This window comes from Gossypium raimondii, chromosome 11 (genome assembly GCF_025698545.1).
Source record: "Gossypium raimondii isolate GPD5lz chromosome 11, ASM2569854v1, whole genome shotgun sequence".
In the NCBI taxonomy this organism is placed as follows: domain Eukaryota; kingdom Viridiplantae; phylum Streptophyta; class Magnoliopsida; order Malvales; family Malvaceae; genus Gossypium; species Gossypium raimondii.
In genome coordinates this window covers 42367048-42438319 of record NC_068575.1, presented here as the reverse complement: position 1 = coordinate 42438319, position 71272 = coordinate 42367048, and the positions used below count along the sequence as shown (strand labels likewise).

The 71272-nt window shown below is 33.9% G+C and overlaps 6 protein-coding genes and 1 pseudogene across 10 annotated transcripts; 3 read left to right on the top strand and 4 right to left on the bottom strand.

The window, feature by feature from the left end:
• Positions 1-23228: 23228 nt before the first annotated feature.
• On the bottom strand, positions 23229-28384 carry LOC105803822 (uncharacterized). Its single transcript, XM_012636225.2, has 13 exons — positions 27838-28384; positions 27687-27755; positions 27507-27614; positions 27215-27283; positions 26953-27114; positions 26713-26760; positions 26369-26475; positions 26166-26234; positions 25914-25965; positions 24876-25483; positions 24515-24727; positions 24285-24396; positions 23229-23710 (listed from the first exon to the last, which is right to left on the bottom strand). Exons 1-13 carry the CDS (start codon positions 28258-28260, stop codon positions 23639-23641), a joined length of 2112 nt encoding a protein of 703 aa, XP_012491679.2. The 5' UTR covers positions 28261-28384; the 3' UTR covers positions 23229-23638.
• Positions 28385-33655: 5271 nt separating this feature from the next.
• LOC105803823 (zinc finger protein GAI-ASSOCIATED FACTOR 1) lies at positions 33656-36700 on the top strand. The gene is made up of 4 exons (XM_012636227.2): positions 33656-34400; positions 34497-34893; positions 34979-35250; positions 35679-36700. The coding sequence occupies exons 1-4, from the start codon at positions 34277-34279 to the stop codon at positions 36473-36475; spliced, it is 1590 nt and encodes a 529-aa protein (XP_012491681.1). The 5' UTR covers positions 33656-34276; the 3' UTR covers positions 36476-36700.
• Positions 36701-40649: 3949 nt separating this feature from the next.
• LOC105801054 (laccase-6-like) lies at positions 40650-43541 on the top strand (annotated as a pseudogene).
• A 1628-nt stretch (positions 43542-45169) lies between these two features.
• Positions 45170-49001, top strand: LOC105803825 (probable protein phosphatase 2C 80). 4 transcript variants are annotated; one of them, XM_012636234.2, is made up of 6 exons: positions 45172-45428; positions 46043-46080; positions 46403-46774; positions 46986-47310; positions 48009-48158; positions 48591-49001. In XM_012636234.2, the coding sequence occupies exons 3-6, from the start codon at positions 46413-46415 to the stop codon at positions 48885-48887; spliced, it is 1134 nt and encodes a 377-aa protein (XP_012491688.1). In that variant the 5' UTR covers positions 45172-45428; positions 46043-46080; positions 46403-46412; the 3' UTR covers positions 48888-49001. The 4 variants fall into 4 exon arrangements, with proteins under 4 accessions (XP_012491685.1, XP_012491688.1, XP_052479024.1 ...); XM_052623064.1 differs by having other exon boundaries at positions 46376-46774; XM_012636232.2 differs by having other exon boundaries at positions 46043-46130; positions 46376-46774.
• Positions 49002-49075: 74 nt separating this feature from the next.
• On the bottom strand, positions 49076-51474 carry LOC105803824 (vicilin-like seed storage protein At2g18540). The gene is made up of 5 exons (XM_052623063.1): positions 51130-51474; positions 50887-51062; positions 50710-50790; positions 50302-50613; positions 49076-50210 (listed from the first exon to the last, which is right to left on the bottom strand). The coding sequence occupies exons 1-5, from the start codon at positions 51434-51436 to the stop codon at positions 49239-49241; spliced, it is 1848 nt and encodes a 615-aa protein (XP_052479023.1). The 5' UTR covers positions 51437-51474; the 3' UTR covers positions 49076-49238.
• Positions 51475-52029: 555 nt separating this feature from the next.
• LOC105803827 (G-box-binding factor 1) lies at positions 52030-56291 on the bottom strand. Of its 2 annotated transcripts, XM_012636235.2 has the most exons (12): positions 56134-56291; positions 54663-54796; positions 54496-54543; positions 54278-54367; positions 54087-54176; positions 53827-53984; positions 53638-53692; positions 53470-53518; positions 53095-53294; positions 52779-52856; positions 52542-52667; positions 52030-52371 (listed from the first exon to the last, which is right to left on the bottom strand). In XM_012636235.2, the coding sequence occupies exons 2-12, from the start codon at positions 54720-54722 to the stop codon at positions 52285-52287; spliced, it is 1041 nt and encodes a 346-aa protein (XP_012491689.1). In that variant the 5' UTR covers positions 54723-54796; positions 56134-56291; the 3' UTR covers positions 52030-52284. The 2 variants fall into 2 exon arrangements, with proteins under 2 accessions (XP_012491689.1, XP_052479025.1); XM_052623065.1 differs by lacking the exon at positions 56134-56291 and having other exon boundaries at positions 54663-55377.
• A 484-nt stretch (positions 56292-56775) lies between these two features.
• On the bottom strand, positions 56776-60718 carry LOC105803828 (serine/threonine/tyrosine-protein kinase HT1). The gene is made up of 6 exons (XM_012636238.2): positions 60419-60718; positions 58568-58700; positions 58002-58197; positions 57497-57618; positions 57247-57402; positions 56776-57173 (listed from the first exon to the last, which is right to left on the bottom strand). Exons 1-6 carry the CDS (start codon positions 60697-60699, stop codon positions 56865-56867), a joined length of 1197 nt encoding a protein of 398 aa, XP_012491692.2. The 5' UTR covers positions 60700-60718; the 3' UTR covers positions 56776-56864.
• Between the last annotated feature and the right edge of the window lie 10554 nt (positions 60719-71272).

Below are 71272 nucleotides of genomic sequence, written 5' to 3'. Positions count from 1 at the left end.
GTTATTAATCAAGAGTTGTCAATATTTATAGTGATGAGTAATGTATCTTAAATATCAAAAATATATCACTTGATTTTTAACAAAGAATTATAAATTTTCAAATAATTTTTATTGAATAGTTATGTTTATTTATTAGATGAGACTATCGAAATAGATATCTATGGGATAATTATGTCTCTATAAAGAGTCATGAAAACTCCTATAAATAGAAGTCAAATTTCATTTGCAAATGAGAATGAGAGAAACATAAAAGAAACATAATTTCCTTTTATTCTCTCACCATATTATATATTTAGAGATTATTCTACAAAGAATTACTACAAAAATTCTTTATAAAATTTGATAATCTTGTTATACACTACTCTGTATTCAATGAACTGTATTTATTAGAGCAAAATAGATACAATCATCAAGACTTATTATATCCTTAGGTCTAGTTTTCAAAAAAAAATTATTATTTTAAGGATATTTTTATTTTAATAATTTTATAAAAGAAATCGTTAAATAAAATAAAATAAACCATCTCTAGTCTAGATAAATACAAACCCTAAATTGAAGATTTGAATCCTTCCGGTGTCCCTCCTTCATAGAAGTAAATAAACCACTTCTATATAATTAAAAAATATAATTAAAAAAAAACACTACTCTTGTTTTCTTTTTAATGAAAATTACTATTTTCTTTTGTGAATATAATTTTACTTATTATTTTACGTAATTATTTTGTGAATATTTTTTTTCTTTTGTAAATTTTTTACTGAATTTGATATCATGAATTAAATTACATCAACTCAATTGAAATAAATCTAAAAATAATTAAAACATTAAAAACATTATTATTTCTTTATATAATTTTTTTAAAAAACCTTAAACATGTATTTAAGAAAACCACCATTATTTTTAAATAACCAACCATTCCATAAAACCGCTACCATTCCATAAAAAATACCAATCATTTAAAATTAACATAATGATTTATTTCCTCACTAATTTTATAAAAAAATTATTTTAACATTCAATTTAATTTTGTTAATGTGTCATACATGTGGATGCCATATCAACAATTAATTATTTTTAATTTAAAATTTTTAAAAATAGAAAAATATTTAAAATTATAAATTATTAAAATATATAAATATGTTATAAAATAAATAAACAAAGAGTAAAGAACAAAGAAAATGGGAGAGCAAAAGAGAGAGCGTATTTTATTGATCAATGGGATATTTACAAAGCTTCTCCAAAGTCTTTATTTATATGCATAAAAAGTATAAATGAAGTAGAGATCTACTTCTAATGACTATTAGAATTTAAAGTACATCAAAATTTATCTAGATCTTGATGGACATCCACTTAATAAAATATTCATAACACTCCCCCTTGGATGTCCATTTGTAGATAACGTGTCTCGTTAAAATCTTACTAAGATAAAAACTCTGTGGGAAAAAAATTCCTAATGAAGAAAAAAGAGTACACATATCTATAATACGCATAATATGTTGCCTCATTAAAAACCTTACCAAGAAAACTCAATGGAACAAAACCTCTGTTGAAGGAAAAAGAGTACAGCACGTATTTACTCCCTCTCATGAAAACATCACATACTTTCTCATATTCTACGTATTCAATATTGAATACTAGTTTTTCAAATGATTATTTGAATATATTTGCTAAGCATTTATATCACCATTCTTTTGAAAGTCATGAGTGAGGGGAAATTTGGAGGAAATATATTTTGATCTCTTCAGGAGTTTCAACAATAATCATAGCAAATTTTAATCATGATTCTTCTATAAAAACACAAGTAGGTATTTTGGATCATTTTATAATCCTCCTTCAACTATTATTCATCACATATATTCAAATTGTTTCAATTCATATAAATGAACAATTTCGAGAATTTCAATATGCTTCTAGCATTCTAAATCCTTCAAGGATTTTAATATAAACCATACTATACGGTGGTTCATAAAAGGTTGTAACAACAACCATTAAACGCAACTTAAATCTTTTATGAATTGTCAAAATAATATATCTAAAGGTTATTGCATCTACCACAAAAGAATATCGTATCTTTTCATAATCAATGTCAGGACTTAGCGAAAAACTTCATATTTTTATTCCGCTTTTGCAAAACTACTTCATTTGCACCCTCACTGGCTTTATACATTTAGATATTTGGACTACTGGTCCAAAAACTCCACAAATTTAATTGTACTTGAGTTGCGTCTTTCTATTTTGACCAATCTATTCCATATTTATATTTTTTAGTAGATTTATTCAATATCCTCCTTTTATTTCATTATTTCAATTATAATATTGCATGTAAAATTATTGTTGGCCACTTTTATTATTCAGTTCTACATTTTCTCGAATTGACATAACTTATCGAGATATCTTATTTTCACTATTTTAATCTTCAATTTCAGATACTTGAATCTCTTCTAGAGTTTTACTTATGTCTTAGGTCTCTTCTAGAGCACCCGCCTCTACTATATAACCATCTAGAAGAATTATTTTCTTTTATGATAATTTTCATATTTGGAACTTGTAATGAGTTATCCTTGTTAAACTTTTGGTTCAAATTACTGTCCCCTTAACTCATTACAAGTTACTTATTTCTCTCCCCCTAATCTCGAGAAAACTATCGAATCAAAATAGTAATCACAAATCATGTCATAATTGAATCTCCAAAACATTTAAAACATCTAATAATAAAAGGAGACTCGTAATTAATATATATTCTCAACTTTCTTTGAGGATTCACTCATCTTTGTGCGTTGTGGTGGATCAATTGAAATATATACACACATACAAAAGTTTAAAGATGGGAAATATTTAGCTCTTTACCAAAAACCAATTGTAATGAGCAGTATTTATAACTTATTGGCTTGATGTGTACAACACATAAATCAACATAATCTCATATTGAAATAGGAAGTTTAGTTCTCATAAGTAATGGTTTAGACATTAATCAGAGGCGTTTAATCAATAATTTCTCTAAACCATTATGTGCATAAATAACGAACTTTTACAAAAGTTTTTCAAACTCAATCAATAAAAGACTGAGATATAAACTCATCAGTATTGGTAAGATGAATTTTCATAATTCCATGATTTGAATTTAATTATTTAAACAAGCAATTTTGTAAACTGCATGTTGCAAATTGGTAACACATATGTAATTAATTTGTAGATGCATCTACCAAAATCATATAATATCAAAACCATCCACATGGTGGATGAATGGACCCATATTCATTTCAGAAATGCAAGACATTAAATCTCAACTTTAGCTAGTGAGTTTCTAATAATCAATTTTCATTGAGAATAAGTAACAAATGAGAATTCTTTAAATTAAAGAATCTTCTGGTTTTTTAATGAATGTCCATATGAATTCTCAATTAATTTTCGCATCATATGTGATCTAGGATGGTATAACTGGTCACGCCAAGTAGTAAATGAATTTGTATAAGTAAACTTTAGGTTTACTTTAACATGTATTTCAATTGTACTAATAATGTCAATATAAATTATGACAAATTGATAGTTTTATTGTCATTCCTTTTACTTTGTATCCACATATAAGTACTATTGTGACATTTACTACTGGAAATGTCTAAATCAATGTGAAGTCTAAGTCCCTATTTTCCAGGTGTACAGTAGGTACATAACCAATGTATAACACCCCAATTTTTGGGGTTAGAAGTTTTGTGCTTTGTAAGTAGGTTCAGTGGTTAGTTTTGGTATTTGAAGTCGTGTTCGCATTTTAGTGTCAGAATGGGCTTACTAGTTTGGTGGTTTGTTGTGTGTTAGTGCACCTTTGGGTTCTGAGTTCGAGCCATCATGTGTGTGGTTTGGGGAAATAATTTTAATTTTGTTTTGTTTTAAAGTCCAAAATACCTATTTTAATTTTAATTTTAATTTTTTTGGATAAAACTTCCCAAAATCAATTTCACATTCTCTTGTTTCTCTCCCCACTCTTTCTTGTTAGTTTTTATTTTTCTTCTCTTCTTTTTATTTTTTCTTTGAGAATTTAAAAATTATACATTTATCTGCGAGTAAGTTCTCATCTTTAATTTTCGTTGATGGTTTTTGGGTAGTTCAAAGTTTCGAGCAGAGATTTTAGAATTGTGTTGAAGAGGTATTTCGATCTTCTTTGGTGTTTGGAATCGCAAATTCAGGTGTGGGTTCGGTAACTCTTTCTTTTCATTGTCAAAATTTTGATTTAGTTCAATGAAATTCGATAGATTTGGTTTATTTCTGAAAAATTACCATTTAAAGTGTCAATTGTTGCTATTTAGCTTGAAATACTGTGGGTTTTTTTGTATGCTATTGGGTTAATAGTGATTGGATAGCGTTTCAAGAGCAAAGTCACGTTCTACAACTAGTTTTGGTGTGGTTTTGTGACCATACGGGTGGCCACACGGGCGTGTGCCCCAACATGGGTGGTTCACACGGTCGTGTAGTTTTGGGAATTAGGGTTTTCGGGCAGGATTAGGTGCCACACGACCGTGTGGTTGATTTGGGGAAATTAGTCAATTTTCACATGGCCATGTCCCTCGGGTACACGAGCATGTGCATTTGGGAATTCAGGGTTTTTGATGAATTTTGGTGCCACACGGGCATGTGTCCCCACACGGGCGTGTGAGATCTCTATACAGTCGTGTCCCTCTGCTCTTTATTTTTAGCATTTTTAGACAGTGAGTTACATGGGTTGCTCACACGAACGTGTGTCCCCTCCACACGGGCGTGTGTGGCCTTCACACGGGCGTATGTGGCCTTCACATGGGCGTGTAGACCCCTACATGGCCAGGGCACACGGCCGTGGGGCTTTATGTCGCCAAATTTTATACTGTGTCTTTTTTTATCTGATTATGATTATGTGTGTTTCGACCCTTGGCTAGGTCACTGTAAGGGTGGTCGGGACTTGGTTTCGCCTTAGACTGGTGTGTTTTGTATAGATATACCTGTATTTAAAGTAGATTGTTTGATTGTTACTTGAGGTTACTTTGCTATTGATACTGAATCCGTGTAAATGAATGTACGAATTTCTGATTCTGATTGATTGATGTGTGAGTGCTTGTGTGTAGTGCGCATTCTGTGAATGCACATGAATTCTATAACTGATTGACTGGATGTGAGTTTTTGTGTCCGAATGACTGTCTAGAAATCTTGTATTCTGATTCTGTACGCCTGTCTACATACATACATTTGTATAAAACAATTTGGGTTTGGTTGTGAAGATAAGGGAGTCTAATCTATTTTGGCAGTTTCAGCTACAATTTGTCTGTACAGTGGTTTACCGCAATGCACTGTACTGCAGATACGCTAGCTTTGTTGCATATAATTATCTGAGTGGTTTAGTCCACATACTTGGTATGTAGGGTTGGATGGGCCTTTTGAGGTCCTATGTGGTGTGCATGGTTGGATGAGCTTAATTAGCTATTTATGGGGTGTGATTAGGGGACGAAGAGGTGTTTGGCTGGTTGGGTGGGTTTTTATTACTTATTGCATTCATTCCACATACTGTCTGTCTGATTGCGAGACTAACTGTTTTTAGATCGAGGTGTTTCAGTATTGATACATTTGACTTGTTTGTGAAGTCTATTCGTATATCGAACTCACGCTGAGCTAGTGTAGCTCACTCCCCTCAGTTTCCCCTTTTCAGGTATTTTCGTATGCAGTTGCTAGACTTGGTATATCAAAGGTTTTAGACAGCCACGTTTAGAATCAACTATAAAATTATTTTCATAAATTCTGCATTTATAAATAAATGGTTTGAATTGCAAGTTTTATTTTGAATATTGTGGTATGAATTTTGGGTTTTACGCACGTAAGCGACTTTTGGACTAAAATTTTTTGTAATATCGAAATTTTACAACGGAGAGTTTTACATAACTTAAATACCGTATGTTTTCTAGCTGGTTAAGCTCAAATTTTACCTACGACCGTTTCGGTGATCAATGTAACCTCCGAGATTGGGTCTAAACTTCTAGGTCGGGTTTTGGGGCGTTACACAATGACTTTTCATATATAAGTTTTCTCTCTTGCAAGTTCTCATCGGTAATATTTTTCCACGTAATTTTAATTAAGAACTTATTCTGAATACTGTAGAGTTATACTCACAGTTTTTAAAAAAAAATTGCAACTTTAGGTGCATCCAACCATAACAAGCTTTAGATAGAATTACCATATTCTATTGCTCATAAGTAAATTTTTCACCATAAAATATTTTGCTTTCAATCTCTTAATGGGGATGATGACAAAAGAATATCACAAAGATAGTCACAGTCAATTCAATCTAATAAAAAGAGCAACCAATAACTCAATCCTCCCTTTTTTTTCATCCTTTCAAAATAGATATTTATAGCAATAGTGATTTATATGAAATATAATCTTTTCTTTATTCACAATATCAATATGAGATCCATTATAAATATCTTTTAAAATCAATGGATTAACCATCACATGATATTAATATATTAGCTATTTTGGAGCTTTCGACTAATTTTGTACTACCAAATATTAGAATAATATTGGTTTTATTTTCTTTTGTACTTATGTTCACTTGGGAATGCAATAGATTTACTAGGACAAACTTATAATCGTCCCAATAAATTCTTTATTTCATAATCACCATCGCAAACATTCATGTATTTCAAATCAAAATCTATATATTCATGTTGTCATGATTAGTCTCCAATTATAATAAATATAATATAATAAATAAATTATAGTAAAATATACCTGAGATTCTTTAATATCATCGCTATCACCCTGGCTATTATCACGAGCACATGTAAGGATTATATAATTTTGTTTAGATAATAATCATCTATAATGCACAGGCCTCAATTGAAGATTGAAATTACAATAGCTCTAGAAGGCAAACAACAACAACTTGAGCAGCAAATTTGGAGTAATCATATTATAAAATAAAAGAGAATCGTGATAACTTATTATAAAATAAATAGACAAAGAGTAAATAACAAAGAAAATGAGAGAACAAAAGAGAGTGTGTATTTTATTGATTAATGGGATATTTACAAAGCTTCTCAAAAGTCTCTATTTATAGACATAAGAAGTAAAATGAAGTAAAGATCTACTTCTAATGACTATTAGAATTTAAATACATCAAAATTTATCTAGATCTTGATGGACATCCACTTAATAAAATATTCATAACAAAATATGTAATATTTTTAATTTTAAAATATTAATTAATTTCAATCTACGTGGATATCACTTTAGCAAATTTAATAGACGTTAACTTTTCTATCCATTTTAAGGTGATTTGACAAACAATGCAAGTTTAAAGGCTAAAAGAGGAGAAAATTAAATGGAGGATTAAAAAAATTTTAAATTGAAGGGTCAAATAATCATGATTTTAATTTTTTAATATGTATATTTATTGTTTTTCCTTTTATATAATAAATGTAAAATATAATACTATTTTTATCATTACAATATTAAAGTGTAGAGAAAATGATGATAAGATTTAAATACATACCATTAAAATATGAGAAAGAAAGTTTAATCACACTTCAAATATTCACATATTAAAATAAAATGCTCTAGTATTTTACTAAGTTTTAAGCGCCATGGATTTTATAGTTGGTTTACCGTTATCACCAAGAAAGAGAAATGCAATTTGGATGATAGTTAGTTTACCGTTATCACACCGCCTCATTGCCTATATAAATGGGTGTTTTCATTCCCCTATGCCATCATCTCTCGCCCACCGTCTCCTTTAAATTGTTTCTTTTTTCGTTTTCTTGCGTGTTGTAATTTTTGGGATTAAAGATTTACTTCTCTTTTTCTTTGAGGAAGACATAGTTGTAGTTTTAAGTTGTGTTTGGATTCATGGTGATGCCGTGGAGCTCGGTGACCTACAAATTTCACCTGCCATGTGAGGATGGAACAATCACCTAAGAAGTTGAGATCGCATTACAACTCGAGGTCCAAGTTGACGGTGATTATACGGTCTCGGGTTGAAATGTAACTAAGGTTTCAAGTTTACAAAGGTTATGTTGTTAATGGATAAAGCATAATTGAATCCCTAGTTGATCATGGTTATGCGGGCACGGCAACGAGTTTCACCCCATCAAAAAAGGATTCTTTATAAAACTCATGCAGAACTCAAAGATGAAAAACTCAGGGGTCTTCCAATATAATCAAGTAATTTATTTTGTCCATCTCCACCAAAGACAGTGACCCCACTACAGCAAAATAGGTTTTTAGCAGCATTTTTAGCGGCGTTTGGATAAAAAATGCTGCTATAGATCGAGCATTAATGGCGCTTTTTGAAAAACGCCGCTATAGATCGACCATTAGCGGTGCTTTTTGAAAAACGCCGCTATAGGTCAACCATTAGCGGCGCTTTTTGAAAAATGCCGCCAAAAAAATAAGCACAATGTCGTCGTTTTATGTTAAGCTTTAGTGGCATTAGTGGCGCTTTTTGAAAAACGCAGCTATAGATCGAGCATTAGCGGCGCTTTTTAAAAAATGCTGCTATAGGTCGACCATTAGTGCCACTTTTTGAAAAAAGCCGCAAAAAAATTAAGCACAACGCCGTCGTTTTATGTTGAGCTTTAGTGGCATTAACAGTGCTTTTTTGAAAAATACCGTTATAGGTCGAGCATTAGAGGCGTTTCTTTAAAAACGCCGCTGCGCTTTTTGAAAAACGCCGCAAAAAATTTAGTAAGACTCGTTTTATGTTGAGCTTTAGTGGCATTAGCGATGCTTTTTGTAAAACGCTGCTATAGATCGAGCTTTAGCGGCGCTTTATCAAAAATGCCGCAAAAAACATTTTATCTGTCTATTTATTATTTAACTATTTTATTTTTATTAATTAAAATACAATTTATTTTAATTGAATATTTAAATTCTTCAAAAAAAATAATGATACGTAGAAAAAATTTGAAAGTAAAAACATAGAAAAATATTTGTTAAAAATGAAAAAAATTAAAATACTATTATTTAAAGTAATTTTAAAGTTTTTGGGTACATGACTGATTGTTTTTAATTTATATATTAAATAATTTCTTATGTAATCGTAAAAGAGATAGTATTAATTTTAAAATATTGAATTAATTATCATTATAGTTTAGGGTTTACGGTTTAAGGTTTAGGAGTTACTATTTTAAGGTTCATGGATTATGGGTTTAGGGATTATGGTTTATGGTTTAAGGTTTAGGGGTTAAGGGTTTAGGGTTTATGATTTTATGATTTAGGGTTTAGGCGATAGGGGATAAGGGTTTAAGGTTTAGATTAATTAGTGTTTTTAATTTATATATTAAATAATTTCTTATATAATTGTAAAAGAGATAGTATTAATTTTAATATTTAAAATTATGATTATAGTTTAAGTTATTTAAGAGATAATAGATAAAGTTTATATACATTAAATGGTTTAGGATTTAAGGTTTACTTGAGATTTGTTAAATGATGAAATTTTATACAATCAATTAATGCTTTTATATTTAAAATATTTAATCTAAACCATTTGATATATTTAAATATTAGATTTAAAAAACATCGATAAATAAAAAAGTAATAGATTGATATGGATAGGTAACTATCTATTTTGGATAGGACCAAATTATAACAAAATAAAATGAAATACAAAACTAAAATCATTTCACATCGAACATCTAGCAAAATAGTTATATTTTAGTTAGGAAGAAATATCTCTAATAAAATGGAGATTAGATCGAAAAGAATAATATAAAATCATGATTAACGTCTCAATCTTTAATAGAACTTTGATATGTGAGAGATTAATTGCTTACATTGGATAATTCTAACTTAATAATTTGCTATGCTGATGTCTTTCCATGTGTGTATGAACATGTAGATGTGGAGCTATGCTTTCTTTTTCCTTAGAAGCTAGATGAAATTTCTTTGATTTTCTTTTAGGTCTGTTTAAGAATGTATACTTATTCTTGCCTTTTTTTTCCCTCTTCACCCTTAGTGTCTGTTTAAGTAATATTAGTACGAATTTTACTGAGGATGCATTCTTCCTCATCTTATAGCACAAGTATATGCATTTTGTCGGTAAAGATGGAAATGGTTTTTTTTTTCTAGTTTATAGTAGAGGACTTGATCCATTCATTACTTTGTGGTAAATGCTGAAACCATTTTGATCTATGTTTTTTTATCTTTGAATGATGTTATCAGTGCTGTATACGGAGTTAGTGTTTATTTTTTGTTTCTGGATGGCATAAAAATGCTCTCTAGGTTATTTATTTGTGAAAAAAAGAGAAAAATATTCTGGTAAAAGTGGCAGTTTAGCCTTTAACTTTTAAAAAGGTTGAATCTATTCAATGCTTTTCTCTTCTCCTACCCTTGACAGCACATTCATTTGACAGGATAATTTGGAAACCTTGTTGCAAGAGAAGGACATTCAGGTTGATCTTGTCTGTTGCTTGCAACATTTGCAGGTATTTTGTGTAGTTTAAGTTATGAACATTGGGTTTTGATTTGTCATGTGAACAAATATGATGAATCTGAAGTGCATTTATATTCTTCTATTTGCAGTTAAGATTTGAAATTGAAGACAAAGAGATGAGACTTTTAAGTAATGTGTCATTTTTGTTGAAACCAAGGGTTATTTTTTTGGTATTACTCCTAACTCATCTACCATATGGTATGAAAAAGTGATTGGCAAATACCGCTGTTTCTAGATTTGTGTATTTTCCTTTTTTTTCTTCTGGTTGCTGCTGCACCTATTGAACTTAAACCGGAGGCAGCATCGAGAGAAGCTGAGGTTCAAAGAAAATATGAAGAACTCCAGCTACAACTTAAAGCGAAGGCAGCAGCGAGGGAAGCAGAGTAGAACAGAAAGTACGACGTACTCCAGCTACAACTTTAGAATATGATGAAGATATTTCAGCAGTTGCAAAATCTTCCATCTTAGACATTTGTTTTCTTATTGTAAGAATATTTTTAACATTGTTAATTTTAACATTATTGTAAGAATATTTTTAATTATACTTCAGTTATCAATTTATATCATATATCTTTTGTTGAATTTGAAGTATCATTTAGATTTGCTATTTTTGGTTGGATTGCATGCTACAGGAAGGGTTGTATATGGATGAAAATTGGATGTTACAAATCTGCCAAAGTTAGTGGCATTTTTTCATAAACGCCGCTAAAAAACGGTACTTTTAGCGGTGTTTGTGATAAAAACGCCACTAAAGGTCCTGTTCTTTAGCTGCGTTTATGGGTAAAGCGCCCCAGTGGTTTGTGAGTATCCTAATATGTTTCCAGATGAATTACCTGGATTACCACCAGTTAGAGAAGTTGAATTTGCTATAGAACTTGTGCTGGGAACAACACCGATATCGATAGCACCATACAGAATAACTCCTACAGAGTTAAAAAAGTTGAAAGCACAAGTGCAAGAGTTGACTGATAGAGGTTTTGCTCGACCTAGCATTGACTACCGTCAGCTCAACAAAGTTACAATCAAAAATAAATATCTATTGTCTCGTATTGACGATTTGTTTGACCAGTTGAAAGGTGTCACAATGTTCTCAAAGATTAATCTTCGTTCTGGTTATTATCAGTTACGAGTGAAAGATTCGGATGCACCAAAAACAATATTCAGAACCAGGTACGGACATTATAAATTTCTTGTGATGCCGTTTGGTTTAACAAATGCACCTGTAGTATTTATGGACTTGATGAACAAAATTTCCAGACCGTATTTAGACAATTATGATGTGGTATTTATTGATGATATTCTGATATATTCTCGAGATGAGACTGAACATGCCGAGCATTTGAGAATTGATCTGTAAACTTTGCGAGATAAGTAATTGTTTACTAAATTTAGCAAATGTGAGTTTTGGCTTCGGGAATTTGATTTTTTGGGACACATATTATCGGCTGAAGGTATCAGAGTTTATCCGAATAAAATTGTATCTGAAGTTAGACGTTTTCTAGGGTTACCTGGTTATTACCAAAGATTTGTAAAAGGGTTTTCGATGATAGCTACACTGATGACATAGCTATTACAAAAAGATGTGAAGTTTGAATGGTCTGATAAATGTCAGTAAAGTTTTAATCAGTTGAAAGCCCTTTTGACTGAAGCATCAGTTCTGGTTCAGTCTAAATCGGGTAAGGAATTTGTGATTTACAGTGACGCATCATTGAACGGATTAGGCTATGCTTTGATGCAAGAAGGTAAAGTAATAGCTTATGCTTCCAGACAGTTAAAGCCACATGAAAAGAACTATCCGACATATGACTTAGAGTTGGCAACTATTGTATTTGCGTTAAAAATTTGGCGACACTATTTGTTCGGTGAAAAATGTCATATATTTACAGATCATAAGAGTTTAAAATATCTGATGTCGCAGAAAGATTTGAATCTAATGCAGCGTAGATGGTTCGAACTGTTAAAAGATTATGAGTTGGTTATTGATTATCATCCAGGAAAAGCAAATGTAGTTGTGGATGCTCTGAGTAGAAAGTCTTTGTTTGCCTTATGAGCGATGAATACCCGATTGTCATTGTCCGATGATGGCTCAATTTTAGCTGAGTTAAAAGCTAAACCAATGTTTTACAGCAGATCTGCGAAGCTTAGAAATGTGATGATGAATTGCGAGCTAAAACGGTACAGTGTAAGTCAACTTCTAATTTAGAATTTCAGATAAGACTTGATGATTGTTTATTATTCAGAGGTAAAATTTGTGTACCGAAGAATCCAGAGCTTATACAGAAAATTTTGCACGAAGCTTGTAGTGCTAGTATGTCTGTTCGTCCAGAAAGTAATAAGATGTACAATGATTTGAAACAGATGTACTGGTGGCCAAGAATGAAACGTGATATTTCAAATTTTGTATCTAAATGTTTGATATGTCAGCAAGTTAAAGTTGAACATCAGGTACCTTCAGGATTGTTACAGCCAGTAACGATACCGGAATGGAAATGGGATAGAGTTATTTTGGATTTTGTATCGGAGTTACCCTTATCTCTGAAAAAGAAATATGTTATTTGGATTATCGTTGATCGTTTGACGAAGTTTGCACATTTTATTACGGTACGTACAGATTTTTCACTTGACAGATTAGCGGACTTATATGTTTCAAAGATTATCAGACTACACGGAGTTCCAGTCTCTATTATCTCGGATAGAGATCCGCAGTTTACATTACAATCCTGGAACAAGTTATAGGAAGCTCTGGGTACATGATTGCATTTTAGCACTGCATTTCACCCTCAGATTGATGGTCAATTTGAGCGTGTGATTCAGATTCTTGAAGATATTCATCGTTGCTATATTTTAGAATTCGAAGGCAATTGGGAGAAATATTTTCCGTTAGTCGAATTAGCATATAATAATAGTTTTCAGACAAGTATAAAAATGGCACCATATGAGGCTCTGTATGGTCGCAAATGCCGAACCCCATTATATTGGACTGAGCTCAGTGAGAACAAGATACATGGAGTTAATTTGATTCGTGAGACTGAGGAAAAAGTGAAAGTGATCCAAGATAGCTTAAAAGCAGTTTCGGATCGTCAGAAATCCTATGCGAATCTTAAACGTAAATAAATAGAGTTTCAAGTTAGTGACAGGGTGTTTTTAAAAGTTTTGCCCTGGAAGAAAATTCTTTGGTTAGGTCGTAAAGGAAAATTGAGTCCGCCATTTATTGGGTCATATGAGATTATTGAAAGAATCGGACCTATTGCATACCGATTAGATTTTCCATCAAAATCTGAAAGAATCCACAATGTCTTTCACGTGTCTATGTTACGACAGTATCGATCTGATCCTTCACATGTTATATCTGCAATAGATGTCGACATTCAACCTGACATGACATACAATGAAGAACCGATTAGAATTCTGGCATGAGAAGTGAAAGAATTGAGAAATAAAAATGTAGCTTTAGTAAAAGTTCTTTGGAAATGACACGGAATAGAAAAAGCTACCTGGGAACCTAAGGAAACTATGAGAAAGCAACATCCGAACCTTTTTATTGGTAAGATTTTCGAGGATAAAATTCCTTTGGGGGTAAATTCGTAACAGCCCGTTTTCAGTGAAATCGAAGCAGTGGTTTCGGGACCACAAATCCAAAGTCGGATGAAAATTTATTTTAATATTATTTTATGGTCTACAGTATGATAGAAATATCTTATAAAAATTTTGTTAAGAAATTTTACCGTTTACATGTCTAATTTAATAAAAAAAAGACTAAATTACATAAAGTGCAAATGTTGAATTCTAATAGCTAAAGGTATTAAATAACTATGGAATTGTAAATTGGAGGTCCTTATATAGTAAATAGACCATTTACAGTAGTTAGTGGATAAGAATGATTATTCATCATTGGAAATTTAATAAACTATTAAGGTTAATTTTCAAAATTAATGATAAAATGATGATAAATAAATAAAATAAAATAAACTATTATCATTTTCATCATCATCCACCAAAAATAAAAGAAAACCCTAGCCATGGAAGTTTGAGTTTTAGCAAACTTATTTTACTCATTTAGGTAAGCATTCTTATCTCGTTTTTGATGATTTCTATGTTTCCGAGATCGTAATAGCTTAATATAGATAGCTTGGGGATTAATTTACAAAATCGTTAAAGTATTAGGGTTTTGCCATGGATGAGTATACTTGAATTTTTAAATTTTGTGATAGAAAATGAAATGTTGTTGTTAGATAAACAACTTTTGTAGAGACAATTTTGATGAAATTATCAATTAGGGACTAAATTGAAAAGATGATAAATTTATGGTAAAATTGTGAATTTTATGAAATATATGGGCTGCTATTAATAGGTATAAAAATTGGCTAAGCTTGAGTAAGGATTCAATTGCATGAAAGTTATTTTCCGAGCCTAGGGACTAAATTGCAATAAATTAAAAGTATAGGGGCACAATAGTAATTTTTGCCAAAAATATGTGCTGGACTAAATTGAATATGAATTATATTGAATTGAGTTAAATTCATTCGTATAGATCCGGATAGACCTCGTACAGAGTTAGATCGAGGTAAAGAGAAAATATCGGATTAACTGCCTCTGTATCTACGTACATTTATTGAGGTAAGTTTGTGTAATTAAATTGTACATTAATATGTGTTTAATTGATTTATTGTTTTTGAATTGTACAATTTCCATGAATAAATATCAATTGTATATCTGACAATTATCGAGTCCCGTTTAATCGAAGGAATTTGTAGGATACAAATGACAATGTCATTAGGGTTAACGATTTGGTTGGGGTCCTACATGTGTTGTGGACACACCACAGCTCTTATGAGCTTCCCCATATTTAGCTCGCATGAGCTTCCTGATATTTGGCTTGCATGAGCTTCCTGTTATACAGCTTGCATGAGCTTCCCATTATTCAGCTCGGAGGAGCTTCCCGTTTACAGCTCGTATGAGCATAAATGTACATGAATTGAAGGATTATAGTTCAGTACACTTCGTGTGTACTACCCGTATATCCAACAACATTCTAAATGATTCAACAGGCACAGTTCTGTTATGAAATTATATGAGTTCGATATGAACTATTAACGGTATATACATGAAATATGATTATTTGATGAATTCAACCATGTGTGTTAGATTTTATATGTGATTTTCATGGCTAATATGTTTGTGATGATGTGTTTAGGCTTTTGGCCAAATTGATTGTGATATGCTTTGTTAAACTTACCTAATTTATAGATATAAAGTAAGTTAAATTTTGTATTATACAAATTTACTAAGCTTAAATGCTTACTTTGTGTTATTTTTCGTGTCTTATAGTAATTTGAAAGCTCGTACGGGTTGGAAGCTAGTCAGAGCTATTTCACACTATCCATTGGCTCTTTTGGTACTTTTAGTAAATCAATATCGGATATAATGGCATGTATAGGTTATTTTGGTCAATGTTAGTATATAAATGTTTTGTTGAGACAAGTCATTTGAATGGCTTGTGTTGGTATATTTTAATGTATATATATAAGTGATTTGTCATGTTCGATGTATGAGTAATATGGTAGAATAAAAGAAAGTAAAATGTGGCTTGGAAATGGCCTATTTTTTTTGTCCACACGGGCGTGTGTCTCAGCCGTGTGTGACACACGGCCAGGTGAAACGGCCATGTGCCCCCTGTACCTTTAAAATTGCGCAAGTCAATATACTCAACACGGCCTAGCACACGAGCGTGTGACTTGGCCATGTGACCCAAGTCAGAGAGTTACACGAGCATGGACACAGGCTGGGACACGGTCGTGTGTCCCTATTTCGAATGCCTATACGGCCTAAGACACGGGCGTGTCTCCTGACCGTGTAAATCACACGGTCTGACCACACGGCTGTATGTCCCCTGCATCTTTGAAAATTTTTTATGTTTTTCAGAAAAATTCTTTAAGTACCCCATCCAGTCCCAACTTGATTCTAACTTGTATTTTGGGCCTCGAAGGCTCATATAAGGGACAATATGTTTGATTTAGATTCATTTCTGATATGAATGTTATATCATATGAAAAGTCTGATTAATTGATCCGTAAACTCTGGTAATGCTCCATAACTCTGTTCTGGCAATAGATATGGGTTAGGGGTGTTACACCTTTGCATTGTACACAATTCATTCAATTCATTATTATTCAAATTCTCTTTTGAGTTTATAAATTCTCTTTGAGTTTTCTTTTTAAGAATTTCTCGAGTTTCTTTTAGAAGAGTTGTAACAATCTTTTAAGATTGTGGGGATCATCTTTAAACTTTTTCTTGCCAAGTTTTCTTTCTTGGAGGGGAAATTAGAGCTGCTTGAAGGGGGTTATGGATTCTTCGTGTTACCAAGGCTTCTTAAGACTTCTGCATACCACGTTCTATCTTTCCATCTATCTTCTTTATTTTCTTCCTTGTTATTATAATCATAGATTTATTATTCTATTTTAATTATCTTAGTTATTTATGTTAATTGTTTTATGTAACTTGGATTTGATTACGTTTCAGGTTGTGTCAAAAATCCAAGTTTCTTTTCAAACGTCTAGAGCCCTAAGCCAAATCTGTGACTTTGAAAAACTTTACGATCCACTTCTGCATTCATCCGTCTCATTATTTATCATTTGGTATCAATAGGTTAAAGCACATTGCACATTCCTTCCTCCGTGCAACAGAATTCTTTAATGTTTAGTCGATTTTGGACTTATAGTGCTATTAAGCTTTCCTACTGATTCGCAATACTAAGATTGGGAAGTTGAGAAGGGATTAAGAGATTCGAAATGCTCAAGATCAACAATGTGACACTATTCTAGACACGATCAACAAAATTTTAGAATGTCTTAGTACAAAAATTGAGCGTCAGAATTGTAATTAGGGAGATAAGATGGATAAGCCTCGTTTTCATGCAAATAGTGTTCGATGTGTCTCTCGTGCAAATGATGAGACTTTGGTTAATAATGGTCGTATGAAACATTTTTTAGCTAAACCAAGGTTCAACATTCCACAATTTTAAGGGATGTATGATCCCAAAGCATATTGTGAGTGGGAATAAAAAATTGAACTTATGTTTCGTTACTGTAAATGCTGGGAAGAGGGAAAAGTCCAATTGGCGACCCTTAGATTTTTAGATTATGCGTTGAGTTAATGGATTGAACTTGGAATTTATCGTCAAAGAAACCACAAAAGGGCAATTGAAACATAAGACGAGTTGAAGTAAGTGATGCAAAAGCATTACGTTCCTTCTCATTACTAGAGAGAGGTCTCAATGAGACTTCAACGCCTTGTTCAAGGTAATTGATCTATTGATGAATACTTTAAAGAGATGGAGATGTTTATGCAAAGTGCAAATATACGAGAGGATGAAAAAACTACCATGGTGCTATTTATAGATGGCTCGAACGTTTCGATAACCAATGCTCTTAATCTTCAAACCTATATTGATCTTGAAGAGATGGTACACAAGGCAATTGAGATTGAGCAACGATTTTAGGAACATCAATCTCGTCCATTTTTCGCATCACACTATTATCGAGGTACAAGTTCTAATTCTACTTTCAACAATTTAAAACCTTCTTATGCTATTAATAAGTTGCTGCCAAAACACGCTAAGACTAAACCTTTTGAATGGAAAAGTGGGGCTCATACAAAACATTCTTCTACATCTTTCAAGCAGCTCATTTCTACTAATTTTTCACCAAAACAACAAAGAGCTAGTGCCATTGAATGTTTTACGTGTAAAGGGCATTGACACTATAGTCATGATTGTGCAAACACGAGACTTTTGTTGATCAAAAAAGATAGCAAACTTTGTGAACCCGAAAAAAATGATAATGGGAATTCTTTCCTTGAATCTATAGAGTTAGATGAAATAGAAACGTCATGTTCTCCAACTGAGATATATTGTACTGAATTGAATATTCATAATACTTGTGAAAGGGATATGAGAAGAGAGGAAAATCATGTGAAAAGACAGAGAAAATAGACCTTTAGTGATAAAAGTCTACTTAATTGCCAAAATTTAGTGAGTGAAAATCCAAATGAGGTAAAATTGGAGAGTTCTCAAGTGGAAAAATAAAATAAAAAGCAAGAAAATACCCATACAAAAGCGAGGAATGATTATGTTTTAACTGACTCTAACTTAAATTTGTTTAGTGGTGTTTCTTTGTTACATGATTTCAAGGATCCATTGACGGACTCTCAATTATATTACTCTACCATCGATAGACGGTTTTACTTGTGGGAAAAAGGTAAGTTGAACATTGATAATCCTCCACAGGTGCTAGAAGGTAAGAAAAGTAATTATACATCGAAAATTGAAATATGTAGGCATACCTTGAATGTTTTTGATAAGTATGCTACTAATTTTATTTTTTTTTCTTAAGACATACTTTCTTATTGGTCAAGTTTTAATAAACAATGGTCTGAAAGTTCAATTGATTTTATGGGTTTACCTTGGTATTTAAAGTTTACTTTTGTTGCATTCGACAGGTTTGTTAAAAAACCTCATGCATTTGATCTTGCAACAAAATTTTCTACCTTAAACTCTAAATATGAATTTTTATATAATAATATTAAACTACTTGATTTTTATAATTATGTGGAATTCTTGACTCATCGTTGGAAATTCTTATGGATGACCATGCATATTAAAAGAAAGTTACAAGTTATTTTTTATTTGAACATTCATGTGCTTAATATTTCTTTGTCTAGTGTTAATGGTTTGTTTTTGAAGAATAGATACTTGATCCATGCTGATTTGGGATATCAAAATCATATCTTTGATCCTGAAGATAGTTTTGGCGCACAAGAAAGCTTAAGTAAGTATTTTATTCATTTTATTTATTCTAATCCCTTTTCTTTCTATGCAACTAAAGATTTAGGGGCGAATCTTCTTGAGGAATGGGGGAATGATGCGAGTCTCAAGGCAAAATTTCAGACCCATGAATGTGATTGGACTCACACTACCTCAAGGCCCAACAACAATGTCAAAGGCTAAGCAAATCAAATCAGGATTTGATCAAAAACAAGATTCAATGACAAATCTTTTTGAGGAAAGGGAGAATGATACATGCACAGATGGGGTGAAATTTATTAAATCTTAATCACCAAAGTTGCCAATTTTCAAGCTTGGGAAATCAGTAGACTTGCGACGACTTTTTGGATGGGATCCTGGTATTTATGGGAAGAGATGTCTTCATGATGTTTGAATATCTATCTCTTAGCTTTGAAATGTATTTTGAATCACTCGATTTTGAGTTCGGGAGCTCAATTTATGACCATTTTAGTGAAGACTACGTGAGCAGAATTTCTGAATGGGATTATAAGGGGAATTACGAATTTCAGGTTTTTAATTCGAGTTTAAATCGTATTGGGTTTGGGCTTTAGGTTTAATTTTTATTATATATGAGCCCAATATTGTATTTATCAACTCTAATTATTTTATTATTATTTTATTCCAAATTTTTTATAATTATTAAGTATTTTAAGTTATTTAGGAGTTTTATATTAAAAGAAAAGTTTAGTTTAAAACTACTTCTTATTTAGATTAAATTAGAGTTCTAGTATACTTAAGAGTTTTATTTAGATTTATTTTGCTAGCCTATATATAGGTCTTTTCATTGTACACAATTCATTCAATTCATTATTATTCAACTTCTCTTTTGTGTTTATAAATTCTCTTTGAGTTATTTTTTTAAGAATTTCTCGAGTTTCTTTTAAAAGAGTTTTAACAATTTTTTTAGATTGTGGGGATCATCTTCAAACTTTTTCTTTCCAAGTTTTCTTTCTTGGAGGGGAAATTAGAGCCATTTGAAGGGGATTGTAGATTCTTCGTGTTTCCAAGGCTTCTTAGGACTTCTACATACCATGTTCTATCTTTCCATCTATCTTCTTTATTTTCTTCCTTGTTATTCTAATCATAGATTTATTATTCTATTTTAATTATCTTAGTTATTTATTTTAATTGTTTTATGTAACTTGGATTTGATTGCGTTTCAGGTTATGTTAAAAATCCAAGTTTCTTTCCAAACGTCTAGAACCCTAAGTCAAATCCATGACTTTGACAAACTTTACGATTCGCTTTCGCATTCATCCGTCTCATTCTTTATCACTCGTCCCCACCAAAAATATTGTTGCCCCTAACTCTGTCACAAGTTATAGTAACGAGCTCACCGCCTTTAGTGGAGATGGATAAAACAAATTACTTGATTATACTGAAATGCCCCTATGTTTTTCGTATTTAACTTATGTATGGGTTTTATAGAGTATCATCCTTTGATGAGGTGAAACTCATTGTCATGGTCGCATAACCACTGCCAACTGAGGCCTCATTTATGCTTTATCCCTTGGCAACATAATCTTTGTAAACTTGAAGCCCTAGTTACACTTCAACCCGAGACCGTATAATCACCGTCAACTGGGACCTTGAGTTGCAACACGATCTGGTTTCTCAGGTGATGACTCTATACTCACATGGCAGATGAAATTTGTTTGTCACCGAGCTTCACGAAATCACCATAAATTCAAACATACCTTAAAACTATAACAATGTCTATTTCAAATACAGACAAAAATAAATCTATAAACTTCTAATTTTCAACCAAAAAAAAAATTCAACGAAGTGAAAATGTGCCCTGTATGACATGTTTTCATTTCTCTCCAAAAACAGTATTTCCCGATAAATATAAAAAAAAACAACATAAATCCTTAAATTTTAAAAAATTCAACATATATGTTTAATTCGGCCATATTATATACTTCCACATTTTCATATTCTAATTTATTCTTTTAATTATTTCGTATTTTAATATTGTTTTATCTTATATAATATATTAATTTTAATTATTTTTTCTGAAATAATTAAATAATAATTTTTGTCTTTATTAATGTCAAACCCCCGTACCGGACCCGATCGCCAGATTAAGGCACCGAAATGTCACATTCGTTGCTGGATCAACTACAATTATTTACATATTGATTTAGCTTTTTATTCAAATTGCTTTGCTCATTACACATTTATAACATGATTTATAAATAAATCCGAGCTTTATACAAGCTTATGAAAGCTCTCTTGATGTCCTATAGTTGATTAAGGACTAAAATATAAAATTTCAATCTTCCGAGTTGACATCACAACTTCGAGGATTCCACATTGTGAAACCACTCACTGACTTAGCTCGTCGCGAGATGGTTTCTGTCTCCATGAGTCCCATGAATTTCTATTCACAACTCCTAAAACAATGTTCATATACCACATTTCAATTAAATTCAATCATTTGTTTCCACTAAAAATATTTTAGGGATGTTGTTTTAACCTATGTACATGTCATATTCTATACCATAAAATTTATTACATACTTTTCTTCCAACCTTTGATGATGTGATCAGATATGTTGAAGCCGCTACTTCGAACAACTTGAATCTAGAGCTCTAATCTGATCTTCCACCTATGCGTTTAAAACAAACATTAAGCTTGTAAAAGCTTAGTAAGTACATCAAGAATTAAACTTACCATTACCTTAATTAAATTTAAGGTGTCAATACTTTAAATATAACATAATTTAAGAATTTTACTATACCTATTAAAATTTAAGTATAAAATATGTGAAATTATTATCTTAGTAGTTGTGTGATTAACTTAAAAATATTTGTGTTATTATTTAATTTGAAATTGATTAAAGTATAGTGAAGATATTCATTTAATTTAATTTAATGTCAAAATGAATTAATGTTGTGTAATGAAAGTATGAAATAAGTGATTAAATTGTAAAGTGTACAAAAGTTAATGTGTAGAATATAGTATTATGAATAAATGCTTAATTGAAGTGGGTTGATAGCGATTATGAAATTTTATATTGATAGACTAAATTGTAAAATACTCAAAAGTGTATACTTCAAGGCTAAGTAAATCCAATAGCCATAATTCATTCACACATCTAATGGTATTTTGGTAATTTTACTCAATTTTTTACTAAATGACCATTTTACCCTTGGTCAAGTTTTATATTTCCATGTATGTCCTTTCTACTTTTGAATATTTTTACTTTGTCCTTCAATTTTTAATTTACACTTTTAACCCTTCAACTTTTGAATATTCTCATTTTGACCTCATCAATTTTTACTTTTTCACAATTTAGTCAATACCTCAGCAAAATTTAACCTTAATATAATCATGACCAAATATAATTTTGATAACTTAAATTCATCACAATTAAAATTTACACTAAAATAAATTTCCAATATAACATTTGTATGTTCAATGTTTTAAGCGATTGATAACTATTAAAAGAAAAGTAAATCCGATTCATTATACAAATAAACTAGAACTATAAAAGCTTTAGAAGATTAAAATCCTTCTACAAGATACATTAACTTTAAATAATCAATTTTTTCTAAAAATTATAGGTAGCAAATGAATACATTGTTTTATATGCATTGTCAATGCTACATATGAACGTTTCAGTTGAATAAAGCATCCCTGTATAACACAAATTTAAAACTAACTCAAATTTAATTTTTACCGACGAGTAGATCATTTTTAAAATTTTAAAATACAGAAATTATAGCAACTAAATTTGTACTGGTGAAAATATTATAGACGCAAACGCGACTACCAACTCAAAGATAGGATCAGCGCAATACTCCATTTTTAAGATTTTCAAAACCATACGGATAATTGTACCGCTTAAATTATTAATTCTCGATTCAATTAGTTAATCCAATTTATCTAAATAAATTACTAAAAAAATTATAAACCAATAAAACAAGAAAAAACTGATTTAATCAATTTTCTTTTATCTCAATTCAACTAATTTGTACTGATTTGTGAGTCAACTGATCTAATCCCTCAAACCAGACCAATACTCCAACCAAGTTCTGGTCCAATCCAACCCGATCCAACAACATTGCAATTTGGAACCCACTACTACAATATCAATCTTAATTGTACCTTCGTGGGTAAAAAAAGGGTGAGTTCCACCAGAAATTACCCAGTGCAATGCGTAAATTCCCATCCCATGTAATTTGGCCTATCAATTCACTGAATGTATATGAGAAACAAAAACAGAAAGCTATACATACCATCACAAAACTATATTTTTGTTAATATATTTCAAGGTTAAATACCTCCTCTTTTGCCCTATTTTCATCAGCAATCCTCAATGAACATTATAATTTTAGATCAAATTAGCTTGGCTTCCCATCACCACTTTTCAATACCCACCAGTTACCTTTATACTCGCAAAAATCACTCATTACCTGCAAAAAAACCAAAAACAAAGATGATATTATCTTATTGCAAAGTTGGAATCGGAATGTTCAATGATCCAGTTGAAAGGAATGAAATGTCCTTTGATAATATATCTGATTACAACTCAATGCTGACCCCTCACTATTACAACTTAACTTAACCTAAAATTAAAGCACCCCTCACTATTTAGAAGTACTCATTAACCTAGTTCGGTTGTACAAATTTGGCCTACAAAACGAAATTAGAGAGACAACTCGTAAGATTTGGAGACAAGTCTAGAGATCTAAACTCAAATACCACTTGTTCTTGTATGATTATCTCTATGGTGTTCTAAATACTTCTCAAGTTGCAAATAATACATTCTTACGTCAAACCTGTGTATTTGGTATAACAATGTAATAGAGTAGAGCAATTTATGTTTACATATACCTTCTTACATTTATGCATGCCTGATGCAAACAAATAATCATGTCTCAACCTAAAGGCAATAGAGCGAAGTGATATGATCATCTAAGATTCTGTTCAAGGAAGCATATCAAATTGTTATCGGAAATCAAGATATTATCTAATTACAGAAGATACCTTGTTATATTCATTATTCGTAATGTCCCTCTTAAGACTAACTTGGGCAGCAGCTGTGACCTCAGCCTTCTTGAGCTTGTCTTTCACACGAAGAAGATTAATCACAACTTCCCTGCATAGAAAATAACATTCTGATGAAAAAAAAGGAAAATTTGTAAAAGGAACATAGAGAGTAGAGACCATAATCATTTATTTAAGCTTAAATGTTTAATTGAACAGATTTATGCAACCTCAATGGATCACATTCTGGATTCTCTTGGGATGACTTCATAACAAAAAGACCACCATGAAGTTCTACTGCAACTTGACTAACGACATCCTGGAGCTCATGCTCAGGTGCATCAGCACCATATGCTGCCTTAACTACCAGTCTAGCATCTGCCTTGGGAAGGGTAGACTGGGAAAGAGCCAAATCTCGTAGACCTTTGCGAATCAGTTGCAAGCTAATAACAAACAAGCAGTACAACAAAATTATAAAGCAGCTTTCATCAGCTTAAATAAATCAAGGTTTTATATATTCAACATAGGATGGGATGAATGAAACTAACAGTTATATTGAAATGTCTATGGTTAAAGCCTCAAACAATCTACCTGCAAACTTTGTAAGTTTGAAACACTTTTTTCAGGGCCTTTGGTATAGCTTCTCGAGTTTCATCAGACATTGTCCTCCCAGCATGTGCTCCAGGTGCAACCTTTCTTGCAACTTTATCAGAGTTCCCTGCTTTTTCTGACTTTATGACTGTGCCAGGCTTTGTTCTACTAGGGCCACCCTTTGCACCTCGCCAAATATGATTAGTTACATTGTCTTCTCCAGCTTTCCAAATCTGTTCTTGTTTCTTAACAATATCTGGATATTCTTTTTTGAAATTTTCATCAGTATTCTCTTTTAACTTCCAACCTTTCAAGGGAGGACTCTCAATGGCTAAGATTTTCAGAAAGCCTTTCACTTCTTCTTTGCGACTTGTGGAAAGGTTGTTTACTTTGTCATAGCTTATGAATGGGTTCTTGCTGAATAAGAGAAGCACATAGTCTCTGGCTAAAGATTTAGACGGATCCCCCGGAAATAATAATGAGCTCTTGGGAACCCAGAGTCCCTGCACTAATAAAGCATGCTTCTGAAGGACTTCAAAAACTTCTTCAATTGGGTCATCAGGAGCATAGTGCCTTTTGAGAGTGTTGAAGTGGTGAAAAGGACGCCCCTATTGACAGAAGAAAAGGAGTTGGAAAGATGAAATAGAATAATACATTATAATATGACTAGTAATCCCTACAAAGGCCGGCTAAACAAAGTAAAATTTAACTGTCAAAGCCTTAAATCTTTCTTTTCCAAAACTCAATTTAAATGAGAAAAGGGGGGGGGGGGAATGCAAGATCCTAAAGATTCCTTAATTCAAATAAGATGCTATATATATTATAAGACCATGATCCTAAACTCGGGAAAGATAAAGATGCATGTAAGCTAAAAGCCTAGGTTCATTGGGAATGGATATGGAAAAAGTTTATGATGGATCCAGCTTGCAGAGTGAAATTTTGTTTTTTAAACTACTATATACGGGACAGCAGCCAAATCAGGCAGATGCCCAAACACACAGAAAAAAAGTCAAAGGTGGAAGCTTTAGTTGAACATACCTCGGTCAGTAATTTCTTCAAACGGTCTTCAAGTGGAATTGAACATAACAACCTGAAAGAAACAATTTCATGGTCCTTAAATCATTAAACATAAAGATAGGATGATGATGCATTTTCCACCACCTAATAAGGCCATGAACATATCAAACACATGAACAAGTAGCATATAGAGAGACCGCAGATACAAAATTGCATCTTCCAAGTCTGCATAATTATGGAAGCTAGTAACATAAACTAGTTGGGTAACCATACCTTCTGGATAAACGTTGTGCTTTATTGTTGTTGCTTGGTAGAGGACACAAGGAATCAACATAATCATACCTAGAGATAATGAGAAACAATTCAAAGCAATAGACAGACAGCTTATTAATGCTTCAATACAGTAATTTCGAACTTCTCTCAAATTCTTAGCATAAGGGGCCAACAAATAAACAGGTAATAAGTAAAAAACATACGGGTTCAAAGTAAACTCAATTGGGGAGCTTTGTTCTGCCATCATTTTCTGCAGATACTGAGCAGAAAAATCACTCTTGGAGCTATGATACTTGAGCGGAACCCAACACTGGAAAGAGAAGGAAATGAAACAAAAAAGAAGGAAAAAGAAAAGAGCCGATATAATTAATACATGATTTTCAGAACACGGAAATGAAGTCCACCAGTAACACAAAATTTAGCAAGCAGTAACAGTATCCTACAATTATAAGCCATTTTAGTTGCTCGTGTATCAATGTAAATTTAACATACAATTGAAAATACTTTCATGCCGAACAAAAAGAAAGTTTAAAATAACAAGTGACACCTCTTTATCTTCTGCCTTTTGCTCAGTTGAGGACTGCACTTTCTGGTTCTGCATCAAAGTAAAACTTGAAAATCATGTATAGAATTAATATGTAAAAGTCAACTACAGGGGTTAAACTAAAAAAGAGATTTCCCAGTAGAAATTGCTCAAGGATCCAAAAGCAAGGTTCGTTTTGGACACATATTCTGAACCTTAAATTCAAACATTTCATAACAGTATATCCCAATGATAAGTAATTACCTGCTTGGCAGATGGACCAGCTGCTTTCCCATCGTTAGGTTCTACTTTAACAGTAACTTCTGCTTCAGCAGCCACTGTGTCCTTTCTTTTTGAGACACCAGACTTGAGATGTGCCAATGATGGTCGGAGCTGAACAACTGCATGAATAGGATTTAGGTGCAACTGCACCATAAAAATGACCTTAGAACAACAACATCCATCAAGGGAAAAAAATATTATATAGCTAATCTCAAACAAGCTCATAGACAATAGATGCACACACCTTATCACCCATTAAAACTCCAACAGCATAGCCAGATGGACGTGGTGGCAGCCATGAAGAAGATAAGGTCTAAAAAGAAATGAGGATACATAATTAGGTTATGCAGCTAAATTTATATGGAAAAGACATTATGTAAAAAGCAAATGCGACAATGCAACTTATCAACAAATGCAGTAGCAGTATGTAAAAAATTTATCAATGCAAAGCACTCGGAACATGTTTCCGGGGAAAAATACAAAACCTATAAATATATAGATTGAAATTTGATTAAATTGTGATATCAGAGAGAAACCTGCTTCGTCATCTTCAATTTGTTAGCAGATTCACTGTCGTAATTATTCGAATCAACATCAACAGACATGTCAATTTCCACTTCCCCACTATCAGGTTTCACCCGTACCTACAAAATAACTAAAGAATAATTCATACAAAGAAAAAGAAAAAGAAATTGAAGGGGAAAAAACAGACGAACCTCCTTGCATCGTTCATCCAATTCGTATGGTCGCCAGCAAGGCCTTAGAGGATATTGCAAAACATATAACTGCAATTTTATTCCAAAAGGGGGGAAAACAATAAGCAAAAATGAAAATTAAACAATAAAGGAAATAGAAAAATGCAATCACCTGAGCGTCGGCGTCAATTGAAGGAGTGAAGAAGACGTCGATTTCGCGAACAACCATATCTTCTTCTTCTCCTTGATCTTCTTCTCTGTTGGCTTCAGTCAAGATCTCATCTTCTTTAGTTTCCTCATCAATCTCCATCTTCACCGCGCCATTTGATATCGATTGTTCGGCTTTCGGTTCAGCAACCATCGGCGGCTTGACATCTTCTTCATCGTTTTCTTTCTTTTTGGAAACTGCTTCCACAGGTGGTGGTTGGGGTTTGGGCGCGGAGTCTTGAGGCTCTTGTTTGGATGAGGGTTCAGGTTTTGGCTTAGAGGTGGATTTGAGTTTGGGTGCGAATTTGGAAGATTTGGGCGCGAATTTGGTGGTTCGAGTATTGGCCTGACTTGAACCGTCGAGCTCTCCCAAATCATCCAGGTCCATTTTCGACGTTTTGTTATCAGTGTTAATCCAGTCACCGGTTAGGGTTTCCACCGATTAGGGCTTGTTGCAGCTTGAGTGTGGAGAAAGATTCTTATAAGAGGCTTCAGTAAATATTCGACAAAAGATATGACCAAGATTTTAAATTTAAGAACGGTTTAATTACGAATTAAAGAGGGAATCGGTTTCATGGCCAGGTTTAGCTCTTCTTAAGATTACAAGTAGAATTGACTTGAAATGTGCGAGAATTTAGTTAAAAATATAAGTCCGAAAAATAGGCTTAGATATAAGGCTCGATTAAAAAATAGGTCGGGCTTCGGGTAAGGTATTTTGGCCCGGGTCCAACCCGAATTCACTAAAGGATAAAAGAATTTTAAAGACATTTGTTAATTTTGTTATTATTTTAGAAGCATTTGCTTGTTAAATTGTATCTATCTTAGTGTTATTCAAGTATACATATTTTTTAAAATTTATTTTCAATTTGTTGGAAAATATTTTTTTAAAATTTTTAGTATTTTTAATGTATTATATATTTTTTACAATTATATAAAAAATAATATAAAAATTAATATGGGCGGGCCGGGTCGGGCCCAAGTTTTAACATTTTTATCCGAGTCGAGCTTAGGTAAAATTTTAGGTCTATTTTTTGGGCCGAGCCCGAGCCTAGCAAACGGACCTAAAATTTTAATTAAACCCGGCCCAACCCGACCCATGCACACCTTTAATTATAAGCTCGAATCTCATTATTTACGTCTTTAACATTAACTCACTTAGTCAAGCTCCATAAACTTGGACTGAACTATAAAATTAACAATAATTCAATAAAAAATAATTGGTGCAAGGTCTATAAACTTGGACTAAATTTAACAATAATTCATAAATTTAGTTGAATTAGATAATGACTAAATATAAATTATAGTTTTAAAAGTTTTTGCTTAACCTTTTACATCTTTTCCATATAAAAATATAAAAATTATACACCATAAAATTGAACCTATAATACATATTGTTTTTAATATTTTTATTTTACAATTTCAATCAAAATCTCATTTATTTTTTATATTCATTTTTAATAAATATAGTTTTTATATAATTTTATTGTCATCTATGATGTGAATTTGATAAATTTTATATAAAATTAATTGAGTTTATATTACAAATTAACTGAAAATCAATTAAAAACAATTAAATGAGAAAAAATTTAAATAAAAATTATATTTCAAAACATTGTTTACCTTTTTCAATACTTTTTTTCAAAATGCTAGTTTATTCATTAGTGTTTATTATATATATATATATGGTATAAAAATTATTCGAACCTAAGTTATCCGAGAAAGGTAAACACTAGATTAATAGGCCACAATTTGGGTTATATATATATATATATATATATATATATATATATATGATGAATATTACATAATCTAATATTATATTTTGTTACACTTATGATGTGAGTAAAAGAAAAACATAATATTAAATTATGTTTATAAAATGCTAGTTAAGGAGTCCAAGATAAGTCCTTCTTAAATTTTTGATTTTTTTAGAAGAGCTTGAGTTTAATTTTTAAATGTTTTATTTAAATATTTCATGTTAAAATAGTAAAAGACAAACACATTTATATATTAATATTCATTATTTTATTAAAATAATTTTTAAATAATTTCGATTGAATCGATTTATTCTTTTCTTCTATATGTATATGAATCAATATTATTAAATTCCAATCCATTATTGATACCTCAAGGAAAATCCCAAACTATATCCCAAATTGACGAGTTAATGTAAGTTTATCCATGCAATTATGCACCCTTTGAATAGGAATCTATTTTCTAAAAGATCTTGGCTTTCATGTTTTGGTGAGCCTCCAAGATCCTTTTGACGATCTATGTTGTTTTGAAAGAATGTCTATATGATTTAATCGATTGTGTAAAGCCTACGGTAACAACGAAATCAAGGAAAGTATACGAAAAAGACAATTGACTCGTGATATTAACTCAATCATAAACATTTTATATAGCATAGATATATAATATTTTTAGTTTAGTTTAGCTTTCACAAATTATTAATTTCACTATCTAAATCAAATTTTAATATTTAAATCAATTAAAATTAAATTTTCATATATATAAATGTGCATAACTTATGTGAGATTTATGGATTTGACTCTATTTTATTACTTTTTCATCTATTAATATTCAATTTATTTTTAATCACCATTCACATTTAATAAATGAGTTCTACACATTTGAATTATGATGACCATATATTGGATATTAATGAATGAGAAAATAACGAATGCCTGAAGAATTTTGTTTAATCATAGGCATATTGCAATTCATCAAAAGAATAATCATTTAAAGTAGATGAGTTAGAAGTTACCTTAATATCATTGATGGCCATAAGGTAAAGATTGACTACTTCTTAATCTTCATTGTCCGATGAATTCTCATCATTCCGAGTAGCAACATGAGCCTTAAGCTTTTGTTTACTTGACCCTTTTTTCTTCCATTGAGGACACTCAAACTTGATGTGTCCCGACTTTTTGCATTCATAGCATATGATAGGGTCCTTCTCTTTAGTAGATTCATTCTTGAGTCCTTCCTTTTTTTTGGAATTGTCTTCCTTTGTTGGACCTCATGAACCTTTTATATCTTTTTGCAAACATTGTCATCTCATTATCATCATCATTCTTGCTAGAGTCTTCATCAGTCTCACAAGTTGTTGATTTGAATGTAACTCCCACTTTCCTTGGACTTCTTTGATTTCATTTACTTTGTAGTTGATTTTCATTTCATACGTCAACAAGGAACCAATGAGCTCATCAAGAGAGAGTGAGTTGAGATCCTTTGACTCTTCTATTGCTGTCACTTTAGGTTCCTAAGATGTTGAGAGACTATTCAATATCTTCTTTACCATCTTCTTGTTGAGATATGTCTTCCCAAGAGCTTTGAGACCATTGATGATATGAGTGAAGTGATTGGACATCTCCTTGATACATTTTTCCATTTTTGCCTTAAACAATTCATAATCAAGAGTAAAAGGACTTATCTTGGACTCCTTAACTCTACTTGTCCCTTCATGTGTGACTTCAAGTTTGTCTCATATTTATTTTGCATTGTCACACAAGGAGACTATTGTATTCATTTGGGCCAAGAGCACAAAATAGAGTGTGCATAGCCTTTGCATTTAATTGCACCTTCTTGATATCATTTTGATCCCATTCACTCTCGTCCTTTGGGGCAATAACACCTTTGACACTTTTTATTAGAATAGATAGCCCATTAGTAACTATCCTCCAAACTTCATAGTCGTTGGCTTAGATGAATAGCTTTATTATTGTTCTCCAATATGAGTATTTGGTGCCATTGAATAGTGGAGGCCTCATGGTGGAATGCCTTTCTCCCAATATAGTGAAATTTTACTCTGATGCTATGAAGGAAATTTCTTAACTTGTAGCTTCTATCTTGAATACCTTAATGATCTTCACTCTTTGTGGTAAAACTGTCTCAAGAGTTTTAGCTCTGATACCAATTGTTAGCTCGATGAAGCAAACCAAAAATGCCAAGAAGGGGTGAATTGGCCTTTAAAAATTTGGTGAAAGCAAAGACAAGAATGAAACAATGAACACAAAGAGTTTAGAGTGGTTCGGCCCCAATTGCCTACTCCACTACCTTAGCTTTCCACCACTAATGATTTTCCCAAATTCACTAATTTGTTCAACCTTTGAGGAAAAGGTTTAACCTTACAACTCCTTAAGATTTTTACCCTAAATCTTAAGTTTCAAACCCTCTCAAAGAGATACAAATGAGCAAACAAAGAAACAATCTTTTCAAGATAAAATTGTTTGCAAATTGAAGCACAAATACAATGAGATACACTTGAGCAAAAGAATAAAGATAAAGCTCACAAGTGTATATAAGAAGAACATGAAAATTTAAGCTCTAAGGTTGTTTGATTGATGATTTTTGCTTGAAAGTGCTTTCTTGGATGTTGTAGGACTTTGAAAGATGGTATTTATACCCCCTAATAGATTTCTAGTCGTTGAGGTTGTTGGTGAAGTTAATATGGCCGTTGGGGATGTAAAACTAGAGCATGTATTTCACCTGTAACTGCGAGTATCGATACCTCCAAAAAGGGTATCGATATTTTTTGTCATAAATGCTAATTCAATGACCGTTGGAATGAAATAATCGATACTTAAAAAATATTTTATCGATACTTCCTAAAATAGGTATCGATACCGGATTGATACTTCATAGGGTTTATGAGAAACATAATACTATTTTGGTATCGTTTTTAAGAAAGGTATCGATTATTTTTAAAAAGTATCGATACCGAAAATATGGTATCAATAATTTTTAGTATTTTTGAAAACAGAATGCCTTTTTGGTCTCGATTTTTCTAAGGGTATCGATATTTCCAAAATTATCGATACATGTCCATAAGGTATCGATATCGTTTGTCCTAGAGCAAATTTGACTTGTTTGAAAATCATTTAAAATGATTTTAACTTGATTGAAATCATTTTGACTTGGTTAAAATCATTTGCACTTGATTTTAAAATTGTTTCAAAGTTTTATCTTTTAGACTTCAAATTTAAAAATTATTTTGTCAATTTTAGCTTATATTCAAAAATACTTTTAATTTGTTATATTAAAATCTTTTATCAAATAAAACTTAGTTTAACAAACTTGATTATATTGGAAAGTCCCCAAGTTTTTCCCTACAATTATCATTTCAAACTTTTGTATCGGGTTTACAAACCATCCTCTTCTTGTGAGATGAAGCTTGAACTCATAACCGCATAATCACTATCAAGTGGAATACTAAGTTATACTCCAAATCGTGACCCCAAATTAACATTCGTCAACTAGGAGCCTTTGTTATGCTACAATTCGTGATCGTATAAGCACCGTGAACTTGGAGCTTGAGTTGCAATGCGATGGGCTTCTAAGGCAATAGTTCCATCCCGACACAATAGTAGAAATGTATAGGTCTCCTAATGCTATCGCATCATCGTTAGCTGAAAAATACATTTAAGCTTTCACAATATCTACCTCAAGCACGAACACAATTAAATCGACCTCCCCATATTTCCAACCCTAAACCATAAATACCTCTAACAAAAACTTAAAAAAATCCAAACCTAATCGAACAGTAAAGGTGAAGACACATCTCCCTCTAAAATCAACTTATTCCAATAAATATGCTAGAAATAGACTTATTCACCCAAATATTAAAAAAAAAAAGAAGACTTTTTTTAGCTAATTTAACTTGCTTCACTGCACTACACAAGGAAACATCTCCCGACAACTTTCCCAAAACCCACAAGTAAAAGGGTTACATAAAAAAATCCCCAAACTCTTCGTATTTGTTCTTGAGCAAATGTATTATATCAGATTAACACTAATCAAAGCTTATTCAACAATAATTTTCTATTTATTTTATGTATTAACTTTTTCGCTTTTGAAAAGTAAACTAGCAAGAGCTGAGATCTCTTTTCTTTCTTTATAAATTATTTCTCCTCCTTTTTCTCTAGAATCTTTCGCATGAAGTCTCTTTAAGTTTTTATTTTCCTTTTCTTCCTGTATTTCTTTTGAAGCCGCCTTATATGAAACTTTTCCATTTTTGATAATCCATCCCGTTTCTCTGTTTCATTGAGATTGATATGTTCTTTGATTCAGCTTTGACCGTTGGATCATTCAGCTCCAGGGGTTATTGATTGGATTTGCTTTCTGGGTTTTTAGTTGTTTTTGTTGTTATTGGTTCTTTTCTGAGGGTTTTGAATCGAACTTTAAAACTTTAAAAAGCTTTCGAACTGATTCTGAAAGAGTTGGGTTTAATCATTGAGTTACTTTCGGTAATGTGAACTTTTGTCAGAGAGTTTCAGCAGAGAGCTAGTAGGTGGCTTAAAGAGCAAAACACAAAGCCCTAGGAACAAGAAGAAGAAGAAGAAGAAGAAGAAGAAGAAGAAGAAAAAACCAACTTTGTATGCTAAAAGGAATATATTGAAGTAATGCCGGTCGACTTAGATAATTCATCCACCGCTTCCGGTGAAGCTAGCGTCACGTCCTCCGGTAACCAAAACTCACTTCCCAAATCCACCGCCAAGAAGAAACGTAACCTCCCTGGAATGCCAGGTATACCTTAAATTAACTATCTAATGATAATCAATAAACAACCGGACTTTATTATGTTTTTTTTTCCTTTAATTTTGTTTTTTTAGGTTGCTACAGATCCGGATGCAGAGGTTATTGCTTTATCTCCGAGGACTCTTCTAGCGACGAATCGATTCGTTTGTGAAATTTGCAACAAAGGGTTTCAAAGGGACCAGAATCTTCAGCTTCATAGACGAGGTCATAATTTACCATGGAAGCTGAGGCAGAGATCAAGTAAGGAAGTGAAAAAGAGAGTTTATGTTTGTCCTGAGATCACTTGTGTCCATCACCATCCATCAAGAGCTTTGGGCGATCTTACGGGAATTAAGAAGCATTTCTGTAGAAAACATGGTGAAAAAAAGTGGAAATGCGATAAGTGTTCCAAAAAATATGCTGTTCAATCGGATTGGAAAGCTCACTCCAAGATTTGCGGTACTCGGGAGTACAAATGTGATTGTGGAACTGTGTTTTCCAGGTTTTTTTTTTTAACAATCTAAAGCTTCATTTTGTATTGAAAAACAATTGGATATTGTTAATAATGTTGTTGTTGTTTTCCCCAGGAGGGATAGTTTTATCACCCACAGGGCTTTCTGTGATGTGTTGGCAGAGGAGAGGGCTAAAGCTCAAACACAACCGCAGCCTCAGAATCAGAATCAAACTGCCACCAAAGAATCCGACCCAAAACCTCAGACTACGGATTGTTCACCACCATCTGCAGCTGCACCGGTATCGGTTTCTGCGCCAGAATCAGGGAAAGTTCCAGCTCCAGCTCCAGCTGTGCCTCAGTTAACTAGTGTGATATCTTCTTCAGCTTTGCCAATTCAAAGTTCTGGTAAGTAAGTTTTCTGCATTCTGGTTTTGTTTTAATTAAGCAAAGACAACGTTTGTTGTTGTTGTTGTTATTGTCTTCGGATGAATCGTTGGACCTTTGTAGTTATTTGTCTGTTTCTGGTATTTGTTGTTTTATGGTGGTATTAGTAACTGGTCTGGTGGTGAGACTGAGATTTGAGAGGGAAGGAAAATGAGGTCATTTCTTGAACTTTGAAATTCAATCTTGATAAAAGACTAAAATGTTTCAAAAGCTAAAGGAAAAGAGAAGTGGATTTACAGAATGTAAATCATGATCGATTCTTGCTTTTTGCTCTAAAGTTCTTTTTCACAAAGATAAGTCTTTTAACTTTCCAGGCTACTTTGTATTTAGACTTTTTAAGTCAGGTCCTCTAATGTTGTATTTGCCCTCTATCTTGGATCATGTTATAGAGTTGCCTGAAAATCCCAGTCCTATCATGGAAGAATCTCTGGCTCCAGCTCCAGCTGCGGCTCCAACAGGTTTGAATGGAAGTTGTAGTAGTAGCGCCAGCTTAGGTAGCAATGGCAGTAGCAGTAGTGGCAGCAGCTGCAGTGTATTTGCTAGCTTATTTGCATCCTCAACTACATCTGCGAGCTTAAAACCTCAGCAACCTCCGGTTTTCATCGACTTATTTCAATCTGTAGGTCAACCAGATTGTCTTACTGACCTTGCTCCATCTCCATCCATCGAACCAATTTCTCTATGCCTCTCAACAAACCATGGGTCATCAATATTTGGGACTTCAGGGCAAGAGCACAGGCAATACGCACCACCACCACAACCTGCTATGTCTGCCACAGCACTGCTGCAGAAAGCTGCTCAGATGGGAGCAACCGCAACTAATGCATCCTTGCTTCATGGTTTGGGTATAGCTTCATTATCTTCATCATCCGCACAGCAAGATAATTTGCAATGGGGTCAGAGACAAGCTGAGCCTGAGAATACCTCTGTTGTAGCAGGGCTTGGCCTTGGGCTTCCTCGTGATGGAAGTTCAGGATTAAAGGAATTGATGATGGGAACTCCTGTATTTGGTCCTAAGCAAGCAACTCTCGATTTTCTTGGATTGGGAATGGCTGCTGGTGGCAGCCCCAATGGTGGCCTGTCAGCTCTAATTACCTCCATTGGAGGTGAACTTGATGTTGTTGCAGCAGCAACTTCATTTGGGGGTGGAGATTTCACCAGCAAGGACATTGGAAGGAGCTCATAACATGGGACAAATAAGAATTGCTACTGCAGGGGTTAGCATCAAGCCATCAAAAGAGGCAGTTGAGGTCTTTTTTTTATTGTTCTGCTGCCTTGTACACAACAAAGGCGAAAATGCCCGTCTGTGTAAAAGGTAAAATACTAGAACCAAATGTATTCGGATACCTAATGTATAAAGCTTGCTGAAACAGTAACATCTCTAAAATATGATTTGGGTGAATTGGAGACATTTCGACATTGTTTATCTTATATTTTATCAAAGCCTGGGAACTATAAGATGATCACTTCAGCTACTCTTTCCCATTTTCTAAAAAAAATGAATTGAGAAGTGAATGATCTTCCATGAGGTAAACCAGATCATGAAAGCAAACGAGAACTCGGGGAGTTCAGCAAAACCCTTTTGTTTATTATCATATCATAAGCATGAAATATGGAAAATAAGTCGAATTGTTTAATTTGGGGTGGTGTCAATAGTAAGTTGGCTGAGAAAACATAAGCAAGCTTAAATATTGGGTTGAAACTTCAGAAAGCCAAACATTTCCTTTACAATCCTACATATATATACATATATATACAGTTGCAGTAATAGATTGGTTCATTTTAGTTAAAATTTTATTCATGTAAAGATTGTTAAGCTCTAATCATTTCCAACTTATTAATAATGCCTTAGAGGATGCTCTTCAAAAAAAAATGAAAGTCATGGAGGATGAAGGAGCTGTTGAAGTGATTTGAGGCCTGCAAAAGAGGGAAAACGTCTTACATTGTGGAGGGTCCTACAACCCATATCATAGCTAGCTACAATATTAATGCAGACACTTGAGCACCCAAGTCAATGAATCTGATGATGGAGGAGAAAATTGCATGCCGGCTTTTTGGGTGTATATACCTTACTATGCTCTCTTCAACGTCATTATCTTTAAACTAAAACAATTAACCAAATATAAAATTTATATTGAAAAACTCTTAAAAGGCATAAATTTAATGTCTTTTATGTTAAGTTGCTTTAGAGCTAGATTATCCACATAACATTGCCAAATTATCTGTATATAAATGTATATACGGTTAATAGATTAAAGACATTATGCCCCCTTTGATTCCATTGTCCAAATTCTACTCAGATTTGGTCTTTGCTTCTCTTTGTTTTCCAATTTCAGGCAAAATAAAAATCTACCCTCTTACTTTTACTTGCATTTTAATTATTTAATCTTAGTGGTAGTAGTTAAGTAGAAGCAATATAATAAGCAACAAATGGTTAATAAAACATTAAATGAGTTGATGATTTCCCCTTAACAATAAAAATCTGAATTGCCTGGTTGTCCCTGTGTTAGGATCGTCCTGATTAAGCAACAAACAAGTAAAAATAGCAAAAGAAATTGAGAAGATGAACACACAAATTTAACGTGGAAAAACTCCTCTAAAGAGGATAAAAAACCACGGGCAAAGATAATTTTACTATAATGGCAAAAGAATGAAGAGTACAAAAGATGGAGATAAAAACTAAACCCGAAAAACAAAGAACCCGAAAACGTAAACACAAAATTCTCTGAATGTGTTATGAGTTCTAATCTAATGGGTGTGTCTAATTTCTAAGATTGTAAAAGAGCCTATTTATAGGCTAAATTAGTAAGTCAAATAAACTATACTAATAAATGCTAAATATACTATACTAATAAATACTAAATCTTCTAAAAAGAAAATATATTTTTGTTTAACTTGACTTGCAAGCAATCTCTTAGAATTTGGGTCACACAATTCTAACAATCTCCACCTTGACACGAATTCTTTCAATGCCATCTTTGCCAAAACCCGCCACGGGCCTATCTTGAACTATGCAGGGAATTAACTGAGTCGAATCTATACTTAGAAGCTGGAAGACTTCTAGCCTTCGACTTGAGCACTGCCAAATCAAAACTAACCCGGGTCTGATTTTCACGAATACGGTGCCCTAACTTTTCAAAACCCGCATCCAAAAGAGAACCTCTCTTCAACGAAACGGTCATACATTTTTCCCTCCTATGACCAAGTTGCCTCCGCTTCAAATGAGTTGACTTTGACTCCGTAATCGGACGAGGGACGTCCGATTTCACCGGTCCACTGTAGAACCTTCCGAATATAAAGACTGCGGTTCTTTTACCTTTTAACAAAACGAGAGCTCCACGAGATACTTTAATGTCGCTCGACTCGATGTTGATTCTGCATCCTTTCAAGTCTAAAATACTCAAGGAGATGAGATTCTTTCGTAAATCGTACATACCGACATCCGGAGTGTCCTAATCGTCCCTATCGTGTATCCTAATTTTAACAAGACCAATACCGATTATTTTACTAGATGAATCGTTTCCCATGTGCATAACTCCACCTTCAATCGAATCGTATGTGGAGAACCATTCTCTATTGGGACACATGTGGAAAGAACATCTTGAATCTAGGATCCACTCAGACGTAAGCTTGGAATCATCGCTCGTTGACACTAATAAGAAATCATCATCGCCTTCATCGACCAAATTATCACCAGCTACATCTTCCTCGTTACTCTCAGCAGCTCTTTTATTTCCCAGTTTATAACAATCTGCTTTGACGTGACCTAACTTTTTACAATAGCGACACCTTTTGTCTCGTTTCTTTGATGCTACCAAACGGAGCTTGCCTATCTCGCTTTGCTATTCAAACCAAACTCATTGTCGAGTTTGTCTCTACTCAACAAATAACCCTTCACATATTCGAACTAGAGTTTGTCTCTGCCATAAATCAGGGTCTCCCTGAAAGACTTGTATGAAGAGGGTAAAGAGCACAATAATAGCATAGCTTGATCTTCATCGTCAATATGAACCTCAACGTTCTTTAAATCATTTAAAAGAGTAATGAATTGACTGATGTGATCTTTAAGAAGCTCACCTTCGTTCATGCGAAACGTAAATAGACGTTGTTTCAACACTAAACGGTTAGCCAGAGACTTAGTCGCATAAAGAGTTTCTAACCTTTTCCACAAGGCGAATGAGGTCTTCTCCATCAATACCTCCTGCAATACTGTATTCGTGAGGCACAACCGGATTGCGAGACAAGGCCTTTCATCAAGCTCTTCCCATTCTATTTGATTTAGATTCTCGGGCTTTTTCCTCAGAACAACCTTTTTCAAGCCATTTTGAACTAGAATTGCCATCATCCGAACTTGCCACAGATTGAAATTTGTCTCACCATCGAACTTCTCAATTTCAAACCTTTTTGCGCCATCTCGAACAGGCGATCTATGAAAGTTAAACTAGCTCGATACCACTTGTTAGGATCGTCCGATTAAGCAACAAATAAGTAAAAATAGCGTAAGAAATTGAGAAGATGAACACACAAATTTAACGTGGAAAACCCTCTAAAAGGATAAAAACCACGGGCAAAGATAATTTTACTATAATGGCAAAAGAATGAAGAGTACAAAAGATGGAGATAAAAACTAAACCCGAAAAACAAAGAACCCGAAAAACAAAGAACCCGAAAACGTAAGCACAAAATTCTCTGAATGTGTTATGAGTTCTAATCTAATGGGTGTGTCTAATTTCTAAGATTGTAAAAGAGCCTATTTATAGGCTAAATTAGTAAGTCAAATAAACTATACTAATAAATGCTAAATATATTATACTAATAAATACTAAATCTTCTAGAAAGAAAATATATTTTTGTTTAACTTGACTTGCAAGCAATCTCTTAGAATTTGGGTCACACAATTCTAACACCCTGGATTTTTAGCTGCCACAGCATCAATAATTTCGAATGGTTGGAGATGTAACTGTGAACCCCAATTTCATATACTGCTCCAAATTGAAGACATGATATAGCAATACAAGATAGATACAGTCAGCAACCACCATATTTCTCTGCATTTACGAATTCCATTTGGAGATGAATACTTCGTCATAACCATGTGTCCTGTTTTTAACATTTGATTATGTTTTCAAGAATACAAATACTAAGAAACAATTGATGACTGCTCTCAGAAGCCCCTGGAACCATAACCTCTCTTACATGTTCAATACAATGACAGTCTACCAAACTATTGAAGAAGAAACTTGTTTCCTACTATTAAGAATGTTAGCACTAGTTTTTTTCTCAACTGCTCCAAACATGGATTTTCAAGGACCAAGTTGTTGTTGGTATAAATTGGTCCCCTTGATTTCTTTTCTGGGTGTATGGGAATGCCAAGAAATAAGTTGGAAAATAGTTGTTGTTGCAGGTTTTTCTTGTTTCTTCTTTTCTTCTCCATTAATGGAGGTGTTCTTGAAGCATGGCATAAAGGGAGTGTTACAAGATATTATGACTTTAAGGTGATGCTTAATGCAATCCTGTGCGGATAATAATGAGGCATTGATGCATCCATCCCTCTTTTCGCTGTTGCAAGAGCATTAATGTCTGGTTGTCGACTTATCAATTATGCTGGGCCCTCAGTATCATTATTTATTCTGCTTTTCAAATTTAAAAAAAAAAATCTTGATATAACTATTTTCCTTGTAATGTCACTACCTAGAATAAGTAATGTTGAGGATCAAAAATAAAATTGCTGAACTTGATCTAGACAACTTTTTTTTTCTCTGTAAAGTATAACTCATAATCTTCAATTTTCAGCTTTGCATATGAGTTGTGAGTTGTCTTTGAAGTTGAAATAAACCTCTCAGTGAATTAACAGGTTCAATCAGCCTCTATTACAAAACTGTGCAAAACATCAACTATAGTCACTGTCAATGGTATGTATCCTGGACCTACTATTTATGCTCGGGAAGACGACACTGTGGTCGTCAAGGTCTCTAATCTTACTCCATACAATATTTCAATTCACTTGTAAGAAAGTTGATCAGTAAATTTACTTCATTCTTTTTCCTCCTTTAGCTGTTTAGCTCACCATATTGCTAGTAAGCATAGGAGTGACATATGTTGGTTCCGTTTCTGATTAAAGGCATGGGGTCCGCCAAAGGCTAACATGCTGGTTTGATGGCCCTGCCTACATAACTCAGTGTCCGATCCAAGCAGGCCAGAGTTTCAAATACAGGTTTACATTGTTGAACCAACGGGGCACACTCTTCTGGCATGCTCACATATCATGGCTAAGAGCAACGGTTCATGGTCCCCTCATTATCTACCCCAAGCAAGGAGTAGGTTATCCATTTCAGCCTCCCGTTGAAGAGCATGTCATTATACTAGGTAATCCATTTCGTATTCACCAAGCTACCTTGATCCGCAAGGATTCATCTGCATGTATCAGAAACTCGACATGATTTTAACCAAGCGGTGTTGTTTGGACAGGAGAGTATTGGCTTCGAGACGTCCAGGGCTTGGAAAGACATGTGAAAGAATCAGAAAGACATGTGAAAGAATCAGGAGGAGGTCCCCCAGGGTCAGATGCCTACACTTTGAATGGTCTTCTTGGTCCCCTCCATAACTGTTCTAGAGATGGTATATATGGTCTTTTAAATGCACTGCACAAACAAGTATATCTTAATTTCCATTGCTGTTAAAACTATTGATGGTTGGTGTGTGGGGGGTTCTTTTCATTTAATATTGTGCAGATGTATACACCATTAATGTTACAAAAGGGAAGAACTATCTTCTCAGAATCATCAATGCAGCCCTTAACATGGAGCACTTTTTCATGGTGGCTAACCATACTATGACTGTTGTGGAAACAGATGGAGAATACACAAAACCCTTCAAAACCACGTTTCTAATGCTGACTCCAGGCCAGACATACAACGTCTTGATCAAGGCAGACCAGTCCATTGGCAAATACTTCATGGCAATGGCCCCTTACATGCCAGCCAAAAACGCCCCCTTCTTGAAGAAAACTTCTTGTGGGATTCTCCGTTATGCATCACCCACAGTGAAAGTAGACAAATTAGCTCGGAAGTCACATGTGAAAACGTCGATGACACCTCTTGAACCAATCATACCTAATGTAAATGACACTGCATCGGTTCAAGCATTCTCGGACCAAGTCAAAAGGCTATACCCAAACCACCAATGGTCCCCTGTTGATGTTCCTTTGAGAATTGACAAGACTTTGTTTTTCACAATTGGACTCAACGTGTTCAGCTGCGACTCACCTGACTCTGATATGCCAGGGGCCTAATGGGGGAATCTTTGCGGCTTCAGTCAACAATGTAACTTTTCGAAGACCAATGGTGTCTCTTCTGAATGCTTATTACAATAATTTACAAGGATATTATAGTACGGATTTCCCTGATAAACCAGAAAAGATGTATGATTTTGTAAATGGGGCTCCCAATAACATTAGTGTTGATACACAACCCGCAATAGGGACTCAAGTTAGTATCTTGGAACATGGTTGGGCAGTTCAAGTCATATTTCAAGACACTGGCACAGTAGGAACTGAGAAGCATCCCATACACCTTCATGGCTTTAGCATCTACTTGTTGGGCACTGGGCTTGGCAACTATAACTCCAGCACTGCACTTCTTAACTTGTACGATCCTCCCTATAGGAACACAGTGGGTGTGCCAGTAGGCAGATGGGCAGTCATTCGATTCAGAGCTGATAATCCAGGTGAATTTCATAGCTAAAAACCATAAAAGTTTTCATTCAGTTTTGTTTTTATTTTGTCACCTTGATTACTTATTATCTGTAATGAATAATTCAGGAATGTGGTTCATGCATTGCCATCTGGAAGTGCACACAACATGGGGACTGTCAATGGCTTTTCTAGTGAAGAATGGGAAAGGCAAAATGCAGAATTTGCCACCTCCACCTCCTGATCTTCTACTCTGTTGATCTGTAAATTTGTGCTGGGTTTTCCCTTTCGTACCATTTATGCCTTTTTATTTTATGTTTGCTGGTATTTAGACTATTGCCCAAGTTATGTGAAAATAATGGATTTGTTTGGTTATTTGTTGAACTCAAGTAATGTAATTCCAAGGATTGTTCGACTTTTGTAAACCGTAATGGTTTATTGGGCTTAAAGACCATATACCCAACGAATAAGATGTTTATCTGGGTGATTCCCCTTTTCTTTCCTATTTGGGCCAAATAATCCATTTATGGGCTCCATTGATTTTGGAGCATTTTTTTTACCATGTCTTATAGCCTTTAGCATTACGCAAAAAAAAAAAAAAAAGCTTTGAGCATTACTCAACTGATTAATTGATTAATCGTAGCCTTTTTTATTAGTATCATTTAATTGATTTTTTTAAGAAAGAAATTTTGATATCCAATAGCTAAAACTTATATCGAGGTAGAGACAAAACTTTTGGATGAGGCGTCTCCACCACCACAACCTTTCTGTACCCCAAACCTAGAAAAAGAACGGACCTCGTCGCTCTTCAACTCCCCGCTTCGCTAACCCTCCATTTGTCTATTGCACTCACCCATCCACCCCCCACATCTGCTTAATCTATATTTTAAAAATAATCAGTCACCAACCTCCCACAGACCGTCACCTCATATCTTACACTCTTGTTGTGGGTTTCAACTTTTTCTATAATAAATAAAATACCATCAAAATATAAATATAAGTTGAAGTAATTATAAATATTAAAGATTTACAAATAGATAGTTAAAAGTTAATTATAATACAAAATTAGACCAGTACATTATAAGTAGGTTAGAAACTAATACAATTTAGGGTAAACTACACCCATGGCCACTTTTGTTTATCTTAGGTTACGTTTTAGTCACTTATATTTAAAATGTTACGTTTTAGTCATTTACGTTATCATGTTGTAACATTTTAGTCACTGAGCCATTAATCGTCGTTAATGGTGTAACGGTAAGCTGACGTGGCACGTTAAATCATCATTTCAAACAAAATTTTAGGTTAAATTATACAACTGATCCCCATATTTTTTTTGTTTTAAGTAATTTAATTTTTTTTTATTTTATGTTCTTTAAACTTCTCTTTTTTCCATTCTCTTTTGTTTCTCCCTCTGTTTTCTTATCTTTCCCATTTCTTTTAACATATTAGGAAGTCGAATTGGCAGTGAAAAAAGAAGTAGGAAGTCGACTATCATCGTTTGCCTATAACCAAAACCCTATAACCAAAACCCATAAACTCATACCATGCTTCTTTCTTCACTACCAATTCGACTTCCTGGTATATTAAAAGAAATAAAGAAGGTAGGAAAACAGAGGGAGAAGCAAAGAGAATGGAAAATAAAGAAAATAAAGAATGAAAGTTAAAAGAACATAAAAGAATTTAAATTGCTCAAAATGAAAAATTATGGGGACCAATTGTATAATTTAACCTAAAGTTTTTGTTTGAAATGATAATTTAACGTGCCACGTCAGCTTACCATTACACCATTAACGGCAATTAACGGTTCAGTGACTAAAATATTACAACACAATAACGTAAGTGACTAAAACGTAACATTTCAAACATAAGTGACTGAAATGTAACCTAAGGTAAACAAAAGTGACCATGAGTGTAGTTTACCCTACAATTTAATCTAAAAATTAATAAACTGACCAAAACTAATAGTCACTTATAACAATTGCACCTGAAGAATTCAACAACTACACAGAAAATTAAGCATGCAAGTATCAAACATAGTTACCCGCAACTTTCATATATTTTTTCTATATAAAATTAATCATTTCTTATAACTTATGCACCATAATTTAATTATGGTATTTAATATTTTCTATTAAATCTAGGTGGAAGGACTTGAAATAAATACATCTAAGTCCTAAGAATAGAGGGTTGGGTTGGGTTGGTGTCCAAGAATATATCACGTGTTTATCCTCACTTCAGCGCTTGCCCTGAAAAAGTGAAACATCCGCAGCATCCGCAGAGCCGAAGGGAGAGGGAGAGAGGGAGAGGGAGAGAAGAAGCTCCGGAGATCGTCGATTCTCGTTTAGGTCTTTCTTCGGAGCTTCTTTCTTCTTTCTTTCTCTTTGCTTTCTTTCCTTTTTGTCTCTAACATTCAGGTGTCGAATAATACCAGATTAAGCCGCTTCAACAGGTTCTTTTTTTTTTTTCATTATCAAATTCTGCATTTTATTTGGCTATTGTCTCCAGTAGTTTGTAGGTAGTTGTTGAGAGTTCTAGTTTTTGTGAATTGTATTTCTCAGCATTTAGATTCTTTAAATTACCTACGTTTTTTTTTCTTCTTTTTTGATGATTAAAAATTTAAAATTACCCATGTGTTTTTGTCATTGAAGTATGCAGAATTCATATGTTTTCTTTTATTGTAGCCAGAAATATTTAACTTTAAAAGGGATTTGTTCACTTAAGCTATGTTTTGGTTACTCCTTTCTTCTAATGCTCAAAAGTTGCTAAGAAAATAATAAAAACAATGTATCGAAAACCATTTTCATGAGTAATATTATTATTTTTGTTAAAATCCAGTTAATATATTGTTTGGTTTTTTTTTTTTTATTATCTAAATGCAATTTGAATAATTCTTGAGCCATGTGAGTAGTTTAAGTGATTTCAACTCTTCCCATTCTTTCCTTTTTATTGTTGAATTTTGTGAGCGTTTTAATTTTATGCATCTTAGCTACGCTCCTAAAGCCCAAACCTTAATGTACATAATACATATAATATAATATACCTCTATTTTGTATGCTTTTTCAGGTATTGAGAGAAATATGCTTCCTTAGAAGAAATTGCTGGTAGGTGGTTACACGCGTGTAAACGTATAGCCTTATGTTTGCAATACAAGGTCTGGTATTCTCTCAAACAGTGGTTGAATTAAGGGAACTTGATATAAGGGTTAAAGATGCCAGCAATTGTATTTTCTAAGCTAAAACCTGTTGTATATACTGGTTTTCAAAGATCTCTTACAGGAAAACTAGTTCCATTGTCCGACTCACCAAGTTCATTGCTTAGACGGCTCAAATTTTTGTCTGTGAATTCAGGGTTGATTCAGTCTTTCTCTTACTCTGGTAAATCTCTATCTGATAATAGGTGTATTCGAAACCCGTTTTGTCTTAGGGCAAAAACAATGGCTGTGTCTGGTTCCAAGGCTGTTTTCAGAGATGTTTATATGGATGAGTTGATAGCAAGTTGTGGGAATGGCTTGGACTTCTTGAAACCTAGTGGGGTTTATTTTGCTGATCGAAGTCAAAGCAGTTGCCAAAAAGCTAGCCTGATTTTGAGAAAGCAAGAACAACGCAACAATCGTCTTGTTTGTAGGTACAATTTTTGTGATGCAGTGCAGAGAAATTCCGGATATAATCTTCCTTTTGGTCCAAGGATGAAAAGTATCCACACTTCATCTTTGTTTTGTACCTCTTCAAGGGCAGCTCATGATATGTCATTTGATGGGAGTTCTAAGGATGAACGGGCTGCAAGTTTACCTGTACAGTATGTCCTCTTATCTTCTATTTATTTTATATGTTACCATTTGTCCCTTCTTTTAACTTCTTTTCTTAATTTTACAAATTATATTTAAGTAGTAACCTACAAATACAATAATCTTTATACTTTTCTGACATTGGCTATTCTCAAGCATTTTAAGACGATATCTTCATATGTACTTATTTTCCACCGTTTGGTTCTTTGGTGTTGATTTCAGAACTATTCCAAACAAGAAAAGCTTTAGACTAGTTTCAGGGTCTTGTTATCTCCCGCATCCCGCTAAGGAAGAAACAGGAGGAGAAGATGCTCACTTCATTTGTGCCAATGACGAAGCCATAGGTGTAGCTGATGGTGTTGGTGGCTGGGTGGAAGTTGGCGTTGATGCTGGCGAATTTGCCCGTGAACTTATGTGTAATTCAGTGGCAGCAATTCAAGGTGAACCAAAGGGTTCCATTGACCCAGCCAGAGTATTAGAGAAGGCCCATTCAAGCACAAAATCACAAGGATCCTCAACTGCCTGCATCATTGCCCTTACAGGGGAGGTTTGTTTTCTTTTATGTTAATAAAGATGAGCAGAGACAATCTTTAGATGAATTTCCTTGACATTTATTGATGAGTCTGCTAGGATGTGATACTTACAAGGAAACAGAAAAGCTTTCTTAGATTCTTTTTCATTGTTCTTCATGATTAACTTTCCATTGGTTTTTATGATTTAATAGGTGTGGTGAGCTCTACCTAACTTGTTCCGCAAGTTTTTTAGCTTATTATGCACACATCCAAACAAAGAAAGAAGAAAAGTCATTTTCTTAAAATATCAGACTTTATTTCTTCAGGAAAAGTAGTTAAGCTTTTAAATTTTACTCTTGGTAAAGTTGTATGTTGCAGAGTTTCTCTATTCCTGAGAATTGAAGTCCTTGCCACATTATTAGTTTTTTTTGTGAACTTAGCAAGAGCATTTGACTGCATGAACACGTGAACCTATTGAAATATCTGTCTTTTCTTATTTATATTCATCAGTTTCCGTATCTCAATCCGTGTTTTAGGTGGATCGACTGCTATAATCTCATTCCTTGTCTGTATACTGGAATATGACTTGTTTTTAATGGCCCTAATGAATTGATCTAACTTGATTTTTAGATCTCATTGGATTGCTCAGTTGCCCGAGTCTAAAAAGGTCGATAAGATTTTAGCGATCAAATTATATCCCATATGATATCATGTAGTTTACTACTCTCAACAGGGGATACATGCAATAAATCTGGGGGACAGCGGTTTCATTGTGGTTAGGGATGGCTGCACCGTCTTCCATTCCCCAGTCCAGCAACACGGTTTCAATTTTACATATCAATTGGAGAGTGGTGACGGTGGTGATCTACCAAGCTCTGTTCAGGTTAGTTGATGTGTTATGATATTCCATTTTGATACAAGGGATTGATAGCAGTGTTCTTTTTTATTTCCCTCCTTTTTGACCTTAAGATAACTTTGAATAGGATAGGAACTCGTGGCTTGCTTTCCTCGGTTTTTAGGATCTTTTATCGCTAAATGGTTAACTTTAACTAAAAGTAAAGATTGTTCAAGTTTTAATTGCTGGACCTCATCTAGCTGCATTCTTAAATGGTTTCACTGTGGGTGTTAAGAGTTATTATATTCATAATAATTGCTTATATCTTGTGAAGGCAGATATCAATTTTCTATTTTCCTTTCTTTTTCTACTTATGTTTGATGGGATGATGATTTTGGGATGTTGTCTTCCATAGAAGATATGAAGCTATTTTACCTATTCACAGTCCCTAATCTATCATTTTTGGAATAATGTGGCCAGGTTTTCAAAATTCCTGTTCTGTCAGGTGATGTGATTATCGCTGGAACAGATGGGTTGTTTGATAACTTATATAATAATGAGATTACTGCTGCTGTTGTTCATGGTTTAAGAGTTGGCTTCAATCCCCAATTGATGGCTAAGCAGATAGCAACATTGGCTCGTGAACGAGCAGTGGATAAGAACCGACAGACACCGTTTGCCAAAGCAGCTCAAGATGCTGGGTTTCGTTACTATGGTGGCAAGCTTGACGACATCACTGTTGTTGTGTCGTATATTGCTGGCTCTTCCAATACGTGAAACCTAGTGAAAGAAACATTCATATTGGCCTTTCTTCATGCACTTGTGATTCACGAGAAGTTTTGATCCTTGATTTTTGTTCAATAAGTAATTCCGTCGTTCCTCCTTTTACAATTTTCATGGATTTTATCTTCCTTGTTGATATCATTTTTCTTAGAGCAGGTGAAAGAAGGGGCGGAGGGAAATGGTGAAAGAAAGCCAAAGAGCTTATTTAAGATCAAGACCCAAAAAAACCATAGATTTAGAAAGCTTTTCACAGACGCTAAACATGGAATCTAATAACCTAGACTTGATAGCATAGTAGGGCAGATCTTATTCACTACTGCAAAACCATCTGCGAATGGATTAAGACTAAATCAACCACACTTTCTTCGCAGCCCTTCTTCGGTTAGGGCCCTCGTCGCCACCTTCTTCCGTTTCTTTTTCCTCTGGTTGCCCTCTTTGTTTCTCCCTCTCCCTCCAACCCTTTGCTGCGGCTTCTTCTGCTCTCCTTTGCCTTTCTTCTTCCTGTTTCCAAGCTTCCTCTTGCTCTCTCCTTGCTTCTTCTTCTCTTCTCTTCTTTGTCTCCCTTCTGGTAGCTCCCTCTTCCTCTTCCCTCCTCCGAGCATCCTCTTCCTCTCTCCTTCTGGCCTCCTCTTCCTCTTCCCTCCTAGCTTCTTCTTCCTCCTCTCTCCTCCTGGCCTCTTTTTCTTCTCTTCTCTTAGCTTCTTCCTCTTCCTCTCTCCTTCTGGCCTCCTCTTCTTCCCTTCTCTTAGCTTCTTCCTCTTCCTCTCTCCTTCTGGCCTCCTCTTCCTCTTCCCTTCTCTTTTGGGCCTCTTCTTCCTCTTTCCTCTTAGCTTCTTCCTCCTCTCTTCTCTTTCTGGCCTCCTCTTCCTCCTCCTTCCTTTCCCTTTCAATTTCCTCCACCATCAATCTTTCTTCTTCCTCCGCACACGATGTACAATCTAATATCACCGATTCTCTCTGTGGTTTTAGAAGCTGATCGATTGTTGCGTTGGAGACATTGAAAGACAAAGCCAATATCTGTTTATCCATGATCCTTAGCGCAGACTTCTTCCCCACTAGAAATTGAGGATGGTTTCGCTTTGTTGTTAATGTGCTAAACCCCATGAAAACAAAAGAATCATTGTTGAATGACATCTGAGCCATTGGATGAAACCTTGGCACCGCAAATATATCGCCTTCCCTCACTCTATACCTCATGTCCCTGCACTCACATTCCTTGGAATTGCTTGAACAAACCACCCGAACCATCCCCTGACCCTGCAACACTATTGCTATCTCGGAAGCTCTTGGATTCCAATGTGGCGCCATCATTGAACCCTTAAGAGAAAAAAAAATCACACCATTATAATGAATCTTCTTTAACTCCGCCGAATGCTACTATTTAAGAGAACTTGTAGTAAAAACCAACCTTTGTCAAGTTCACCATGAAAAGTCCAATGTTGGAATGTTTCAATATATGCAAGTCTTTCCTGTCCACTGTTAGGCTCCACCCGTTACAGTTCTCGAAATCTGGATCTGCTTCTAAAACATTGTATGCTCTCATTTTCTTCTTCGTCTTCTTGCCATTGATAGAATGGAAGAAGCCATCCCTATTGCCCCCTAGAAAGGCTTTCAAGAGTCGAGCTTGCCATTCCACTAACATCTTCCCCTCCTTTTGCACTGCATGAATTATAGCAGGTGGCTTGCTTGCTCTCATTATTTCTATCAAATCCTCGGGTACCTTTAGACGCAAGTTTCCAATGTATACACATATTAATAGAATTATGCAGGAAAAAAGGGGAAAAAAACTAAGATATTCCACCACTTAAAATCATACCTTAAAAGCTGCTTGGAGGACTCTGGTATCAAAGCCGAGAACCACATCAGTAATGCTTGAGTATGCCCCAATGGATGGCTCCTGGATTTTGTTAAATTCACAGACCAAAAAGTCCTACCATTTTAAGCCGACAGGAAAGGGAAAACAAATGGATAAAAGAAATAGGTAAGATCATACATATATGTCATCTTCTGAGTTAGTGAAGATAGCATAAATCCTAAGCTTCTCTCTTTCAGCCTCTAAGCTGCTTTGTACATAGAAAGCCGATCCTTCAGGCAACCTATATACATCCCCTTTCCGAAGGTTCACATCCCTCATATCATCATCATCAGTCCAACTCAAAGTCCCACTCCCTATACCAAAATTTTCAGTTCAAAACTGAGAAGCTTACACCATAAATTCATTAAAACATGCAAGTACCTGTATGGACGAAAAAAACCATGTTTGCATGTAGCAGAACCGGAAGAAAAACGGAGTTAGGCTCCAGGGTGATGAATTGAAGATGGTATGGGCCTTTTGTTCCATCAGTGACTATAGCGGCTGAGATTTCTCCATGTTCTGTCTGAGTTAAGAGCTTCCTGTCGTGCTTAAGAACCAACTGACCCACGGTGGAAGCATGGCGATGTGAATAAGATTCGACACTGAGGAAGGTGGGGGAAGCAAGAATAATGCTGAAAACTGCGAAAAAGGAAAATGGGGAAACCAAGGTTCCCTTCAACCTCAGCATTGTTTAAAGAGGATAGAGATGAGAATCTAAACACTTGTTCTGAGTGCTGGGTGGGAAGATGGAAAAAGTTGGCTTAGTCTATATAGAAGAAAGTGGGTGATCGGGGTTAGATACGTAGTGTTATGGATGGACACGTGCAGGGCCATGCAACAGGTGGCAGGAGCTTAGGACAACTCTTCCCGCTGGATTACAAAGTTGTTAAGGTCCAACTAGAGAGAGAAAGAGAGAGTGAGAACATTGTATTGCAGAGGATCGATAGAGTTTGAATAGACAACACCGCATTTGAGTATTACCAAACATATATCCAAAATTCAATTGATTTTAATTTTATTTAAATGTATTTGATGAGGTTCCATTGTTGGTAAATTTAAAAGAAAAAAAATCAAATTATAAATTGTTGTCACGGATTAATAAGTTACTGGAAATGGAATTAAAAAAAAGTTCCACAAGCTAGATTTATAAGTTGTCAAATATCCAGTCTCCGTACATTCACCAGCAAGGCAGACCAAGCTCTTTTTGTTTGATTCTACCTTTTTCACAAGGAAAAATTCATACAACTTGATTTTAGAGGGTCGTAATCATACACCAAGTAATATCTAATCATGTTGTTTCATTTTATATATTAAATATAAACTTGGATCAAAATCTGGATGACTGTCCAATCAATTACATCAATACCACAATCTGACCTGGTTGAGAGTTGTTTCGGTTACAACGTTAAGAGTCTTAAGGGTTTAGATTAGTAAGAAAACAAATGTCCTATTAGGTTATTGGCCAACGCTAAAAAAAGAATATTACTAGACGGAATACTGCACTGCCTGCACCAAGTTATCTCTGTAGATTTCCTACTAACTATTACCCTCGACAACTGAAGAGGGGTTCTCTTGTTCAAGCTTAGTAAGAGCATCCGGTCCACAAATCCGCATCAATTCCTCCTGTTATACAAGAAACAAATCATATTTGTAAATAACATATTAAAAAATATATGCACAAGGAAGAACTGATTGCAATACATTTAACGGATGATAGTAGTACTAGTGTCTAATGATCAGCACCAGGAGGAAAACGACAAGATCTGAGGTAAAGGGTGCAGCTATTTATATACCTTAATTGAACTATTTTCTGATGAAAGCTTCTCACATTCATCAGAAAGCTTCTGTAGTTCCCCTCTAAGGGTGCAGTTTTCGTTCGCCAAGTTTTCCACCCTTGCTTGTAGCTCTTCACACTCCGCCTAGGGAAACACCAAATACAAGCGCACCAGGTCTTTAAGATTCGAAACATAGCTAAAAAAATACTTATAATCCCAAATCATAGGTAGAGGAACAAATATAAAACAGTCTACCTGCTTTCGTAATCTTGATCTCCTGGCAGATTCCCTGTTAGACTGCTTCCTTTTCTGTCTTTTCAACTCACGCTCATCCTGCACAAACCAACAGCTCCAATTTAGTTCAAAACATGAAACTGAAGAGGTAAGTCGCATCCAAAATGCTCTAGCTACTTAAAAGGACACAATAGTGGAGCAAATAAAGTTACACTACAAGGAATGAGGCAGGTTTTTAACAACTCAGGAGCAGAATATTGGATTGCAAATGGAGCAAATAGTAATGATTAATGAATGAACAAGCAAAAAAAGAAACAAAAATCAACAAGGCTCATACTTGAATCCACTGGTCATGCATTACAACTCCAGGAGCAGCTGCAGCTACAGCACCAGACACGTTGGGTCGCATTTTTGCAGCTCCTGTGGCAGCAGGGGCACCACTCCATATGTCCATCCCAATATTCAAATTAGTTCCAGGAATAGGGACTACGGGTTTCCCAGGAACCAAAGCCACAGCAGTATTACTCTGCATATTGGCTGGTACAAAGAGTGATTTGCAATTAGAATATAAAATCAAACCCATGTTTATTATCATAAGTACACTTAGAAAACATAAAGAGAAACTTTTTTTTTTTTTCAAAATAAGCTGAAGCTTCTTTGATTGATTGATCCAACAATAAAAGCCGAAATTAGATGAGGAAACTTAATATACCATCTGCAAGCATCTGTCCAAAGCTTCCCTTTTTCACAGCACCAGGTTCCTAAAGAGAAAAAGAAGGGCACATAATTATTAGAAAGGACAATTCATCATATTAACATGCTAGCCAGTAAATCATCCGTGCCCTTGATGACAACCAAATAATGATAATTACGCACATACTTGTTGATTATTCTCATCGCTTCCATCTGCTGTACCCTCACTGCCACTTTCACCACTGTTAAGAAAGCGACTAAAATTAGGAAAGGCATGTACAAAAAAATCAAAGAAAATTCTTTAATCAAAATCCATGTTGAGAGTGAATGTGAAAATTGTTTGAGGAAAGATTGGAACATCAAAAGTCTAGTGCACCTTTGAGAGCCGCCATCTTTTCCAGATCCGGAAGCTGCCTTTCCACTCTCTTCAACCTTGCTTCCTGAAGTTCCCTTGGATTTTTTGGTGGCACCTCGATCCTTGTCATCAGCACTCTTCTCTTCATGGTCAGCATTATTTGGTACAGAACTTGGAGCCTATAGAAAAAATTGCTATGAGGAAAGGGCATTTATTTTATGAACAACTGGGAATATACTGCAAGAGGAAAACACATAAAGAAAGAAAAAATCTAATATTACGATGGCCATATTAGGATGTGCATATACTCCCCCTGGAGGATATATAACTGGATACGGAACTGGGGTGCCGTATGGAGGCATTAAAGGATGCTGAAAGATAATCAACAGAAAAGAAAAGTAAGAACCTTACTTGAATCAAACATTGAAAGAAACAAATGATTAGGCAATAGTGATTTTAAAAGAGGAATCACCTGGCCTCCCCATATATATGGATGCGGAGTCGTTGAAGCAACAGTTGAGGCAAAAAAGGGAGGTGTAGTAGCTCCGGCACCATAATAAGCCTAAACAAGAAGATGAGTTGTAAGCTCTAACAATTATTTACAGGACAAAGACATTTTTAGTAAACTTCATCAATGTGATCAACAGTTGAAAAATGAGACAAACCGTAAGATTTATGTACTATACAAACCTGCATCTGGCTTGACCAATCAGGATATGCAGGTGTCGTAGGCATTTCCTATAAGTAAAAAGTAGAAAAATCAGTAAAGTTCAACCACTTGCTAGTGATGAGAAAACATGAATAATATGGGCACATTATTCTTTTCTTTGGGTGGAGATAAGGCAAGTATGATATACCTGAGCTGAAGCAGTAGGTTTAGAATGGTTGGCAGGTGAGCTCTCTTCTTCTGTTCCCATAACCACTTCGGCAAACTTCTTAATTTCAGCAATTTTAAAATAAAATTTGATCGTCAATGACTTTTATGAAGCACCTGAGAATCCAAAACCAAGTAAACACGTATATCAGAGATGAGAGATCACAAGAAATTATCTACCAATGACACAACTAACAAGGAGGGGAAGAAAAAAGTGAAACTATAACTAGCTATCAGGAACATGCAGAAACATCATTTAAGAGCCCATGGAGCATAAATCTAAATAGATTTCAGGCAACATATTATCATGAGTGGACTACAATGAGAAAAATAATCGAACCGGCCTCAATGCTCCGCAACATTGTAAACAACACTCACATGATCCAACAAAAGACAAAACTTACCCTAAAATATTGAAAACAACTTACAAACAGTTTCAGAATAACTTAAAAACCATTTAAAGAAAGCTAAAATCCAGAAATAAACTTGTTACTTTTTAAAGATCTTCTGTTATCTTGGTCACATCACTAGCAGCGAATAAATACAAAATGATACAAATTAGGTTGTTAATTTACTCTTCCATATAAACTAACTTAAAGACAAATCACACATTCTTGTCCTAACAAGTGAAGCACTCAGAGGAAAGCATCATGTTTGTAGCTAATTTAGCCATATGCAAAATAGAGGTAGAGTATCAATCGTTTCCATAAAGGGACAACCTTGAAATATAAAGTAATTCTTTAATTCTAAGAATTTGTTAATTAACTCCAATTTGTTCCCTACAAAAAGAATAATCCGACTTTTTCAACAATTCCTATATTAAACAAAAAATTAGTAGGAAAAAGAAAAAGAAAAATCAGTAGAAATTGGCGGTATCTGTTTTAAATAGACCACAGCTAAAGCTAATCAACAATTAGCCCTCTTAATTCTTCATGCAGATTATAGTAAAAACCTAACGTTGACCAGCAATTGTCGTATTACAGCTGGAATCCATACACCTTCTCCACATGTTAGAAAAAAAAAAAGAAAGAAGAGAAGAACATACATTATCAGTGAATGGATTCTTAGTTTCTTACTGATGAATATGCTAAAGAACTGGGTTTTTTTTTTCCAAAATAGTAAAAGCTAATTTTAATCTTCAAGCTAAAACCACACGATTTCCCATAGGCATAACACAGCCAAAACTTAAAAGAAACAATATAAAGATAAAAGTTGAGAGAAGAACGTGTAAGTAATACTAATCCAACTGATAAATCAAAGTTGAAAAAAAAATGAGATAAGAGAAAAAGAAAGAAATCCTGAAACAAATTTATTAATGGCATAAAAGAACAGAAATAGAAGGAAAGAAATTTAGCTTTAAACGCTTTTAAAATTACATATAAAAAACACAATATTAAAAAGAACAAATTTGAAGAAGGAGAAGAAGAAGAAGAAAGAAGAAAGAAAGACCAGACCTGCTTTCATGGCGTTGAAAAGGGAAGTAAGGAGGAAGTCCAAGTGGAAACACTTTAAATAAATAAATAAAAAGGGGAAATTACCAAGAGAAAGACATTTATTTATATAAACAATCTTTTCTTTTTTTATTTGCTTCTTATATTTCCTTATCCGACGGCTGAGAATAAAGAATAAAAGAATCGTACGAGAAATTGAAGTACAATGTTCTTTATTTAGTTTGGAAGGAAAGAAAAAGAAAGAGAAGAGCAAGGGGGGTGTCAAGTTTTATAGCGAAACTACATCGTTTAGGTTTGAGCTTTTTTCTTTTTGTCCTTAAGGTTATTATCCGTATGGGCTTGTGTGGCTTCCACGTCACTGAAACATTATCCATTTATAATGCACCGCCTTTGACTTCATTCTTATTGGCTTTCAGGAATTTAGCCGTACTTGATGGGACATGGTTCCTGCTGGTTTCACCATTTAGCAGATGGAAATTGGTCCCTCTCTCAGCCGGAGTAAGCCCAACCACGCTTCCCATTCACGAAATTAGTACATCTCTTGAACAAAAGACAAAACTTTGATAAAAGCTTTATGTATATTTAATTATATCTTTGACTGTTTCTGAGGTATATATATAAAAAGCATTGATGTCCAATTGACAGTTCTGTGAAGTTTATGTTTACTGAAAGAAGGCATAAGCCATTCATGTACATTTTGTACCCAAAACATGATCAGCCATCATCCTGCCTGATCAATTCGATAAGCAATCATCGAAGCAGATGAAGAATGAGGTATAAGACTTCGATTTCTTCCCCTTGTCGTTACACTTGTTTGTAACATGCCCGGAATTGACCGACTCTTCCTCTGCATGGCTTCCGGAACGATCAATTTCCATTTGTTTAGGAGGTGTAGTCTCTGGTGGGCTACAGTTGCGGAGGAAGTTGGTAAGAGAGGCAGTGATTTCCTTAAATTCTGGTCGAATCTTCGGGTCCTCTGCCCAACAGGACTGCAGGAGAGATACAATCTCTGTTGGAAGACCTTCCACAGAAGGCCTTTCGTTCTGAAGATTGCAAAAGAGATATAGTTAGAAATTGTTAAAAAGTATTGACATGAGAAATGAAAGTTCAGCTTGCCTTTGCCGCTGCATATGCCGCTGTTACATTATCCCTTCCCTTGAATGGAGCTTTATTCGTCAGTATCTCCCAAAGAACAATTGAGAAACTGTACACATCGACTTTGTGGTCATAGTGTTTCTTTGCTCCGATTGGGAGTGGATCTCTGCTGTATATCTAATTTGGATAAAAGAAAAACAAGTTAGACATTACCAGAACTAGGAAGATAAGCCACTACTAGATTAATTTAGAACCATTATAAGAAAAGCACCTCAGGAGCCATCCACCGGTAAGTACCGGCCTCACAAGTCATTCCACCCAATACTTCCTCTCTAGCTAGTCCAAAGTCAGCCAGCTTGATGCACGTTCTATCCTCGGAGAGAAGTAAATTGCCTGTCATGAGATTAAAGGATATATAAGAAACAGACTGTCTTCTGGCATAATATTTTCACTCAATTTTGAGGTGTTCGTCTGTTGATGAGGTCAATCACAATAAAAAAGTACTGCAATGTCTAAATGCTTAGTATCAGCTTCTAAAGTCCTTAGGCATTTTAATGCATATCAGCGAAAACTTTCCGTTCCAGCACAATCTATACTTTGTTTGGTCACCTGACATTACTAGCACAGTCAGTTTATCATATCTGTTCAGGAAAACAATGAAATTTTGCTATATCTTAAGTCTTGGTCAGTGCAAGCAAGTGAAAGAATAAGCATATCATTAACTATTTACCAAATAGCAGCAACTAGAATATTGAGATGAGAATAGAATGAATTACTTGGCTTCAGATCACGATGAATAATGCCATTGGCATGCAGGTATTCCATAGCTCGGGAAATACCCAATGCAAGACGTAAAGCAAAATCCAGTTCAAGACGCTTGGGGCGCATGTTCCACAGATACCTCTGAAGTGTATCACCTTTCATGAGTTCAGTAACTATCATCATAGTCGGCTCCAGGGAACAGCCGACAAACTGCTTCAGCAAAACATATCTGAATTAGAAGGACAAGGTAATTTAATGCGAATATGAATGGCAGTTTCAGAGAATAATGTAAGTTAAAATAGCCACAAATATCAGAGTGCCGTATGAACATCTTCCATAGATGGCTATATCATTGACTTGCAGGGAGACAGTATTGTCAAACCAAATCCAACAACTTAGTTGCTTATGTAGTCTGTTAGCAGGTTGGCTAGTGAGAAGGATACGGCGATATACTAGCAAACCATAATACTAAAACTTAATCACGTGTTGCTGGCTGTTGGGAGCTTGAAATGGAAGAGAGTGAAGGTGAAAAGGTAAAATTAGACATACACTAAAGAGGTAAAGAGTAGTTTTTAAAAACCTTTACAACATTTTCATGGTCCATCCTAGACAGCAGTAAAACCTCCCTCTGAAATTTCTCCTTATGCTCGCGAATTACAGCTGATGGATTACTTGGCTGAATCATCTTCACAGCAACAGGTTTGGATTTGTAGCTTGAACAAAATGAAGTAACCATCAGTGTCACGGATCCAAATTATTCGTTACCAGAAAATTGAAATTTTTTGCAGCAGTGTAGCCTTCTAGAACACCACATTAATAGCAAGGATCCAACCAAATTTGCACAATGTTAAACATAATATTGCAGAATTAGTAAGCATGAGCACAAAGGTATTGTTTCGTAATCAGAAACAATTAAACTTTGCCTCTTTTCTCATGCATAACTGTTAAAATACAGGGCAATGAGGAATTCATTTACCACAGCATCCATAATAGAGAGGGTGCTTTAGCATACAAACAATATCAAAATAAGATAGCATCAAGGGAGTTCAACTTCATTGAATTCGACATAAAACATAAACGATATTGTTTGATATTGACATACAACCGGCTGCTGAGGAAATTGGACACTATATCCAAGGATGTCCTGTCAACTAGCAATTAATCATAATCGATTGGATGATGAGTCCTTTAACCGTCAACTATGCAATTCCACTGCAGTTCACATACACGTGGCGCTAACAACATCTAAATGTAATTAGAATCGATCGCAAATTGATTCGGTGATGAGTCCTTTAACCGTCAACTATGCTATTAACAAAGGTTCCACTGCAGTCCACATACACGTGGCGCTAACAACATCTAAATGTAATTAGAATCGATCGCAAATTGATTGGATGATGAGTCCCGTAACCGTCAACTACGCTATTAACAAAGGTTCCACTGCAGTCCACATACACGTGGCACTAACAACATCTAAATGTAATTAGAATCTGTCACAAATCGATTGGATGATGAGTCCTTTAACTGTCAACTATGCTATGAACAAAGATTCAACTGCAGTCCACATGCACGCGGCGCTAACAACATCTAAATGTAGTTACAATCGATCTCAAAATCTTCTAATTGTCAACTATGCTATTAACGGAGATTGCATTGCTGTTCATATTACTTGCGATGTTGTCAGCTAAAAGCTGTTAGAATCTAAAACTTCATCAGTGTTCTCAAATCTCAGTATCAACAACTAGCTAAAGTAGTAATGATGTAGCTTATACAAATGCAGTGTAAATTCATAATCAACCAATCATGTTTCCAACTAAAAAAACTATATGACGAACACAATAAGTCCTTCTATGATCTATCACAACTTGATTCTAGAAATGTTTCTTTAAAATGCAGCAAAACAAGGAATCGGAAGTCTATTTCCTTGGAACTTGAAGGAACTCAAAGAGACCCCAAAAGAGAAGATAAAGCTTGTTTCTTGAAAACTAAACATAGTGATAAACAAATCAAGAGCATCTTACAGACCCTAAACTAAAAGGAATCCATATGCCTTTACTAAAAAAACCCAAATTTTTTTTAATCAAGATATATATATGTTTGATCAAAATAGCACTAAGATCAGACTTAAACACACCAAGTAAACAAGCCCTTACAGAAACCGGATAAACCACCTCAAACCCCTTGAAATTTTTATCAGTCCAAGAAGACAGAATTCAAAATAAAGATGAAAACAAAATTGAATTCAAACAAAGGAGAAAAATCCAAACAAGCCCACAAAAGCCAAAAGAGCATGGAAATCCAAGAACATGCAAAGAATGTGATTAACCTAATGAAGCCAATATCAAGAAAACCAAAATATAAGACACCCCAAAAGAAAGGCAAAAGAAAAAAAAAAGTAACTGAAGAGAAAAAAATATGAAAAAGAACTCACAATCCTTTATGAACAGTGGAGTAAGAGCCTTCACCGATCATTTTGTCAAGCAAAACAAGACGAGGATCAATTAACGAGCTTTCATCAATCTGGAAGACAAAACTATTGTCTGAATCATCATCTGCTTCTACTTCTTCCACGTTATTATTATAGTACATTGACGTCAGCTTGAACAATGTGTCACCAATATATTGAAGAGGATAAGGTAAAGACAACTCTAACTCGTCCCTTTCTCTTCCTTCCATTGCTGAAGCTTCCTTTTTGTAGTTTTCTTGCTGCATTACACAGTAAAGAGAAAAACAAAAAGGCTGAAAAAATGACTTCTTTTATGGCAAAAAATTCCTGTATATTTATATGTGAAATCAAACAAAAATAAAACAACAACAAAAATGATTTTTTTAATTATTTATATTTATTTATGAGATAAAGAGGAAAGGACGGGTTTTGGCCCTTTGGGTGGGTTTTAAAAACGAGAGGGAAATTATGGAAACTATTTTTTTTTGTATTGTTTTTATGGAAAGTAATTACATTTACTCATTTTTATTTTGGTTCTGGTGCATTGAGGGTTCATGAAGCATTTTGTATCTGCATATGTGACAGATTTTTAGAGGATAGATTATTACCTTTTTCTATTACTTTGATAAATATGGAAATTGTTTTGAAAATAATGGAAGTTTTTGGACTCAAACATTAATAGTGGCAATCAAGGAAATACAAATGGCTTTTATATTATGCCTGATTCCCTTTTTACATTTACTCTTATTCTATTTTTGAGAGTTTTACAATAAATGTTTTAAAAGCATTTACACTACATAATCATTACATCTTAAATTCATAAAAATATTTATTAATTAATATTTAAAGCAAGTAAATGATTCCTAAAAATAGAGTAATTGATTTTTGTACTTTTCTAAAGTTAATAAATAAAGATAATTAATATTGGTATTAATTATTTCAGTTAATAATTACATATGTTGATTAATGATTGGTTAAATTTAAAAACTTGTTAAAATTAAAATAATCTAGACAAGTTCTAAAATCCCAAATATATATAATAAATAAAACTAGAAAAATCTTAAAATTTTAAAATACAATAAAAATCAAAAGTATTAAAATTTTCCGAAGTTTTGAAAAATATATATAAAAAATCAACCTTGTAATCAAACTTTAAAAAATTCTAAAATTTCTTTAAATCGGAAAAATAAAAGTTAGAAATTCAAGAATTTAAAATTTTAAAATTTTCTAAAACTTTGAAAAAAATTCAAACTTCTATAAAAGAAAATATTTTTGACCTTTTATTTTTCTAAAAATGGTATCAAATAGCTTTTAAATTTTAATAATTTGGCCGTTGTGGTTCCATCGGAATTTGTATGTGTGGAAAGGAGTGATGTGCCAAGCTCTTATGTTGTTTTGTTTGCAGACTCTTTTTTGCAAGATTGGGGTTGCTCGCAATTGTCCTTCGAGCACCTTCAGAATACTTGTTAGCTGGGGAGGAGGTTTGATTGGGTTTGGAGCTACCCGGTGGGTTAAGTGTAATGTTGACGCGGAGATGGCTGCTTGTCGTTTGGGTGGGTTAAGTGTAATGTTGATGCGGTGTTGTTTCAAGGTGAGTGTGCAACGAAGTGGGGGCGGTGTTGAGGGACGACACTGGGGTGTTCCAACGAGCTTGTATTGGTTTTGCTTAAGCGGTGTATGCTCCTCATATTGCAGAAGCGGTGTCGATCAAAGAGACTCTATCTTGGGTTAAGTCTTTACACCTAGATAATGTAGTAGTTGAAATTGAAATCAATTGCCTTCGATTGGATTAGTCGATTTGCTAATAAAGCGGTACATGGCTTAACAAGGCTGATTTTACTGAATGTGAACTACACTGATCGGGTTAATTTTAAGGATGGCAATTCGGATCATGGATATCCGAATCTGCCTAACCAATTATAAAATAGGGTACATTACACCAACAGTCACTCAACTTTGGGGTAGCTGACAAAACAGTCACTTAACTTTTAAAAAATAACAAAACAATGACCACTAACCATTTTCTGTTACGTCTGTAATGGAGCTATTATTTTCCATTATTGACTTAACAGAAATGCCATTTTCCATCCCTCCCCCTATCATAAGCCCCTTTACTTTTTTGCAGACCTCCCCACCCTTGCCCTCTCCCCCTCTTCCCCCTATTCCTTCTTCACCATCATCCCCAAGGAAAATGAACCCCAAGAAGGAAACAATATAAAACGTGGCCACAAAGATACTTAAGGGCTTGAACGTGGCCACAAAGACCGGACCTTTACGCCATATGCACCATGCTTGCACACTGATTGTGACCATATTTCCAAATAAAGCCTGAAACAAAATTGGTCTCAGTTACAAAGCTTCGATTTGCCAAAATGACAAAGCTAACACGGGGAGTTGCAATTTTCTTACTGAGTAGACCACATAAATGAGCTCGATATCAAGACTCAACATCTAAGCTGTAACACCCCTAACCCGAGTCTGTGACCAGAATAGGGTTACGAAGCATTACTGGAGTTTACAGAACAAATAGACAAAAATTTCAAACATTTCACATCACATAATATACATGTTAGAAACCAATCAAAATTAAACATATTGTCCCTTATATGAGCCCACGAGGCCCAAAATACACATTAGAAACAAATCAGGACTAAATCGGAAACTCAAAATTTTTTTCGAAAACATTTAATATTTTCAACACTGCAGGGGTCACACGGCCGTGTGACTTACATAGTTAAGAGACAAGCCCGTGTCTAAGGCCGTGTAACTCACTGACTTGCATTCTTTTTAAAGATACAGGGGACACACAACCGTGTCACCTGGCCGTGTGTCACACACGGCTGAGACACACGCCCGTGTCTCTACCCATGTGGACGAAAATAGGCTATTTTATAAGCCATTTTTCTCACCCAACAAGGCATGCACTTTCAGTTAACATTGTGCATATCAACAAGCCAAAATTAGGCACTAAAATAAACCAAAATCAAGCTTTTCACATATAATATCTTCACATACAACCAATATGCCTTTAGGCACGTCAGATGACAGATTATAACATGTGTACTCATGTATTTAATATTTTCATATGTATAACTAACTTATATGCATATTTGTACCCAAGGTTTACCAAACTAATTTGCATTATTTCAAACTAAGTCACTTACCTACCAAAACATATCATTTGATACCAAATTGTATTTCAAATGCTAGCATATTTAGTTATATATACCTTACATATCAAGGTACCGATTCATGATTAACTCATCGCATACTAAAACAAATGTATATAAATGCACATTTAGCTAACACTTTACCTTTCACTATACAACCATAAACTAAACCACACATCAATCACATAAGGCAAATATGCACGAATCAAAATGTGCCAAAACACAAGCCAAATAAGTGGCTAATCTCCACAAAATACATATAGGCCAAATTTAGCCAAAATAACCTATGCATGCCATTATAACCAAAATTAAAACATCCAAAAGTACCGATAAAACTGATGGATAGTGTGATATAACTCCGACAAGCTTCCAACCCAATCGAGCTTCCGATAATCTGAAAAGTAAAGAAAAACAAATACGTAAGCAATGAATGCTTAGTAAGCTCGTATAAACTTTAATCATATCAATTCATTTCAAATATGAAATTTATACATATAAAGAATAATCCAATATCGATACTGCAAGATTCATGAAGCTATATTCAACAACTCACAAGGTGAATAAATCCACAGCATCACTTATACATACCATTCCTAGCATAGTAGGATTTTAAATAACTTTAAACCTTACCACTCTTTCATGAGCTCAAACATATTTTCATTTGAACACTTATCATTTCAATACAACTTATAATTAAACATATTACTATTCAACCAACAACTTGACATTTGCTTAAGCATCAAATAACAACACTTGTTAGCATACTTGCACATATTTCATATAAATTCAACATCGATAACCTTATTATCTCAACTTTGTCACACTTGAATTTTTACTCGTCTCAACTTATATAATTTCCATGTATCAACATATCAAAGATATTCGTATATGTTCATGTCATGAAACATATCATTCTCTTACCAATTTTTCATATACATATATCATCCATTTCAATATATCAATATATCAATATATCATGTGCCATCATTTCCATGTATTTCATGTATATACCTATATTAGTTCGTATCAAACTCATATAAACTCGTAACAGAACATTGCCTGTTGAACCATTTAGAATATCGTTGGATAACTTGCAAATTCATTAAATAAATCACTTTACCAAGACTTTTCCAAATGGAAGAACGACTTACAGATAAGAGTACATTGTTAACAGAAGCTAATAAGAGCTGTGCCTTCCAGATACGCCAATAGAAGCTCAAAAGTTGAACAGAAGCTCTTAAGAGCTAAACATAAACTCAGAGTTGAACAGAAGCTCGTAAGAGCTGGACAGAAACTCATAAGAGTTGAACAGAAGCTCGTAAGAGCTTAACAGAAACTCATAACAGTTGAACAGAAGATCGAAAGAGCTAAACAGAAAGTAAAACATGAGGGTTCGTAACAAATACTGAACCCCGATTTACTTGGGTAATTTTCTGATATCTTCCTTCAATAATGTCATACGCCAAATAACGAATGTACTCAAATCCTGCATTCTATTCGACCCGAATATTCAATTCAATATTATAATTCCAAAAATAATTCATTTTCAACAATAAAATAACTGTATAATACCATTCATTAAATTAATACAAATATTAATTTTTATTCGCATAAACTTACTCGGATAAATTGCAAAAATACTAAGATTTAGAGGTATTTTGATAATTTTTCATTTTCCTTGATTTTCTACCGATCTTGATCTAAATTAATAATTTCATTCAAGATATTAATTTAGACAATAAAACAATTCATTTCATGTAATTTGGTCATTTTTGACATTTTATAAAATTACCCTAAAGTTTTACTTTTATTCAATTTAGTCTTTGAACCCAAAACATGCAAATTAACCATTTTAATACAAATCCAAGCTAGCCGAATATTCATGGCATTTAATACAACCCATTTTTTGCAATAATATCACAATAAACCCTTATATTTATACTATTTCAACAATTTAATCCCTAACCGTAAAATTAAAATACTTTTAAACAACAATTAATATCTTAAATTCATCATTGAATATAAAAAATCACAAGGTTCATCAAAGGCAACTTTCAAAATCTTTAACAGTTTCAAAATCGAAGGTACAGGCTAGCTGGATCTAGTTGCAACGATCTTAAAAACATAAAAATTATTAAAAATGGGACGAAAATTACTTACCGATTGAATTTTAATGCTTGGCCAAACCCTAGCTCTATTTTCATGAAAGCTTTCGGTTGTAATTGGGAAAGAAGATGATAACCACACCTTTTTTTCTTATGTTTTTAATTTAATTTAATTTAATCCATCAAATTACCATATTACCCTTAGTTAATAATTAATTTTAAACACCAAATCTATGCTCGTATTTGTCCATCACATAAATATATGACACAATTACCATCAAATGAAGGTTTAATTTCACAATTGGTCCTTCAATTTAATTAAATTCTAACTAAATAAACTTATTTACAATTTAATCCCAAACTTATTAAGACTACAAGAAGAATTAATCCAAAAGCTAGTGGAATCAATCATAACACCACCGCTTGGAAACTTTGACCATTATTTAGTTACCATTCAAGTCCCTTGTCCTTTATCAATTACCCATTTAATCAAATAGTGATTAAATTTTACATCTTTTATAATTTAGTTCTTTTTAATTAATTAACTATCGAAACGTTAAAATTTTTCAACAAAACTTTAATACCACATTAATGCCGCTCCGTAAATATTTATAAAAATATTTACAGCTTGGTTTATAGAAACGAAGTCCCGAAACCTCACTTTCTAAAACCACTTGACCTAGGATTTTACCATTCAAACCTAATAATTTATTATAAAACATAAATTACCCATTCAAAAATCTTTTTAAAACCATATTTGACTCATAAATATTAAATAATAAAATTTATGAGCTTACTTGTCAGATTTGGTGGCCTCGAACCACTATTTTCGACACCACTAAAAATCAAGTTATTACACAAGCGTTTGAGTCTCTTTCAGAGTGAAAGTAACCAATGTAGATTGAATGGACCGAAAGAGGCAATAGAAGGAAACCAACGTTATCTCTGATGGATGCCCTTTCAAAACTACAGCCTTCAAATTTAGTAGGGAAAACATTAGTTTGAAGTAGCCAAAGCATCGTGGATTATGAAATAGCATATTAAATTACCTGACCAATGATGTTTGCTAAAAGTGACAAAGAGGCAGTAGCGATGAAAAGGCCACCTATGAGCCAATTTTTAGATGTTGTTAGCATGGTAGAAGGAGATGGGTGTAAATGAGGTTGAATTGGTGGGGAAAATATTGGAGGACCCTTGTAAAGGGTCATAACGAGTGCTCCAGAAATAGATACTAAGGTGCCCAACACTTTGATCTAACTCTTTGAGCTTTTCAACTCTAGCTTTTCCATCCTATAAAGTTAAAAAAAATTTGGAAAAACTGATATAGCTAGCAAAGATCAAACCTGAAGATAACACCAAGCAAGAAAGTGAAAGCTGGGATTAAGTTGGCAAGAGCAGAAGCAAGGGTTGGAGAGTTGTATCTTACACCAATGATTACATAGTTCTGCATGAAAGTGATCCTGCAAAAAACCCAGTTTTATAACCCAATTTTTTACCAATAAAGGAATTATTGAACTTTGTTTAGACTTAATTGCATACCCAACAATGATTAAGTAGTAAATTTTGCACAAAAAAGATAAAGTTATTGGTGGCCGCTTTTTCTTGCATATAAAGAAGTCCCAAACTTGGTTGTGGCCGCTAATTAATCCTCCTCATTTTATGATTAATCCTGGTTGTCGCTAGCCACCAAATAAGAGTAGGTATACCAATCATAGCTGGAGTCGTATTCTTGTTTCGCAAAAGGGCCGTAATCATCCCAGCTAAGTGTTGAAGCGCCATCCGCATCAGACACGAACGGACCTTTGAGCCACCTATAGTTACCGTTAAACATGACTCTCAGTCAACAATCAACAAAACAAAACCAAGAAAACCATAAAAAAAATTGTCGTATCAATAGACTTAATTTTTGCTAATTATCTCCCTAACAAGCATGAAATAATTAAACAAAAATCACCCAACCTTACACCAACTCCCAGACAACGACATCAACAACTTGACTGGCTACGTGCATACGCATTAAAACATTGAATTTATGAAACAATTTTTAAAGCCCATTTTTATTACAAGCGTACAGGTCAGTTGCAATATTTGTAGTGCTACAATGGAACATTGGAGTATTCCAAGGATTGAACCCAAAGGAGTTGGCGATTTAATGATTTATATTAAAAAAATACATGCAAGAAAGGAGTCTAGCTAGCTACTCACTAATTGCTATAGAACGATAAAGCATAAACAAAGATTTTTAACACTAATTTCTAAATTAACTATCCTAATGACTAAATTGCAAGAAATATAAAACTAAGGGACTATCCAAAAAATAACTAATGGGCTTGGTTGACTTTGATGTGGTTTACCAAATTTAGGGCTCGAGACATAAATTGCTTAAATTACTAAGTGTCTTCATTTTATCTCTCGATCTCAATTTTACTGACTTACACGAATTAGGTCCGATTTATCTCTCGATCTCATCAGTTAATCGGAGACTTACAAATGGGTGCGCAACAAGATTACCTCTCGGTCTCACTTCATCTTGATATTCTCTTAGGGGTGTCACTACCTAAGTTCTTAGTTTTATTCAAATTAGTCCAATTTGTTACAATTTAGTCCTTTGTCCAAAGATTTTAATTTATCCACATCTCCATCGACCAACCTCCTTGGGTTTAGCTACCCATTACCATATTAAAGCTAACTAAGATGTCAATAACCATCAAACGCAAGAAAATAAAGATGAATATTGGCTTTTTAATGGAGAAAACTAAAAGCAAAGTAAAGATAAACAACTAGAAGTAAGGTAAGAAGCAAGAAAACATTAACTATAGAATCTTTAACAACTAAAACTAAAGAAAGCTGGAATAACATTAAGTAAAGATTAAAGAGTGATTCCAAGAAAGTTTAAAGTTTTTAACATGTAAATAAAACTAAACTACAACAAAAACTAACTTAACTAATAACTATGAAATTTACTCTAAAAAGAAAAGAGAAAATCTAAACTAAAAATGAAAATAAAAAGAAAAGAAAAGAAACCCTAATCCTAACCTAAAACTAAGGAAAAAGATGATAGAAACAAAAATGAAAAGCTTCTCTCTTTATTCAACCAAAAGTGGATTTAAATAGGTGATTTCAACCCTAAATTTTGGACCAAAATGCCCTTAGGTTGTTAATTATGATTGGTGTGGCTGTTGGACAAAACTACCCCTATAGTCATTCTTTTTGTTGCATAAGGCAGGATGTTGCAACATTCGGTTCTAGATGTTGCAACATCCTGGGTATCGTGATATCTAGTTTTAGATATCGTGATATCCAAGTCAGAATTGAAATTTGGAGCATTGGGGGTCTCAGTATCGCGATATCCATCCTTGGTATCACGATACCACTGTAGGTGGCCTCTATTATCCTCATTTTAGCATTGTGAGAGGTATCACAACTTTCATGCTTCGATATCGCGATACCTCCTTCTAGGTGTTGTTTTTGCTCACATTCGGGCCATCATCGACCCCTACAACACTCAATCATCTGGTTAGGTTCCCCACGACACAATTGGCCAATTTGAGTAAAAAAAAGAGAGATAAAAATGAAACATTTTCACTTATTAATCGAAAAATATGAAATAATTAAAATAACAAAAAACTATGTTAAAAAATCTATTTTGCTCGAGAAAAAGCTCCTTAAGTGCATTGGAAAAGCCTAATTTGCCACATCGGTTTGTGACTGATCAACTCCCCCACATTCAACTCTTTGCTTGTCCTCAAGCAAACACACTAAATGTGCAAAGAGACAACCCTTGTACTAAATTGGACAATTAAATCACATAGTGGTAAAACATCGAACTTGTATGAGAACTACCTTACATGCAACTTAAGAGTGATATTTAGCTAACTCGGGCATCCTCAATGCAAACACAATTAGTTCAATAAATTAAAGTGTTAACAAATATAGAGGCAATTAAAATGAATGTATGTACAAGTGTTATCCATCAAAATGAATTACATGGATAGCTCATACATATAAAAAAAATGAATTGGTCATGTTCATCCGGAAATGCAAGCAATTCAAGAATTATTGCGTTAGTGAATTATTCGGGTCCCAAAGGTCTTCTAGGCTTGTAACATTCTAAGGTTTAGGACAGTCAAAATGGTTTCAAGTACTAGAAATGGTTAAGCATATGACATTGTTTCCCATTCGCCCCCAATTTATTCATAGACTCACCTTCTTATTTCTCCTTCTCTCGCCTACCTTATTTCTCCAAAATTTTAGAAGATATTACGCAATATTGGCACATACAAAACTAGTAGGCGTTAATACATTATGACTTGAAAGATTTTTTTTCTGACCTTGACTTTGATTTTTAAAGCTCTTTTCTACATTTTGCACTCTTCCAGTTACAATGCTTTTAACCCTCACATTGCTTTTATTCACTCAACATTTCTATTTTTGTATTATTATTATTATTATTATTTAACTCACTTCGCAAGGTTATATATGTACTATATCACGTAGTCTCTTCTTTTCTTTTTCGCATAAGAAGCCACCATAATGTCTCTACCTAACCCTCAATGTTCACGGCACGACGTCCATTACATAGTACATTTTCAGAATCGGGACAAAGAAGGGTTGAGTTCTTGACTTGTTTAGGTTGAAGGCTTCAAAGTACAGGAACTAGTGGTATATTGCAGAAGGTAAAGCTTTGGGCTCTAGGTTAAATCAAACAATGCCTAAGGTCTTTCCCAAATTATTCACAAAACAAGATTTCAATCATGCATACTTCTATTCAAATGAACAATTAACAATTCAATTTATATATCTAAAAGGACCCACACATTTCATTCATCCTATGACACACCTTACACATTTTCATTAAAGGTTATTACCTCTAATCTATTATACAAATTAACTAATCAAACTAACTAATCTAAAATTAAGAACATCAAATTACCTAGTATCAGTCAAAATTTACATGCTTGGCAAGTCAACATACTTATTCAATATTTACAACCTATTGCCCAATTATTGTCCAAGCACTATGCAAAAACAACAAAATCAAAGAAAAACAAGAAAAATATTTTTGAAAAATTTTGAATTTTTTTTGAAAATTGTACAAAAATAGAAAATATGCAAACAAAACACACAAAGATAAAATAAAAAATAGAAAATATGCAAACAAAACACACAAAGATAAAATCTATGTACACCTCCACACTTAAATTACACATTGTCCTCAATGTGTAGCCCAATACAAAAGACTAAGAGGTTATCAGACTTCCCTAAAAGGAGCATCAAACTAGCTTTGGTCATCCACCTTCACATTTAAGCTTGAAGTTGTTGTGTAATATTCAGATGGGTGGCTTGCACAGAAAACAAAAAAGCACACGAAAGAAAACGTATTTGGGAGATTAGGACTAAAGATTAAGAGAATTTGAGTTTTGGGGTTAAATAGAGTGAAATTACATGTTTCATAATACCTAAAATAGATATTTTGTGAAAACCGACATGGGTATCACGATACTAAGAGTTAATATCGCGATATCCTTAAAATTTTTAGAACCCCAATTTTGAAACTGTCTTAG

Bases quoted from the DNA above. Each gene is read 5' to 3' on its own strand.
- LOC105803825 (XM_012636231.2), top strand. From the start codon at position 46,188: ATGCCAGCAATTGTATTTTCTAAGCTAAAACCTGTTGTATATACTGGT. The intron at 47,311-48,008 runs GTTTGTTTTCTT...TACTCTCAACAG, and splicing joins TCATTGCCCTTACAGGGGAG to GGGATACATGCAATAAATCT. The intron at 48,159-48,590 runs GTTAGTTGATGT...TAATGTGGCCAG, and splicing joins ATCTACCAAGCTCTGTTCAG to GTTTTCAAAATTCCTGTTCT.
- LOC105803828 (XM_012636238.2), bottom strand. From the start codon at position 60,699: ATGCAGCAAGAAAACTACAAAAAGGAAGCTTCAGCAATGGAAGGAAGA. The intron at 57,403-57,496 runs GTGCTTTTCTTA...TATCCAAATTAG, and splicing joins ACCGGTGGATGGCTCCTGAG to ATATACAGCAGAGATCCACT. The intron at 57,174-57,246 runs GCAAGCTGAACT...TGCAATCTTCAG, and splicing joins CGGCATATGCAGCGGCAAAG to AACGAAAGGCCTTCTGTGGA.
- LOC105803824 (XM_052623063.1), bottom strand. From the start codon at position 51,436: ATGCTGAGGTTGAAGGGAACCTTGGTTTCCCCATTTTCCTTTTTCGCA. The intron at 50,791-50,886 runs GTATGATCTTAC...AACAAAATCCAG, and splicing joins ACTCAGAAGATGACATATAT to GAGCCATCCATTGGGGCATA. The intron at 50,614-50,709 runs GTATGATTTTAA...TTGCGTCTAAAG, and splicing joins TCCTCCAAGCAGCTTTTAAG to GTACCCGAGGATTTGATAGA.
- LOC105803822 (XM_012636225.2), bottom strand. From the start codon at position 28,260: ATGGACCTGGATGATTTGGGAGAGCTCGACGGTTCAAGTCAGGCCAAT. The intron at 27,756-27,837 runs GTGATTGCATTT...ATAAAATTGCAG, and splicing joins CAATTGACGCCGACGCTCAG to TTATATGTTTTGCAATATCC. The intron at 23,711-24,284 runs GTATCTTCTGTA...GTTTTTTTGCAG, and splicing joins CGAATAATGAATATAACAAG to GTAATGAGTGATTTTTGCGA.
- LOC105803827 (XM_012636235.2), bottom strand. From the start codon at position 54,722: ATGGGAACAGAAGAAGAGAGCTCACCTGCCAACCATTCTAAACCTACT. The intron at 54,368-54,495 runs GTTTGTATAGTA...CTTCTTGTTTAG, and splicing joins ATTGGTCAAGCCAGATGCAG to GCTTATTATGGTGCCGGAGC. The intron at 53,985-54,086 runs GTAATATTAGAT...TTTTTTCTATAG, and splicing joins CACATCCTAATATGGCCATC to GCTCCAAGTTCTGTACCAAA.
- LOC105803823 (XM_012636227.2), top strand. From the start codon at position 34,277: ATGCCGGTCGACTTAGATAATTCATCCACCGCTTCCGGTGAAGCTAGC. The intron at 34,894-34,978 runs GTTTTTTTTTTT...TGTTTTCCCCAG, and splicing joins TGTGGAACTGTGTTTTCCAG to GAGGGATAGTTTTATCACCC. The intron at 35,251-35,678 runs GTAAGTAAGTTT...ATCATGTTATAG, and splicing joins TTTGCCAATTCAAAGTTCTG to AGTTGCCTGAAAATCCCAGT.